Genomic DNA, 64,634 nt, shown 5'->3' on the forward strand with positions numbered 1-64,634 from the left:
TTCAAAGAGACAGGATAGTCTGTGCATGACCTGATGTTTTATTCGGACCCAGAATAAGGCAAGATGAACATCACGGAGTGCTAAACACTCCAAGCAGTGTATGTTTTATTCATACTTGAAGCCAGAGAGTAGTACCAGGAAATTCCAAATATGGACAAAAGTGTCCGCTGTATGAAAACAGTTGTTTTCACGGAAAAACAGAAAGACATTAAACATACGATTGTGACAATATATGATTTATTTGTGTTTTTCAAGTCATCTCCAGGTAATAAATAATGTATATGAACAATGCAGTGCTAATTGACATAGAATTTATTACAGTACAGAGACTATTCTGCCTTGTGATTAAAAAAGTGTTTGTAGTATATAAACAAATCATTATTATTGGTTATTGTCCAGCAATGTATCTGATTTCTAAGACAATTAAAAGCTAGAAATAAGAGAGAAATTAAAGTTGCCTATACACTACCAGTCAAAAGATTTTGAACAGGAAGATTGATCATTTTTAAAGAAGTCTCTTCTGTTCACCAAGCCTGCATTTATTTGATCCAAATATTTTTTACTATTTAAAATAACTGTTTTCTATTTGAATATATTTTAAAATGTCATTTATTATGATTTCAAATCTGAATTTTTTAGCATCATTACTCATCACACGATCCTTCAGAAATCATTCTGATTTGCTGCTCAAAAAACATTTATTATTATTATTATGATGCTGAAAACAGCTGAGTAGAATTTTTCCAGGTTTCTTTAATTAATAGAAAGTTCAAAAGAACAGCATTTATCTGAAATAGAAATATTTTGTAACATTATAAATGTCTTTATCGTTTTGATCAATTTAAAGCATCCTTGCTAAATAAAAGTATTAATTTCTATCATTTCTTTTCCCAAAAAAAAAAAAATACCGACCCTAAGCTTTTGAATGGTATAGTGTATAATGTTACAAAAGCTTATTATTTCAGATAAATGCTGATCTTTGGATCGTTCTATTCATCAAATAATCCTGAAAAAATTTACTCATCTGTTTTAAATACTGATAATAATAATAATAATGATTAGAAAAGGTTTCTTGAGGAGCAAATCAGCATATTAGATTTCTGAAGGATCGTGTGACACTGAAGACTGGAGTAATGATGTCGAAAATTCAGCTTTGATCACAGCAATCAATTACATTTTAAAATATATTGTAATAGAAAGCAGTTGTTTTACATAGTAGAGATATTTCACAACATTACTGCTTTTGCTGTATTTTGCATCAAATAAATGCAGACTTGGTGAACAGAAGAGACTTCTTTAAAACACATTAAAAATCTTACTGTTGACTGGTAGGATATTATTCTACAAAAATGTTATATTTTAATGTTTATATAATTACATTTCTGTCCCCCTCACTTCTGAAATGATGGCTACTCCCCTGACTATACCTATACGAGGCTCTTAAAACATTTTGATTCTGGTAACGTTAATGAGAAGTGCGGTATTTATGCATGTGTTCCGGTCACTCCAGCTCATTCTGCACCTGACATTAGCGCTGGACCCACTTCACGAGTGGGCGGAATTGGAGGAGTGGTCGCTCCATATATGGTCCCACTGGGTTTCCTGTCTGGACCCTCACACACTCCCACCACCATAAACACTCTTCAAGCCATCGAATCTTTCTCATCTCAATGAAGAGACAGAGAGGAGGGGAGGGATCTGCTCATGCGTGCGTATGTTTTTAAATAGTTGACACTAGCAAGAGGAGACGGCAGCATCCTCTGTCCCGCATCACCTCCAGAATTTTTGCGTTATGCTATTAACAGACCTTCATGTGAACGCAAAAGGATCCGCATCCTAAAACCTTCCTGCTCCATCATTTTTTCACGCATTTTCTCCAATGCTTTGACATCTGGAATGTGCTGTTTTATTGCAAGCGTTGTTTCCATGCCAGCATGGGAACTGCAGTGTCCAAAAGGAAGAATCTGAGAAATGATGCGATTTCTTCGGTGGCAGCCAAAGTTAGGTGAGTGTCTGCTTTTCTGAACTCGTTTTGGGCTCTGCACCGCATGAAGCTCTGCATTCGTACGTGTGGCTCTGAAGATCACTGAAGTTACAAAACGCCGCGTGGGGATCTCAACTCTCATTCATGCGAGAAAGGAAAGGTCAGCTGTGATATTTGCCCGAGCAAACCGGTCATTTACAAAACCGACGTCCCGGAAACGAATGCTTTTGTTAGCGTTACAGTTCCATTTATCGGCGACTATTCAGTACATTGATATTCACATTATGTTAATTCACCCTAAAATGACATTTCTGTCATTATTTCCTTTCCCTCGTGTTGTTCCAGACCTGTATGACTGTATATCCTATTTTGCGGAAAACAAAAAAATCTGTCTTTTATATGTAAATGAACGGTGACTGAAGATGTCAAGCCTCATAAAAATATCTTGATAAAAGTATCTTAAAAGTCTGTGAGAGACGATACTCTAATGTTTTTTAGAGTAGGCTATAGCTACATGAATTCAGAATGTCATGTGTGTTGAATCTTCCAGTCAATCATTTGTATCGCGCTCAAGTTCATATTGGTGACTCGATAATCAGCTCAATGGAAGTGAACATTATTATTAGCGAATATCTTCAATTTTGATCTGTTCCTCACACAATGCTATTAATATTGTAGGTTACTATTATGGTGCTTCTGCATGTTTTACATGTTCAATCACCAAAAACATTTTTCAGAATTTCTGTTTTTATGTTCAGCAAGGGAAAGTAGGCTATAGCATACATCATATCCCTGTAAGTAAGGGGTCCCACAATATATTCAATAATGAATTAATTTTAATTACTCTTGAGAGTAGTTCTCACAGTAAAGTCACATAGCCTAGACGTGAGAATGTTGATCTAAAACTTCCATCTTGATCACCTTTGGCTGGTTTACTTGCTAATGATCAGCTTAGACCATGTTAGACCAGCTAGAAACCAGCCTAAAATGGATTTTCCAGCAAGGCAGCCTAACAAGTCGTCTATGGATTAAGGCATTGACACCGTCCTTCACCGCTGATACGCTTGCAACGGTGAATGTGATTTCACCAAGTAGAACATGTACAACAACATTCCAATCAACCAATCACAATTGAGGGATTATTTTTCAGGAAATATCTATTTTTGGCTTACTATCTGGGTCGGTGCTTCTACACCCTTGTTAATCAGCTATCATTTCCCACTGATTTTAGGAATAAATTATGGGTAGGGAATAGGGATTGGGTTAATTCTATATTTTTGGACAGTAATGTTGATCCAGGATCAACAAAAGATGTTGATCCAGGTTCATGTCTTACTTGGCAAAATCATGGCGACCCGCTTGCAACAGGCAAATTTGCTCGAGACCGACTCGATCTGTCAATCATCCGTAGCTGACTCGTGCTGCCCCTGGTGTTCCTGTGTCACGGTGAATTATATTGTCATTGGAAAACGGACTGGCAGTTGTGGAACCAAGAGTAAGATTCAGCCACCACAGGCATTAAATCAACACGCTACTCTGAGACAACTCAATAGTAGCTTGATTTCATTATTTATGAAAAGCTCATTGATTGACCTCTAGTCTTGACTACAGACTTGTTATTACATAACTAGTGTCTGTTTAGCACTCATGTGTATCACATCTGTTATAATTCATAAAATGGCAAGAGGTTCACCTTCTCACCTAACGTCTGGGCCTGGTGCCTCAGGGATGCTGTGAGTCATTGCATCCTTAATGTTCACATGCAGAATGGATTGTGATTGTTGCATTCGAGCAGAAAAACTTTGCAGCTGTCATTTCTTGTAGATATAGGTCATTGAAATGACCTTGTCAAAATCCAGCTGTAGACGTAAAGCGTTCAAGCATAGATTGAAGTGATGAATGGGATGGAAGTCCTTTACCTCGGAGCATTTATGTGTGTGTGTGTGTGTGTCATAAGCCTGAACAAGCGGCTGTTCAGTAAGCAGGTCAGGTAGATCTGTGCAAACGGCTTTGCATGCTGAGTAGAAATGACCGATGTAACGAACGGTAGACAGAATCTTAAATAGACATATCACATTAATGGCATGATAAGACACTCTCATACATAGTTTTGAGTTAAGCAATATTAATGTTAATGCATGAGTAATCTACATACTTTGTGCTGAACATATTAATATTTTTTATTAATTTTGACCAATTAATTGGTGAAAGTCTTTGTAGTTTAACTGTAGGGCATTTTAGCTGAAATCATATTTCTTATTCTCAAGTCATTCCCCCTTTTTTTTTTTTTTTTTTTTTCAAAAACCACGGTTCTCATGATCTGGAGTTTTAAAAGTGTCATTTCTAGACCTGGAAATGTCATGGAAATTAATATAATACTATATTATTAATATTAAATTAATATAATCAAATGTAATAAAAAAAATATTATTTTAAGATTTATATACACTCACCTAAAGGATTATTAGGAACACCTGTTCAATTTCTCATTAATGCAATTATCTAATCAACCAATCACATGGCAGTTGCTTCAATGCATTTAGGGGTGTGGTCCTGGTCAAGACAATCTCCTGAACTCCAAACTGAATGTCAGAATGGGAAAGAAAGGTGATTTAAGCAATTTTGAGCGTGGCATGGTTGTTGGTGCCAGACGGGCCGGTCTGAGTATTTCACAATCTGCTCAGTTACTGGGATTTTCACGCACAACCATTTCTAGGGTTTACAAAGAATGGTGTGAAAAGTGAAAAACATCCAGTATGCGGCAGTCCTGTGGGCAAAAATGCCTTGTTGATGCTAGAGGTCAGAGGAGAATGTGCCAACTGATTCAAGCTGATAGAAGAGCAACTTTGACTGAAATAACCACTCGTTACAACCGAGGTATCCAGCAAAGCATTTGTGAAGCCACAACACGCACAACCTTGAGGCGGATGGGCTACAACAGCAGAAGACCCCACCGGGTACCACTCATCTCCACTACAAATAGGAAAAAGAGGCTACAATTTGCACGAGCTCACCAAAATTGGACGGTTGAAGACTGGAAAAATGTTGCCTGGTCTGATGAGTCTCGATTTCTGTTGAGACATTCAGATGGTAGAGTCAGAATTTGGCGTAAACAGAATGAGAACATGGATCCATCATGCCTTGTTACCACTGTTCAGGCTGGTGGTGGTGGTGTAATGGTGTGGGGGATGTTTTCTTGGCACACTTTAGGCCCCTTAGTGCCAATTGGGCATCGTTTAAATGCCACGGCCTACCTGAGCATTGTTTCTGACCATGTCCATCCCTTTATGACCACCATGTACCCATCCTCTGATGGCTACTTCCAGCAGGATAATGCACCATGTCACAAAGCTCGAATCATTTCAAATTGGTTTCTTGAACATGTCAATGAGTTCACTGTACTAAAATGGCCCCCACAGTCACCAGATCTCAACCCAATAGAGCATCTTTGGGATGTGGTGGAACGGGAGCTTCGTGCCCTGGATGTGCATCCCACAAATCTCCATCAACTGCAAGATGCTATCCTATCAATATGGGCCAACATTTCTAAAGAATGCTTTCAGCACCTTGTTGAATCAATGCCACGTAGAATTAAGGCAGTTCTGAAGGCGAAAGGGGGTCAAACACAAGTATTAGTATGGTGTTCCTAATAATCCTTTAGGTGAGTGTATGTCTTAATTATAAATAATTATTTATTTATAATTATTTTATTTTATCATTTTAATATATGTGACCCTGGACCACAAAACCAGTCATAAGGGTCCATTTTTGGCATAAAAGAAAAAGCGATAATTTTGACCCATACAATGTATAGTTGCTATTGCTACAAATATATCTGTGCTACTTATGACTGGTTTTGTGGTCCAGGGTCACATATTTACTCCAAGTTTCTGTAAATAAATTGTTTGAAAATGAGCAGCTTTGTCGGAAATATCGCAAATATTCAGTTGGCATTCAAATCTTGGAGTCAATGCTCTAGGGTCTGTCTCTATCAACATAAACAAAAGGGCCTCTTAAATGCCTTGAATTCAAATTAAAGCAAGCTGCATTGGAGCAATCGGACAGTATTCAGACTTCAGATGTGGACGCAGGAAGAAACTGCTCATTTGCAAAGGAATTAGCATTGCCCTGTGGCAGTTGTTACTGCTATTATAGCCTGTAAATTATAGTGTTTTGAGCAAAGAAAGAGGTGTTGTGCTGTAGAATAATTGTCAGCTAAAGCTGAATTTAAATCATTGTTGCACTGAGATTAGTTGACTGTCAAAGAAATGGCTATTTATGTCCAAAGCTAGTCTTTCTCAACACAGTCTTCACGCTTTGTGCTCAGTGCTCACTTACTACTGAAGCTCCCTGTCAGCCCCTGGATTTGGCATTGTCCGGGGGACTGTTGCACCTTGTGAAGGCGGTCTCTGGTAATCTCCTCTCCTTCAGACACTGGGTCAGGACCACTGAGCAAAATCTGTAGGTGGACCATGTTCTGTGAATACACACAGGATTAATAGTACCCCGGCCCACTCCGACACACTACAGAACAGGAAGTACTCCTGCTCTCAACCTGCACTACTTTTTAAAATCTTTTCAGCCTGGCTACCTCATGCATTTGTAGTGGTTTTCTCTGAATAATCATTTGAAGTGTGAATCGAAACATGTTCTTTTGATAAGATCTGAGCTGCAGTTTTGAACCCCTCAATGGATTATTTTTTAGGTGAATTATGTAATAATTTACTCACCATATGATATTTTCGTATCATTGAGATGCTATTGTAGTTTAACAATTTCAGCTTCTATTTTAGAATTTTAGAATTTTGCTGTGTGTTTTTGGCATTTTTATTAGTTTTTGAGGTTTAGAAATAATGTTTTCCCCTTTTTTGTTTCTACATAAGTCGATGTGTTGCAATAAATGTTCTTTTCTTCTCAGAATAACTTCGTATGACTTATGTAATGGGTTCTTCCTGTTGGTCTTTCTTTCTTTTTTAGGCTGAATGCTTTCAGGGCCACTGGGTCAGCATGGAGAGCCTGGTCTGTACAGTGTTTGTATGTTAATCATGAGCGATCTGCAGATTTCCACTTGATGCTCATCCACTCTGATTTATGAGCCGAGAGGCTGAGTCACCGGCTGTGCTATCACGCCGTGTCGTTTCGATAGATACATGCATATTTCTATTTCGTGAATCCTTTGGGTTTTAGTTAAGGTGTGAATTTGTGAGGTTTAAATGTACCGTAACATTCAGAAATCCATTTGTTATTCTTTTGCTGTGCTGTTTATAGTGTGTATCCTTAATATCAGGATGGAAAATAGGCGTAGCAGAATTAGATAAATATGTTATTAAGGGATAAGCAGTCAGATGAATCTTAAAATCACTGCCAAACTGAATGTAGTGTACTGGCTGAGCGTTTAGTGAGATGTCACACTATTATGAGGTTGGGAGTGTTGTTTTATTCTTTTTGGATGATTGCAGTGTGGTATGAAAACTTCTCACATCAGCCGTATTGTAAGAAAAAAACAAAAAAACAAAAACATGTAAGAAGCAATACTGCATACATTTATTTTGCTCAGATATTAAGGCTTTTATTATATATTTAGAATACATTTTGAATTACTTTTATTACTCTATTGAAATATTGTTTTTTTTTAACCATAAATATACTAAACTAGTGAGGTTTATGCTGAAAACAGGAACAGATTATTTGCCAATGGGTAGGAAAAAATAAATAAAATTTAAGATATTACCTAAAAGCAAGTCTTACATAATTTTGCCCCTTTTTAAATATATTTTGTTTTGATGATTTTTTTTTTAAAAAGAAAAACAGACGACAATAAGATTGGAAAAATTACTTTTTTACTTTATAACAGACGGACCCTGGGCAAAAGTTGAAAGTAGGAAGGTTTATGTATTTATTTATTGCTGGCTGATGAAAGCACCAGGGGCCTGTACCATGATGGTAGATTAACAAATTCAGAGTTATAGGATAAGTTTTGAGTTGACAGAACCAAACCACTCCAATCTGGCTTTGTTGGTACCATGAAGCTGATCATCAAGGCTTAATCCTGAGGTAATTGAGCACGTGCACATGAATGTGTGACATCAGCGGCGTACAGCCAATCACAACACAGAGCAAGTGTGATTCACTTCTCGCGAGAGAGCCAGCGAGATACAAAACTCTTTTGTTAAATGTTAAGAGATTAAAGAATATGAGGAATTTAAAAGCATTTCCACTGAAGTACCTGCCCATGAAAGATGACAAATTAAGGAAATTATTTTGCTCTATCACTGCAGTCACAAGTGAAACTTGTAAAGTTAGTTCTATATAATTGATAATATATACTGATAGAGACTCAAACATGTAAGGTCACATGTAGCCATTTTTAAAGTGTTATCTATTGATTCTACCCCTTATTTATATTACATATGATCTGTATATATTAATATTAATTTAAAATATATGCTTTATAATAATTGTTAAATTAAATTGTGTGTAATGGAGTAATAATAATATAAATCATATTCTAATTACATAAATCATAATCAAGGTACATTCATAGTGACCTTTAATTTGTAGGAAGAGAAACTAGGGGAGTGACTTTTTTTGTGTTTTAGACATGTCAATTTGCTCATATCTGATTGGTCCAATTTCAGTTTGAGATCTCTAACCCAGAACATAACCTGCCCCGGAGCAAGTTAGCTGTGGAGTGTAAGTTACTATGGCAATGAAAGCAGCTAAAAGCCAAGCCACTTTCATGGTACCTAAAACCCAAGATTGGTGCAAACTAAACTGAAACTTACCTGGCTAGCCAGCTAATCTGGCTTCATGGTACAGGCCCCAGGACCAAGACATTTTAAAGAAACATAATAAGAAATGGTGCATTTAACCTCTTTGACAGCCTTGAGGCTGCTGTCAGTCGAAGCATTGTAAGACCAGTGCAGTGTAATCTGTAACTCTGGCACTTAAAACAGACACTGAAATCCATTGACCTATATGAAACCTTTTAAGGAAGCATCCCGGATTTTCTCTCACGCCTGCAGTATCTGAAGATACTCCCTTTCTTTAAGCCTAGTCTGAGCTATCGAGTGGGAAGTGAAGCTTTTTTCAGTGTGTTTTTATTCACTGCAGGCTGGTAAGATCTGACTCATTGATCTTTGTATGAGGGTGAGCATGGGGTGTATGTACAAGTACGGGGTGGTGAAGGCGCAGTGGATAAGACACATGCCTTTGGTGTAAGTCGCTTTGGATAAAAGCGTCAGCTAAATGAATAAATAAATAAATAAATAAAATAAATAAATCTTTGGGCCTTGGATAAGTCTGCCGAATGCTGGCATTTCAGATATGCTCATAGTTTCCCAGAAAGGATCTAGAGCCGCAACCCTGTCGTCACCCTCCTTCCAGCATATTCAAAATAGCTTGTATTTTCATATTAAATATCAAAGCAGGGAATTTATTAAGATTTTCACATATAGCTTTTTTTTTGGGGGGGGGGTTTGGCACAGGCCACATGAGGCATTGGGTCAATATTTAAATCAGCCGTTTATTAACACTGCTAAAACACCAGCCAAGAGCAGCTAAATTGGATCAGCTGGTGACCATCTTAAATGAACAAATTGCGGACTACAAGGTACATTGTAGACATGCTGATTTTGGCTAGTACCCATTAATAGCTCCTCTGGTCAGGCTAGTCTGCTTGCAACAATAACAAGCCTAACAAATGTTTGATTATGAGATTATAAGCATTGGTCAATAACCATATCCACTTGGCCAATTAACAGCAGTGTTTATCTTCTCACTTTGTCAGTTTTAATCTATATTCACTTTATAATCACTGTATAAATCAGAGATACTCAAATCTGGCTTGCGAGATCCACTTTCCTGCAGAGTTTAGTTCTAGCCCTAATCAAACACAACTAAGCATGCTAATCAATGTCTTCAGGATCATTAGAAAATCACAGATAGGTGAGTTTGATCAGGGTTGAAGCTAAACTCTGCAGGAAAGTGGATATAGCGAGCCAGATTTGAGGATCACTGGTATAAATTAATGATAAACTTTTTTTTTTTTTTTTTTTATTTATTTATTTTTTTTAAGATAATTGAGTACATCTAAAATAACTTTCTCTTTATTTAAAATAATTTTGTAAAATACCAGTTTGGGGTTAGTAATATTTTTTTCTAATGGTTTAAAAGAAGTGTCTTAAGCTCACCAAGGCTGCATTTATCTGATCAAAAACGCAACAAAATAATAATATTATGAAATGTTATTACAACTGAAATTAATTGTTTTGTATTTGAATATATTTTAAAATGTAATTTATTCCTGTGATGGCAAAGCTGCATTTTCAGCAATCATTACTCCAGACTTCAGTGTCACATATAATCATTCAGAAATCATTCTATTAATGATAATATATAGTTAATATGCTGATTTGCAGCTCAAGAAACATTTCTTATTATTATCATTGTTGAAAACAGTTTTGTTGCTTAAAAAAAAGATCAATTAAAAATATACTTTTTAAACTATCTAATCGCCTTTACTGTCACTTTTGATGAATTTAATGCATCATCGCTGAATAAAAGTATACATTATTATTATTATTATTAAGATACCATATTTATTTATCTAGCATAACTCATGTATTATATTTCAAGTATAGTAAAAATTATTTGATAGCTTTCTGTAAGGACCAGACTGAAATTGAACTATTCTCTAATAACCTTCTTCTTTTCACATGGTCCTTGTATGGAAAAAATCTTCAAAATTTCTCATCTTGTGTTCCACAGAACAAAATAACAACATCCAGATTTGGAACTACATTGAGGGTGAGTAAATAATGCAAGAATTTTAGTTTTTGAGTGAACTATCCCTTTTTCGGTAGATTAGACTTAACTAATCGTATTTTATCCAAATGCTAAATGAACAAATCCTAGATAATACCTCCCACTATGCAAAACCCCTAAATCGCCTGCCTTACATTTTTAACATCATTAATTATACATCTTTGTGAAGAGACTCCACATCTTAAATACTTGTATAAGAAGTCATTCAGAACATCCTGCTCTTTTTATTATTTGGTAGCGGAGATGAGACTGTGTCCTGCAATTAGTCTGACCATTTGAGATAATGCAGATCTCAGGATGACTCTGACACTCTGCGATTACGCCTTTGACATCGTTGTCTCTGCTCTTATGCAAGAGAGAGAGAGAAAAGGGTCGAGTGAGAGTTGAAGAGAGGGTGCGCTCAAGGCGAAGGAGGGTTCCAGGCGTCATTAAGCCCGGCTCTCAAAGCGTGGAAGAGGGAGGAGGGTGACATTTTAATCTGTGGTCTTTGCCAAAGCGCAGGTCCCATATGCTGCACAAACATGCACTACAAGAACATACCATTAGCCGTGCTGATGTTTTACTAGCTCAGAATATATCAGAGGAAAATATGTCAGAAGGCTCAGAAATGCTTGACTGTTTGGTTGTCCCCGGGCTCATATTAAATTCATGTTATCCACTCACCTTATAATTGTTCTCAAGGACCTGCCTGAATTAAATGCATAAGGATCTAGTGAAGTGTCTGCTTGGTGAAGTATTTAGACAATTAAGTTTGCCTAAATAATTTCTTAAAGGAATAGTTCACCCAAAAATTTAAATTTGTTGAAAATGTACTCGCCCTCAGGCCATCCAAGATGTAGACGGGTTTGTTTATTCATCGGAAAAGATTTGGAGAAATTTAGCATTACATCACTTGCTCACCAATGGATACACTGCAGTGAATGGGTGCCGTCAGAATGAGAGTCCAAACAGCTGATACAAACGTCACAATCCACACGACTCCAGTCCATCAATTAACATCTTGTGACGTGAAAAGCTGCATGTTTGTTGGATACAAATCATCCAAGGCGCTTTAACCTTAAGCTGTCACTTCTGGCCAAAATACCGGTCCATAATCTGTAATAACACTTCTTTCAAAAAGGTCCATCCTCTATTGTCCTCCTACATCAAAATGAGTTGGACTGTTATGCAGTTCTTGATCAGTGCGTATTTCCCTCCTGATTCAGATAAGTTGTCTTTTTCACTGGAGCATGCAATATTATGGATAGAGGATTCATATTTTAGCCGGAAGCCACGGTTTGAAGGTAAAAACATCTTGATGGATTAGTTTCTTACAAACATGCAGCTTTTACTTTAGAAGAGGTTAATTGATGGACTGGAGACGTATGGATTACTTGTGAATTATTGTGATGTTTTTATCAGCTGCTTGGACTCTCATTCTGACGGCACATATTCACACTGCAGAAGATCCAATAACAAAAAAAGTAAAAAATAATCTCCAAATCTGTTCTTATGAAGAAACAAACTCATCTACATCTTGGATGGCCTGAGGGTGATTACATTTTTAGCTAATTTTTATTTTTGGGTTAACTATCTCTTTAATTATGTATGATACCTGTCTCTCTGCTAGCATTGGCATGGATTCTGTCCCCTCCTACTGTGCCCATGCTTTTATGTGCTGCTTCTGTTGAGTAACACTGCTGAAAGCAAAGAGATAGAAAGAGCTGTAAAACATTTTCGGTGAGAAATCTGCTCTAGAGGATCCTGTTGTCCCAAACCTCTGTGGCCTACTTTCTTCTGTGGCATACAGTGAAAATACTTTGGGTTCTGAGTTGTTTTGGACTCCACTGATTTTCATTTTATGAAAAAAAAACTCACTCTTTCCCTCTATCTTTCTCTCCCTCCCTTACTAGGTTGTACTTATTTGAACAATGACTGAGACTTGGTGTTATGAGCACTTCCTCTGTCTGATTGCCTCTTCAAGATGAATCGCTTTTTGTATTCCCCAATTGTAAGTCGCTTTGGATAAAAGCGTCTGCCAAATGACTAAATGTAAATGTAAATAATAGGTTTGAAATTACATAACATTGAGTACTTGTTTATTCATTCATTAATTTACTGTGTTCGGTTATAATATATTCTAAAATGTAGTTTATTGCTATGATGGCAAAGCTGAATTTTCAGCAGCCATTGCTACAGTCTTCAGTTTCACATGGTTCTTTAGAAATCAGTCTAATGTGCTTTTCAAGTAACATTTCTTATTAATGAATAAAAGTATTTATTCCTTTCAAAAGAAAAGAGAAAGAAACCTAAAACCTTTTGAACAGGAGTGTAGTAGTGCGGTTTATGTAAGATATTTTACACTATTTTCCTGACTGTTAAGCACACCCTTCCAAAAAATACTGTAGTACAAAAAACATAAGACAAAATTATGCTTTATGAGATTCTATAAGGAATTACCATTTGAGAATAATGATAATTACAGAGACACACAATCAAAAACATGCAGATGCATTACGGAAATGTAGAATTTGTGTGTGTGTTAGTGGCTTTTAATTGGTTGAGCCACTGGAAATGGATCTGCTGCCGTATTGAATTTCGCCAGTTTCTCGCATCTCCTCTGACCGCATTTCATTTTTAATGTTCCTCTCAGCTCTCATTTTTTTCATCTACCTTGTTTCTCCGACCTTTTGGAATCACAGGACGCATTCCTACACTAAGCGTCAAAACACACACATTTACATAGTTTTTTCTCTTTTTGCTTCATCTTCATCTTTTTCAGTCACATGTCTGGAAGCATGCTAACTTCCTTTTATTATCTCATCTTCACGTAGTAGCTCTCTTTTTTTTCTTCCTCGCTTTACCCATTACCCATTTTCTTGCCCTCCCTCTCTTTTGCCCCCCTTCCTTCCTTCTTATCTTCCTGCATTTCTTCTGATATTTTATTAATATGATAATTCTCTCAGCTTGGGACGTCTAGCTGATGTTAATCAAAGGAACTAACAGAAAAGGAAGCAATGTGGAATTTTAGCACACAAGAGTGTCAGAGAGTCACCACAGTCAACGCAGTCTCCACCAATGACACTCACCAGATCTCAATCCACTGATTTCTGATCACCGCCACCTGTCAGCACTAATCAGCAGCACTATATCCCTGCACTCGATATTCCAACTACGATATTGGAAATTGGGAGCTGCTCCCCATTAAACTGGCACTGGAGGAATGGAGACACTGGCTGGAGGGAGCTCAACATCCCTTTACGGTCATCACTGACCACAAAAACCTGGAATATTTCCGAAGTGCTAAGAGGTTAAACCCCCAGTAGGCTCGCTGGGCCCTCTTCTTCACCCGGTTCCAGTTTTCCATCACGTATCGACACGGAGATAAGAATGTCAAGGCAGATTCCCTCTCACAAATCCATGCCCCCGACGAACCCTCCACACCTGAACCCATACTCCCTCCAGCCATCCTTGTGAGCCCCATCTGGTGGGCCCTGAATTAACAGATCTGCATTGCCTCCATCACCGAACCCGCTCCGTTGGGAGGCCCAGAGGGCAAAACCTACATGCCCACATCCTTGAGGACTTCCATTCTGGGCTCCCTGCATGCTTCCCCGGGCTCTGGACACCCAGGCAGCCAGCATACTCTCTTGCTCCTACAAGCTCAGTACTGGTGGCCCAGTATGGCCTGGGATGTCTCCCAGTACATTCGTGGATGCTCAGTCTGCGCCATCTCCAAGACTCCACATCACTTACCCGCCGGAAAATTTGTCCCATTACCCATTCCACGTCACCCCTGGTCCCACGTCAGAGGCGACTTCATCACAAATCTCCCCAAGTCAGAAGGTTATACCTGCATACTCGTTGCAGTTGACAGATTCTCCAAAGTCTGCAAGTTAATTCCCCTCCGGGGTTTACCCACAGGCCACAGTTTGTCTCCCGTGTCTGGAAGGCATTCTTCAAACTCCTCGATGTCACTGTCAGTGGTCTCTCCTCAGGGTATCAACCCCAGACTAACGGCCAGACTGAGCGGAAGATTCAGGAGATTGGGAGATATCTCCGGGCCTACTGTCATGACAACCAGCACAGCTGGAACCGCTTCCTCCCGTGGGCCGAGTATGCACAAAATTCCCTCAAGCAAACCACCACCGGCCTCACCCCTTTCCAGTGCATACTCTGCTACCAATCCCCTCTGTTTCCCTGGACAGAAGAGCCCTCCGACGTTCCAGCTGTCGACCACTGATTCCGAGCCAGCAAGAGAGTTTGGGACTCGGCTCATGTCCAACTCCAGCAGGCAGTGCGGAGACACAAGACCTATGCAGATGCCCGTCGGTCTGCCACCCCCGTCTATCATCCTGGAGATAAGGTATGGCTCTCCACCCGGGATCTGCGTCTCCACCTGCCCTGCCAAAAGCTGAGTCCCCGCTATATCGGTCCCTTTACCATCGAGAGGCAGATAAATGAGGTCACCTTCTGTCTCCAACTCCCTGCACGGTATCGTATCCATCCAGCATGTCTCACTCCTCAAGCCTGTCTCTCCCTCTGTCACAGAACCTGACGAGCCTGCAGTATCTCCTCCTCCCGAGATCATCGAGGAGCCCCTAGTCTACAGGGTGCAAGAGATCTTGGACTCTCGGCGACGGGTTGGTCGCCTGGAATATCTTATTGACTGCGAGGGATACGGGCCGAAGGAAAGATCCTGGGTGGCCTGGAACGATGTGCTGGATCCCTCTCTCCTGGCCGAGTTTCACCAGAACCACCCTGAATGTCCCACACCCAGAGGCCGTGGCCGACCCCGTCGCTGTAATAGGGTGTCAGGAGCCACCCCTGGAGGAGGGGGTACTGTCAGAGAGTCACTACAGTCACCGCAGTCTCCACCAACGACACTCACCAGATCCCAATCCTCTTATTTCTGATCATCGCCACCTGTCAGCACTAATCAGCAGCACTATATCCCTGCACTCCTCCTGTTCACTCACTGTCTGGTCTCAAACTTTCCATGTTGACTAACCTGACCCACTTACCTTTTGTCTACTTACCAGATGCTCCAGTGTTCCTAACCCTGTTCTCCACCGCTCCTGTTCTCCACCGTCTCTACGCTCCACTGTTACCTCCAGATCCCCTGGACAAGGAAAAAGGACATTCACACTCAGATAAGCCCCTAGAGACATTCCCCGCCTGCTTACCTGGACATTCTGCTCATCTCATTCCCCTCTGCTACTACTCCATAAACCTGTTGATTGTATTGCACTTAGCTCTGTGTCCTGTGTCTGTCTGCTGACAAAGAGTGGATAGAATTTTTAAAAATTATTATTTTAATTGAACATTTATTTGTGTTTTTATTTAATTTTTTATTTATAATAATATAATAAAAAGAGAAAAAAAGAGCTTTAATTTGAAAGCTCAGTGGAAAATCCAAGATTCAAATTTAATTCACTACTGCATAATATCATTAATACTGAAATGTAAAAAAAAAAAACGATGGGTGTGTAATTCAAAATTTCAAACTGTATTTTATCCTGTATTTTTTCTGATATTTCCCTTGGGACATCTAGTTGATTGGATATGATGGATAATTACCTTGAATTTTATTTGAATTTTTTATTTATTTATTTTTAATTGTAATGTTAATGTTTTTGTTTGTTTGTTTTTTATTTTACAGCTCAGTGAAAGAATCCAACATTCAGATTTTATTTATTACTGCATAGTATCGATGATACTATATATTATACAAATTCAATATGTATTCTTTTTCCAAGTATGTGTAAAATGTATATTTTATGCTTATTTATGCATTTCACAGCTAGCTTAGCAACATAACATCAAATCAGTCAAAATTTTGTGCGTCATTTATGTAGAGGCTTTAAAATCTGTCACTTAGGACGCTCCCTAAGTAGTAAGCTTCCTATGTAGGCAGCATGTTTACTGCATTCCCCTTCTCTTCAGGTCAAGTATGTGGCTCTTCAGACTAAATTGGCACTCCAATTAACCCTTTTGCATTGGAGGATACTTGTTACAAAGCGGGCGAGAATGAGCTGGTTCAACACGAGCTGTATGGCAAAACTGAATAATTTAAAGTGCTGTCTAAGTGTCATGTTGTTGAACGTTACGTCAGGAAAGCTGAGGGCGACTGCGAGCCACCAGGAATTCCTGTGGAACGATCCCAGGGCATGTGACAGCTTCTGTGGAGGAGGTTGCAATATAGAGATCGGAGTGGGTTTTCCGTGCGTGGGGAATGCATGTGATTATGTGTGGGCCATATATTGTGCAGAACAGGTTCATTAGATACATTAAAGGTATATGAAAGCATGTGTTGGTGCCTGCAAATATTTGTCTGTGTGGCGAAAACGGGTTCAGGCAGAGCGTATTAAGGACTCATCCGTCATGTCTCCTGCAAGATTGAATCAGCTTCCCGAAAAGCAATGACTCACCCAGAGATTTACACAGTTGCGAGTGCCAAAGCCACCGTATGCAGAACAGAATAAGCTGTTGTTCGTTTATTATCGAGGCATCAATATGCACTTATGAAATGGGAACCGCCAAAGTCTCTTTGGTTATACTGGCTTCATTATTTATTCAAATCTTAATCGTCTGTTCTGATTGGCTAAATCATATCCCATAATTCTCAGTTGGTGTTATCGATTGTTACTGATGATACCCCCTCAGGCCCGAACTAATTAGTGTTTCTCTTTCTGTCTCTTTGATTCCTGCTGTTTACGATGGGCCAGTGGTGACAAATATTTCCTGTGGGAAGCGTTGTGACGTTCGTTTTGCAGTTTTTGTGTTTTCTCGCTCTCTCCGTTTTTGACGCTCTCTTTATAGCTGCCTGTGAATTAAGTGTCAAATTAGTGCTTACTTTGTTATGAATGAGGTTTTGAGCATCTCTTGAAGTTATCGAGCAGCTGATCATTTGCGTCACTGTTGTTCATGAGCCTTTAATTCAAACCGTTTTCTTTCGTTCAAACATTTTTTTATATATTATTTTATTGTAGTTGTTGACATGACCAGCAGCATTCCATGCTATACTGATTTTAAACAATATTTTTTCTCTTTTTTTATAATTATTTTATTATTGTAGTTGATGTAAATTTGATGTATTGTAGTGATTTTATGCTAATTTGTAAAATATTTTATTTATTTTTTAATTTTTATTTCTTATTTTATTACAGTAGTTGACATGACCTGCAGCGTGACATGCTATACTGGTTTTATTTATTTATGTATTTATTTATTTTATTATAATAGTTTACATGACCTGCAACATGACATGCAATTTTCCTTTTAAATTTTTATTTTCTCAAAATATTTTTCATTATGTATTTTATTATGATTATTATTGTGATTTTAAATTATTTATAATTATTATGCATGCCGTTTTTTATTATCTTATAACTGAAAAAAGGTGATTAAAATGGTAAAAGAAATGCTGAAAGTCATGTTTATTGTTCTTAATTTCCCAGTTGTTTTATTATATTTATAGTTATTGAATTATTATATTAGTCATTCTATATATAAGGGTACATTTCAGGTCAGCCAAGAAGTCAGAAAATTAGTATTCTTTTTTGATAAATAAACTAGGTGGTTGAATAATATATCCCCTCAATGTGCTAAATTAATTATTTGGCAAGCTTAAGCTCTAATGTCTTTTTAAATATGTTAATGAAAATTAACATTTCATTTTGTCAACTGTGTTACGGACAAATGCTGTGTCAAATGAAACATGAATGAAGTACCACATGTTTGATAACGCATTTGTTTGAAGGTTTTTGAGTCTATTCACCAGAGTTTTTGATGTTATCTGTCTAACTGATTTGAAAATATGAATTTCGGGCATCATAATGGGCGTTCTGTGAGATGCTGAATTTAGCGTTATTCGCCATCCTTACCAAAGACATCCATCTCCAGAGATATCCCTATCTTTTTGTCTGATGGTTTAGTTCACATTTAAAAGATTTATAACATAAAAACCACACATAACACAGTTGACATGAGTAACACAGTTGACAGGTATGAACTTAGTGTCCATAAAGCCATTTAAACACACACACATTATAATAACATACATTATAAAGTTAATGACTATATTACATTATTATAAAGTTAAATGAAGTTTTATAATGCATCATGACACTTCAAGTTGTAAGGACTTGTTCAATAACATCATAACACTTTATCAGTCATGACTATGCGGAAATTAGGGTGACCATACATGCCATTCTTCCCGGACATGTCCTGGCCAGGATTTCTATATTGCTTTGATTCAAAGTACCTCGAGAGTGTTTCGAAAACATAAGGAACCAAAGTCATACACCACACGCAAACAAAGTCAAAACCTAGATATTTTAGGCAATGTAGAAATCCTGGCCAGTACGTGTCCGGGAAAAATGGTCACCCTACAGAACAGATATATGCCAAATCTATTATATTATATAGGTTTCAGTCAATCATGAGGAATTCTGAATGCTTTATAACCCTTGACAAATGTGAATATAATGTGTATATAATATTATGGATAGGCCTACTGAGTTCATAGAAAGTGTGGCCGTTATTAGATCAGTTAAGTCCATTGTAATGCAAATCATGGTATTTAGGCAATTCCTATGCAATTTCCGTATAATGACAATAGTTTGTGAATATTTGAATTTAATATTTTTTTTTTTATCAACAGCACTCAGTGGGAGCATAAATTGACCCACAAAAGTTGTTAGCGCTGCACTCTTTCGTTGCTTGATCTTTCGTTTAGACGCGTTGATCCATTAAATCACTTATTATACAAAACCATGATCCACACTCACATGAAATAGTCTTTTCTTTTCGTTTTATCCAACATTTTATCACCAATAGGACAAGGACACATACGTTTCGGCTCAAATGCCTTCTTCGGTGTGTATAAATTGCATAAATTGACCCTGAATTGCTAACAATGTCAACCGTGTTAATCATTGAGGGGTAACACAGTTGACATTTCTGCCATTTTAGGGCTTTGTGCAAACTGCTGACCTTGGACTAGTAAGTACATGACCTTGATTAACTTATGTTTTTATATTCTTTCTCTACATATTTATAAATATAACATGTGACGCAAGTTCACCAGAACATGTTGATAACACAGTTGACGGTCAATTAATCTATACTCTACGTGCAGACATAATAATATAGATAAAATATTGAAGAGGAGAAGTTATGACTTTCCACAATGTCTTCAAACTTCCCTCCAAAAAAGTCAAATACATCAAGTGATGTTGGACATGTGACTTTGGAATAAACCATTGCTGATTTATAGGGCGTTTTATAGTGAGTAACACAGTTGACACTGATTTCTCGGACGTACACAAAATGGATAATTTAATGTAGATGCATTTTTTAAAACGCCATTCTCATAATTTAATGATTATTTTGCACAAATAATTATAAGAAATATATACAGAAAAATTTATTTTAGAGCCAATCTGAAGAGCAAAACCTCACATTTACCAAATCGGACTGCACAAAAACAGCAACTTCCAATAAAGAATAAGCCATTTTTGCAAGATAAAAGATGGATATCTGTTGAATTTTTGTATTAAATTAATTAGAAATGTCCCGTGATATAAAAGTGGTCATTGTTTGAAGTGTAAAGATAATGAAAAATTTGTCAAATTGATAATAGAGTCCATGGACATGACATGTACCCCTAATAGAATCACTTATAGAATCAATTTATATTTTCACATCCATAGTTGTCTCCATGTCTCTATTTGTCCCTTTTTCACCCTTCAAATCCATCATTCTCCTACATTCTTCCTATTGGTCTGGAAAGATAAAAACACCACATCTGAATCTGTGGGTGGCTCTGAAATACAAAGCAACCAATTACATTTACACAGTGCGGGTGTCTCTGTTCCTCCTCGTCCTCCTCCTCGCTTTTTCTCCCTTCCTCTCCCCACTCTTGTTTTCCCACCTTTCTTTCTGTCACATGCCCTCTTTTTCACAGTCACATGCGTTTTCACATGCCTGCCCCTCATTTCAGCCTTCACACTGCAGAAGCCGAGCCACATTCTCAAGTTTGAGGAGTCCGGCTTTCAAACCTCCCGATGCAGACAGCTGCTGCATGCAGAGCATTACTCATATCCCTGTGAAAGCCCTTTATACCCGAGGCTGGTGTCAGCTTAGCAGGTGACATTAAGAGGCTAAGAGTAGTCCGCACTGGGCCTGTCATTTCTCAAATTGAAAAAGAAGTGAGAGAAACTGACAGCTGGATCCGGAAGCGGGACATACAAGGAGGCATCATCCATTTAGACTGTCTAGAATGGCTTTCTCATGTTCATTTGTGGGGGAAAATGGTTGTTTAAAGGGGGTCATGTCATCAGAAATCTAATTTACTTGATCTTTTGTACATAAAAGAGTTTAATTTGCCAGAACAAAGTGCTGTCACATGCAAAAAGGATATTTACATAAAAGTCTTAAAGGCACAGCAACAAATAAACTCTCATTATTGTCAGTGTGAGCGCCTCTCACGGTCATGAAAACAAAATTTTGATTGCTTTAGCGCACAAAACCTCACTAAAATAATAATTAAATCCAAACAAAATGATAAATATAGTGATATAATGTTTAAATGTATGCAGATGTATGCATGTTTTAAAGTGCGAGTTTGCGTTAATGCTTGCTTGAATGCTCTGAAGTTCTCTTGTAAAAGAAACATCATGATGGGCTTAATTCATTAAAACAGGATTTAAGCAATGAAAGGATTGCAGTAAATGTTAAATATGATCAGTTGCTGACAGGGTCATTGGATAATGCATTCTGGATTACACTGTGTGATGCTTCTATGGTTTTGAAGCCTGATGACTAAGCTGATTTCAGAAGAAAATGTGTGGAATTCTGCAGAATGGATTTCACATGGTGAAATGTGCTAAACGGAGCTAAGAGTACATTTCTATTATATTTTTTCTATTATTATTATTAAAATATAATTTATCACAAATTGATTATATTATTATTCAAATATAATTTATCACAAATTGATTATAACAATCAGTCAGTAATGATTCTAACTGATGTTTCCGAAACCTTAAAGGGATAATTCATAGAAAAATTAAATTATGCCATAATTCACTCACCCACCCTCATGTGATACACCTCATCCAAACCTGTATAAATAAACATTTTCTAGGATATTTCAATACACTTGGAAGTCAATGGGCACCAAAACTGTTTGGTTACCAACATTCTTCAAAAGGTTTGGTGAGTAAATGTTGACATTTTTGGGTATACTATCCCTTTAAGCACTCAGAAGTACTCAAAGCTTAATTTCGAGATTGACATCTTTGGAAGTAATGATAACTTGCAGTTCAGTAAGTGAGTCTAACTGCTCTGATTCAGTGAGTTAATCTGATGAAAGATTTGTCAGACAGATTCAAGCCTGAAAGGTTCGTGAGTCTTTTTGAATGGTGCAAAAGGAGAGAGTCGTACACATACATATACATGTCGTACTACGTATGTATATGTATGTGACAAATAAAATTTGAATTTGAATTTGAATTTGCATTAATAGAACCAAGTCATTTGCTTGTGACTTCACAGCATGTCGTGCCTAACACTATCCTTCATCTGTGACTGTATTCACAGTGTGGGCCTGCCAATGACGAATGTGTGTGTGTTTTTTTGCAGAGCAGCTCGTGCATTCGGAGAGTACCTTCACACCCATCCTGAGAACCGCAACGGATCAGGTCAGTTATCTTCAATCCTCTTTCTTTATGCTCTTCTTTTTTCCAGTCCACTCAGAGCTTGTGATGTTCTCAGACTCCAGGCGCGTTCATGTTTCATGAGGAACTGTGCCACTTCTTAATGTAGCGTGTGTTACCTCATCTGTCTTTTTCTCTGTGCATCTATTGCTGTTTCTCACTCGTTCCTCTCTCTTTCTCTTGGTATCTGTCCTAATGTTTGATTTGAAGATCACTTACTGTCTGACACCCTCGTTGGCCACGACTCTGACTCCCCAGACAGCCTGTGCACTCAGAACAACAACTTCCACAGCTGCACCCTCCAGGGCTCCGCCGTCGGTGCCGACCCCAGCTTAATCAACCCCGCCCTGGGCCTTCTGGAACCGCCACCTCTGACGACTTCCTCCAAGAGCCGGCTGTCCCTAGAGCGCAGCTTTTCGGCAGAGGAGGACCAGCAGAAGTGTGTGGAGTGCGCCCTGCAGCCTGCTCGGGTCTACACCATCACCGGAGACAGCGGCATGCTGGGAACCAGCATGGGAAGCAAAGAGAACCTGGAGCTCGAGGTCTTGAAAGGGGCGCAGGAGGCGTGTCAGGCCCAAGCGCTCGCCCAGCCCTCTACGTCCTCCAACTCGTCTTCTCCGACCCAGCACCACCACCACCGTGGAAGCGGAAGTGGATCCGGAAACCATCATCACAGCAACCACCATCATGGTATCCACCATCACAGCAACACCACCGGAGGTGGAAGCAGCGGAACTAGCGGATCAAACCCCCACCAGCACATCTCCGGCGCGGGAATGTCGCACCATCACCACCACCACCTTTCCCAGCCGCTGCAGAGCTCGGTCAGCGCACACAACATCCGTGGCTGGGGGGAGGGAAAGGAATGTGGCCTGGCTTGCGAGGCCTGTCCCGGGGCTCCCTCGCGCAGCCAGGGCTCCCTGGACCTGGAAAGCAGCACCCGAGAGGCAGGCAAGCAGCGCCGGCCACCACTAGAGCGGATGTGCAGTATGGACCGCGTGACTGGGCTGGAGCGAGGTGAGAGGGGGAGAGCGACAGGGGAGAGAAAGAGAGAGAGAGGCTCTGGCCGAGGGGAAGGGGTGGGGTTCAGGCAACAATGGGGGCGTCGATGTGTTCGATGTGCCGTGGTCTGTATTTTTCCCGCTCTCCTGTGTCTCTCTCCTCTCTCCTGTGTGTCTCTTTTGTGCTCTCTCCCTCTGTGGAGTGGACCATGTGTGTATGTTGTTGCTGGTGGATCTTCCCACAGTGGCCTCAGACAGTATTTGGATGCTTAAACTACACTTAATGGAATGTTTCAGGTTCAAAAGTAAAGCTCAATCAACAGCATTTGGGCATAATATTGATTACCACTGAAAATTATTCAGATTTCTTTCTTTAAAAACAAGCAAAAATTGTGGTTATAGTGACACACTTGCTGATAGTAAATCGAGCCCTTAAATGCATATGGCAGACACTTTTTTCCCAATTGCATCCAATATCTATTGCATTTAAGGCAGGGGTGTCAAACTCAGTTACTGGAGGGCCGCAGCCCTGCAGAGTTCAACCCTGCTCCAACACACAAACCATGCAGTTTTCAAATTAGCCTAAATGACTTGATTAGCTGGATCAGGTGTGTTTTATAAACTCTGCAGGGCTCTGGCCCTCCAGGAACTGAGTTTGACACCCCTGATTTATGGTAAACATTTCTGTCAGTTCATGCATACCTTGGGAATCAAACCCATGACCTTGGTGTTGCTACCACTATGATTTGCTGTATGAGCAACTGGAATAAACATGCATTTATTTTAGCCAATAGTGTTGTACAGCAATGATACTTAAATATTATACAAGTTACCATGATATAAGTCAGACTATTTAGTTCATGCACTCATTGGGAATCGAACCCATGACCTAATTTTGAGTAAAGTTAGAACCTTTCACACTAAGCTAAGCAGGCAGTTTTCCAGTTGTCTAGAATCAGCAGATAGACATAAATGTCTCTTTCTTGTTTGCATGCATTCATAAGGACTGACAACTGAAAACCAGACAGAAACAAAGTCATCTGCTATGCCTTCATCTGACAACATGTCTGTTGATGTACTGGCAACAACCCACAGATACACAGATGCATCTTTGATGAATAACGAGAAGTTAATTTGTCTAGAATAATAGACGTTCAAATAATACACATTTTTACAGATAAAAAAAAAATAGGTGCTTCACATTTCACTAGCACTATTGACTTCTATTATATGTGCTTTCATTTTACCATGTTTTTTGCTTTCTTTAAAATAACAACAAAAGGAAAAATTAAGGGACAAGCCAACATGATTTTCTGTAGTAATCGACTTTAACCCGGTTAACAAATAATTGCAATTGAGCTTAACTTATTTTGAACCCAAACATTCATTTTAAAATGTAGAATTATCATTAGATGACAGATGATCAACCAAGTGCCATTTATTTTTATGAAAATTGCACAAGGTCACTTTTCCTGCTATACATTTGTTAATACAATGTGTGTGTGTGTGTGTGTGTGTGTCTGTGTGTGTGTGTATGTGCCTATTTATATTATGTGTATCATTATAACAGTTAAAAGTAATTACAAAGATAGCTAAGAATAGTAAAATTAGCATGATTTAGAGTGCTGTTTTGGCTTGATACTGTGTTGTCTATTTCAATGAAACTCCTACATTTTTGAGTGTGGCTTGTGTCTAAGTACTTTTTGGGGCCACTGTATATGTTTGTTCAGTTTGTCGCAATTCATATATTCAGATACATAATTTCAGTTGTACTAATGTGGTATCTTATGTCTGTTTCTAACCAGAAGATAACAGTTGGTTCCCTAAAGAAAACATGTTCAGCTTTCAGACTGCTACAACGACCATGCAGGCGTGAGTACTCACTTCATCACACACACACACACGCACACACACACACACACACACACACACACACACACACTCACTCACTCACTCAGTTAGACGCCTATACTGACCTGAAGTACAGATGGCACAACAGGTGTCTCATCACTAACATTCATTTAGTGACATTTACTGTCAAACTGACTCAGAAAGCTGACCACACATTTTCTTCAAACATGGCTGTTATCTAAGCTTTCTGTCTGTCTTTCTCTCTCCTTTTTGTCTGCCTCACCTCTCCGCTCTACAGGATTTCGTGAGTATCCCTTTTGTACCATTTAAATGACACAAAATGACAGTGTGTGATGTCAAACGCTAGCTTCCCCAGCATAGCCTACCCTGCCATCCCTCCAGTCCCACAAATTTAGCTCTATTTACAATATTTGACGGTGTTTGAAATAAATGAGAAGAAGCGAAGGAGAAAAAATACTTTACAACAAGCACAAACATTCCTATCCGGACGGGATTAGATTTCTCATAGGATCTCTGAGGTAATTTGCTCTGTAATTTTTTCGTAATTGCTTCGTAATTTGAGATTGTGTGAGGGAAGAACACACCTGTCTAGAACAAACATTTATTGGATCTTCGCAGGGTAACTAGTCCCATTCAAACAGTGCTTGTGTGTATTTCACCGCTGTCAAGTTGATAAAACTGAAGTAAAATGATTTTACCTTGATGTATAAGTGAATCAGAATGCACTTGGTTTGAAAACCTGTGGGAAAGATTGATGATGTTTCTTTAGTGGTTCGAAATGCAGTTATGCATTTTGATTCAATAAATGGCTTAGAAACACATTTGATAAGCTGGTCTGAATAATTCTGATTACCTCAGCCAGAGACACAGATGTAGTTGTCTTGGATGGTTTAGAAATGCTGACAAAATGCTGATGCCATTCGTTTTTTGAGTTGTTTATCTAGAAATGTTATGTGTCCCTTGAGATCATTTCATATGGTTTTGAACAGCATATTGAATTGCAGGTGTGTATCTGAAGTGTCTTTTTTTTATTTACACTCTTTTATTAACTTGTAAGGAGAAACTAGGTCTCTGGGTGTGTAAGAAATTTCAATCTGTAGGTGACACTGTTGGTTATGCTATCAGGAAGGTCAAGATATTCTCTTATAAATGCAAAACAACACAGCAACGATAAACGGTCTTTTGATTTTCTGTACCAGCGTGTGGTGACATAAATCCCGTTCATTCGATCCAATCCGAGGCTCTGCTCGTTGGCTGAACCTTTATTTACCCAGAAGGAGCTCTTCCTGCCTAACCCCAGCCTAACATTGCCCCTTCATGAGCATGGCTTTAACCTCTAACCGCACTACAGTGAGTCCTCGCCCTTGCTGGCATTAAAGTTGTGTCGCCTCCTGCCAGGGTTTTCCGGAGTCTAGCAGAGAGAAAGAGGAGAAAAAACGAGCTGGAGTCAGCCGCCATCATCCAGAGGTACTTTGTTGCAGGCCTGTCATTTATCGCTGCTTTTATTCCTGTCAGATATAGAGGAAGAGCTTTGGCAGTACAACCTTATCTGGCACTACAGTCTTTCTGCCATTCTATCTATCTATCTATCTATCTATCTATCTATCTATCTATCTATCTATCTATCTATCTGTCTATCTGTCTATCTGTCTATCTGTCTATCTGTCTGTCTGTCTGTCGTTCATTCGTTACCTCTATACCTCTCGTTCTATCTAAAGCTGAAATATGTATCCATATCAATATAGATATTTTGGAGGACTTGGCACGTTCATTATTCTTAGACATGAACCACCCTAAGCAGTTTAGCCTCCAATTTGCTGTGTAGTTGGGCTGAGATGAGAGTCAGATTCAATGTCCTACCTCCATGGTTACAACACACCTTGAAATTGCTTTTTGCTTTTTGCACAGCCACAAGCCAACTTTCTTACTGTTGTGTAATCAAGGCGTGACTGAACTATGCAAGTTGAGAGGAAAATTTCAATTGTTTGCAACCTCAGAAATAAGTTTTTTTTTTAAAGGAAAAATAATCAAACCTATGTCAACAGGTGTGCAAGAGAAATTCTAGACATTTCCAGTGCTAAATAATGTCAATGATATTCGGAGTAATAAACATTAAAATGCATATAAATTAATAAAATGCTTTTTAAACTACACTAGCCTTTGCTAGCTGGTCATATCATATTATAGCATTAATAATAATTTATGAAATAAGCATGTTAAAATGCAAATAAATTTATAACAATTTTTTGAGTGATAATTGATGTTTGAGGTATATGAAATAATAATAAAAAATATGTAGTTTTTCATTTATTTTTCAAATTTGCTTTGCATTTTGAACTTCTCCCAACTGGTTATATCAGCAGTTGATTGAATCAGTATGTGATAATCATAATTTGGCAAGTGTCCTGCTTTTCAGAAAATCAGTTTTGACTACTGGATGAGCATTACATCACCTAATTAATATTCATCCACACACACATTTTATCATTCTAAGCCTCTGATGTACTCACCAAAAAGGGGTTGCATATACTGTATGATAGTTTGGATATATCATTAAACATATTGATCTGATCTTTTAGAATATTCTTCATATAATCAATAAGGTTGTTTTTTGCTTGGCTTTTGTTTTATAGCCATTATATTTCATTCAGAGTTTTCTCTAAGGATCAGGGGTAATTGAAACAGGACCAGATGGTCACAGTAGCAGTAGATGATTCAGGAGTGTATTGTTGAACAGGGGTGGTGTGATACGTCGCTGGAAAGTCAACCCTGTGAGACAAATGATGCACTGCAATCATACATTCAGGAGGAGAATGGAAGGACAGAGAGATAATGAAAGGAGGAGAGTGAGAATCTGAATGAGAGGAAGAAAAGGCAAGCAGACAATTACGTAATCAGAGTTGCTGCTGTGGGTGGGGACGATTGGGAGCCGGAGAGGTCATCATGGACAGGAGTCTGGAGCATCCAGCCAGATGTCTCCCACAATGCACAGCTGCTGTAGGGGAAAGACAATGTGGTATGGAAAAACACCTGTAATTGCTGAAAGCTGAGGTGACCTGAAATAACACATCCAGTAGTTCGAGCCTACTGAATTTCCCCTTAAAAGGGCAGTTCACTTGAAATAAAAATTGGTCACCATTTACTCATCCCCATGTCGTTGCAAACCCATATGACACTTTGGTCACACTTTATGTTAAGATCCAATTCTCACTATGAACAAACTATTAAATATGACATTTGCGTCAATAAACTCCTAATTTGCTGCTTATTAATAGTTAGTAAGGCAGTTGTTAACTTTAGTTAATGGGTAGGATTAGGGATGTAGAATATAGTCATGCGGAATATGTGCTTTATAAGTACTAATAAACAATATGTTAATAATAGGCATGCTAATAAGCAAGTTAATAGTGAGAATTGGTCCCCATGCTAAAGTGTTACCGGCACTTCTTCTTATGTAGAATGCAGATAAAGATACTTTACAGAATGTACAGGCTGCTCTTTTTCATACAGTGAAAGTGAATGGGGACTAGAGCTGTCAAGCCCCCAAAACCCTATCTAAACCACTATAAAGGTAATTCAGGCATTTTTCGGACTATTTTTCAGTTGTTTTAAAACATACCAGAGAACCACTTTATATAGCACGTTTTGTCATTTTTTGGAGTGTGATCATTCTAGCCCCCATTCACTTCCAGTTTCTTCAAGCAGAAGAGCACCCGGGGAAAAAATAATATAATAAATGTATTATAAATTCATCAATATTTATTTATACTAAATCTTACTATTTCTTTAAATAGTAAAATATTGTCTTTTTAATTATTTACAAAAGAAAAAAGTTATTTTTGCATTTGAAGTGACATGAAGATGAGCAAATGATGATGACAGAATTTTTGTTTTTGGAGAAATGTTCCTTTAAAAAAAGGAAAGGGGCATGATTGAGGGAATAGAATTATTTAGCAGCGATGAAATTAAAGAGCTAGATACTAATAGAGGAGCAGAGATTGCAGACATGGGACAGAGAGAGTGAGAGAATGAAAAGAGAGACAATGGAGGAAAAAAAAGCCTCTGACTCATCCTCAGCTGCGGGGGCGAGGGAGGTTTCTCTCTCTCTCTCTCTCTCTCTCTCTCTCTCTCTCTAATGCATGTGGGTGTAAATAAGCCGTAAGACGGACAGAAAAGGGAGATTTCGCCATATCTCCCTCCTCTCACAGCTCTGTCACATGTGTAAACAAAGCGCTTTTTCTATATTCCTCCCATGTTTCTGCCTCTCTCTTCCTGTCTCCTCATTACTTCCCTTCCAATTAGTCATGATCTACAGTGTAATTATGTCACAAAACACTGAAACAGACTCAATAAAATTCTGAAATTAAATTTTCATAACACAATACACTGGCTAATGAGGATATGCTTCCCCAGTTCGCTAACCATGTGTAGCACTGCAGTCCTGCCAAGAGTGTTGTTTTGGTTTAAACTAAGGCCCAAAATATAGATTAGTACATAAACACAAATGCCTTCCTGTGTTGCAAATCTATGAATGTTTTGCCCACAAGGTCTATGTACCAGTCATGTGACTGAAAACGATGAATACCTGAAGAAAACTAGTTAGCTGTTAGCATTTCCATTGGCATTTTGTCAACATTTAGTAATATACTAGCATATTGCTATCCTCAAAGCTAACGTACATGAACTAAATGCCTCAAAACTCAAATTTGGATTTCATAGGGTCTTTCATGGCACAGATATTTGAAGGTAATTATTTACCACAGTAACACAAGAACATGTTGTATGTACAACAGGACCGCATGCTTGTAATGTGTTAGCATAGCGTCAACATTTGCATACTTGCATAGAGTATGTTTTTGACCTAAGAACTCCTCTGTCTTCAAATTTGCTGTTATTTCTTCACGTACCTCGCTGTCTCTGTCACCTTTGTCCACCCCTTACTAGTGTTTCAGCTTTTCTAATTAAGTGTATGGTTGTCATGGATATGCGTAGGGTAGGGATGTTGGAGGTGTGGGACTAACTCTACTGCAGTGGCATTTTTCTCTGTCTGCTTTCTCAGTCAGCTGGAGAGAAGCCAAATGGCTCAAAGAAAGCACACACTTGCTGGTTCAATGCTGCACATGAGTGCACACAAGCAAGGACGTCTGCTGGTGTCTCCGACGGCCTACGTGGTGCAAATATTTAGCGATGTACTAAAATAAATACGTTTTAAGGGTTTCATGTGGCCTTCAAAATTAGTTTGCGCTGTTGAATAACCAGGGAAATCTCATTGCGTTCCCAAGCGCAGATATGAGACAAGGGTTTTTGGTGTAGTGTCACACACAAGCAGATATTGATGACCTGTTTTACCTTCCTTTCCTTCCGCTCTCTTTTTTCTTTCACTCCTCTTCTACTAATTTCTAGGAATTTCCGGAAGCATTTAAGAATGGTGGGCAGCAGAAGAATGAAAGCACAAAGTGAGTCTATGTGTGAGTGTACAGTATGAATGATTGCACAGCTCCATTTGTGTTTTGTTTGTACATGTGATGCATGTGCTGTAAATTAGCATGTGTATTTTTGCATGTTTGTATGAAAGATGATTGACAGTTTTGCGCTATTGTGACCTATAAACCAGCGACTGAGGAGGAGTGTTGGTCCATTTTGCTTCTATGTGTGTTTCAAGTGTAGCATAGGAACAAATGGACATTGAAGCATATGAGAAATGTGTGTGTAGCTGGTGGTAGTTGGTGTGTTTGAGTGTTTGTGATGCAGCCCACAGTCTGTGAGGATCATGGGGCATCACGTGTGTGTGCGTGTGACCATCTCTTCACTTCACTAGCATTTGCAGAGCGCAGGGCGAAGAGTTTCAACCGGTCCTGGAGCGATCCGACCCCTGTCAAACAAGACTCCCTAAACGACTCAAAAGACAGTGAGTCCATCTGTACACACACACACTTATACCTGCCATTTTGACACACTTAGCTTATCAAGATCACAGCATTAAATGATTGACAGCTCTACACTGTAAAAAAAAATCTGTCAAATTCACGGTAAAATACTGGCAGCTGTGGTTGCCAGAATTCTACCGTATAAAATACAGTAGCAACGTTTTAGGTTTTACGGTTTTAACTTAAAATTACAGTTAAATACCGTAATTTCTTTAACTGATATAATCTTAATATACCAACCTATTAAAGTACTGAAATCTGTTTTGTTCTTTTGAAATACACTGATAACCACCAAATGCAGGTGATGATGAGAAAGTCACATGATGAGCCAAAGCCCTTCACAAGCAACTTTTAAACAATAGAATATACAGAAGGTGCAGATGCAGTGTCATTCATACAAGCACTAAACACCATCATGGTGAGACTCCTTAAAATGAAATATGCTATAAACATTAATTTAACAACATTAGATGTAACATACAACCCTAATAAACATAACTGATAAGAAAAAACTAAGAAGAAACATAGTTATTTCAAAGAAAAAACGTCAAATTCAAACAGAATTTGAAATGGAACGCAGGGAATTCTGGGAACATCAGTTTACGGTTTTTCCCTGTAAATTTTACAGGAAGTTTCCATTAACCATGTAACAGGTTTTTACCGTAGCATTTTCACAGTTTTTTACCGTTAAATCACGATCATTTTTTACAGTGTAGTTATTACTTATTTACACTGCTGTTCAAAGGTTTATGGTCAGTGCTTTTTTAATGTTTTTGTAGTCTAATGCTCACCAAGGCTGCATTTATGTGATCAAAATTCAGTTAAAACAGTAATATTGTGAAATACTATTACAATTTAAAATAAGTATTTATTCTATTCTATTCCATTCCTGTGGTGGCAAAGCTGAATTTTCAGCATCATTACTTCAGTCTGTAGTGCCACATGATAATTCAGAAATCAGAAACATTTCTTCTTATATTAAATTTAGAAAGCAGTTGTGCTGCTTAATATTTTTATTTTTTCAGGATTATTAATAGAAAGTAAACAAAAAGAAAAAAGTGAAAGATAATTTTTGGTTACAAATGCAATAGTCTTTACTGTCACTTTTAATCAATTTAATGCATTCTTTCTGGATAAAAGTATTATTTCTTTAAAACAAAAAATCGTACAGACCCCAAACTTTTTAACGTTAGTGTATATAAAATCATTACATTATGACCAAAAGCCTTCTTGCAGAGCACTTCTATATCCTATACATGCACAGTCTGGCAGTGACGTTCCTCCTCTGCTCTTGATGCTGATCCTGTTTGTCTGTCTTCCTCTGAGCGTGGTTCTGTCCCGAATATGTGCTCCTCTCTTTCTCTCTCTCTGTGAGTATCTGTCCTGCCTGGAGCGTCTGGACTCTGGAGACGTATGTTTGTGTGTGAGTGAGTGAGTGAGTGTGTGTGTGCACATTGTAGAATTCTGTGTCAGCATGTTAACTATGTGTGTAGTTTGTCTTTAGACTTATTTTTGTCATCATGTTTGTTTTTGCCACCTGTGTCTTCAGGGAGTCTTAAGAATGATTGTGAACATTTGACTTACAGTACCAATATTTGAATGTTGGCTTTTCTCTGTCTGTTTTCTATCTCTATAGCTGCCTGGTTTTTCTCTCCTCTTTACTTTCTCTTATGTAACCACTTCTATGGTCTCATTGCAGTTTTACATTTATAACTCTAGTTAAGTGTACTGCTGTATATTTAAATGGACTGCAGTCAAACAAGTGTGAAGAGGAATTCACAGCAAATTAATACTCCATTTTAGCTGTTAACAGGATAGTTCACCCAAAAATGAAAATACTCCAAATATCGTCATTTTGTCACCCTCATGTCATTCCAAACCCACAATCTGTTATTTTTAGTGGAAAATGAAGAAATACATTTTCCATACATGAAAATTTCATCACAGCTGTCCAAAAAGGACTTTTTAAAATTTTGATTAGTTCACAAAAGTGGTATTTTAGTATTATTTATATATTTATGTTCTGTTATAGTATTTAATTTTTTTTCTAAACTTAGTTTTACCAACTTATTTCATTTGCCAAGTCAGTTGCCAAAGTAACGTGTCAAATTTTCTTTTAACCTAAAATTTTTTTTATTTTATTGGGAGAAAAAAATGGAATAATTAGTTTTTAGTTAACAGTAATAACACTACAGGACTTCCAAGCAGGAGTGGAATTCCAAGCAACACTGAATGCTCATAAAGTCATATGAACTACTTTTATGATGCTTTTTCTGGGTTTCTGTTTTGACGTTTTAGAAGCTTGACAGTTGTGCCCAATATTAACTATCCCTCTGTAGGATTTCCTAAAAAAATCTCTTTATGTTCCACATAAGCTATAACAGCATAAAGGTTTGGAATAACATTTTTGGGTTAACTTTTCCTGTTATCAGGTTATAACTCCTAGCATGGAAGCAAAACTGAGTGAAAGTCAACAGCTCAATTACTGCAGTCCATGCAAACAAATTGACTGTCAATCTGTCTTATCTTTCTTCCCTTTTCTCTCTATCTCAGCCTTTCTTTCTCCATCCACTCTTTCCTCTTCTCATTCCTCGCTTGTCTCTTTGTTACTTTTTTTCTCTGTCTTCCTTCTGCTTTCTCTGTGTCCATCATTAAACTGTCTCTCTCTGCTGTTGTTGTGTGTTGCCACAGGTGGGGATCTGCAGACCACCAGCGGTACTCCAGAAGATGTTGGATGTGAAGACCTGGACTGGGAGGAGGAGAGAGAGATGGAGAGACTGGCGTGCGAGGGGGATGACTTCATCCCTCCTAAAATTATTGTATGCAATTTAATTTAAATATTATTTTTCCCGTTTTCAGGTTTAGATTTTTTCTTTTTAATTTTTAAGTAATTTTGCTTCACATAACTATATTGTAAATATAATGTTAATTTAATGTATTATTTTATTTTAATGTAATTTACTGTTTAATGTTAATGTTAATTTAATGTTTTTACTGCAATTTACTTGATAAACTTAAATTTCTTGGTGACCATTTTTATTTATGTCACTTAAGTCATTTTATTTTACTTAAAGTGGTCATCGGATGCCTATTTTCCACAAGTTGATATGATTATTTAGGGTCTTAACGAGAAGTCTATAACATACATTGGTTAAAATTTCTCAGTAGTAGTGTAAAAAAAACACCCTTCGGAAACATTCTTGTCTTCCCCTGCACCGGAGTCGACACAATGGCGGTCGGACTGTTTACAGCTCACTCAGCTCATTTAGGGCGGGTCTAAGGTAAGACGGCCGTGTCAATCAGCTATCATGGGATCGGCCTTTGTCGGTGTGACGTCACACAGACAAGAAGCTGAGAATGGCCTGATTTGAAAAAGGGGATGTTACTTATAAAGTTTAAACAATACCACTGGGTGTATTTTTATCATTATAGGGTGGTTGTGTACACACACTGCCAACACACATTTATGTTCAAACAACATGTAAAAGTGAGTTTTGCATCCGATGACCTCTCTAATTACATTAAATTTACAATGTTAATTTTTTCTATTTTATTTTTTACATAATTTAAGTTAATTTTGAGTAAATTTCTGATTATTACTGTAATTTATTTGTGTAATTTAATTAAAACTTTTGTCACTTTTGTATCATTTAGCTGATCTCATCTAAAGTTCCTAAAGCAGAATATGTTCCCAACATCATTCGAAGGGACGATCCATCTATTATACCCATTCTATATGTAAGTCAAGCCAGTCTTCACTCTACATCACATATGAATACATTACCCATCATCCAGATGTCCATTTTGACCATTTACAATAAAACAAATTAGTAGGTTAATGGATTTTCACCGGAAAGATATTTGAAACACAAAGCTAATGCTTGCTTTGTCCTGTGCAGTAGAACCAAAGGCACTCTATAGGATGTGATACAAGAGGACACATCACAAAATGTGATGTGAAAAAAGTGATGACCAAATTGATAGCAAACACAATAGTAAATGACAACAGCACAAAGAAACGCAGAAGCCAGTAATGTTATCTGGAGTGTGAATTAGAGATTAGAGACGTTATGCATGATACAAAGAACATTTTCCCTTCAGAATTGGTCTTATCTGTGTGTTTATATTGATTATTTTCATTATTTTTATCTCCAGGATCATGAGCATGCCACGTTTGATGATATTTTGGGTATGTACTTTATGTGTGTGTGTGTGTGTGTTGTTTGTTACTGTGTGTTTGCTGGATGCCGTGTGCTTTTTTTGTGTGTGTGTTTGAGCATTTTACCCCTTTCCTGGTTATTTCATTGTGGAACGACGGTGGGCTTTGTATTGATTTTTGCACCAGCCAGCATGAGAAACACAAAAACATATAATACAATATAATTAATAGAATATAATATAATGATATATTTGCATGCAAATCAATAAAGCAATAATGCAAGAAAATGGTGGTTACATGAGATTTGGAAATTCAGTCCTGAATAAGTCAGTTATATATTGAATAATATTGTTATACATTAAATAATCCTTTAAAACAGTGATTATAGACTCTTACATGTAAAGTTAGTTTAGGATAATAGGCAAAATCTAGATTTCGATCTAAAGTTACTCATAAAAATTTTTAAATGAAAGAGCTTGAAATAATATATAGAAATAATGCATAATATCCTCCCATAAATAAAAATTATAATATAATATTTAAACGATTAATCATGATTAATCGCATATATTAATATAATATAATATAATAAAGGGTAACCTCAGGAATAAAGTAAAAAAAAGGAACGATGCAAGAAAATTGTGGTTAAATTTATCTTATTTTTGACATCTAAACTGTTATACTTTAAATAAGCTGATAGAACTGTGATTATAGACTCTTACATGTAAAGTAAAATCAGTGTAATATGCAAAAGGTTTCCATCTGCTTTTGCTCGCCATGGCCTTTCCCCGATAAAAAGCCATTTTAAAGGCTGTAGAGACTATGTCAGCTTATGTATATTCACTGTAAGATCATGCATGTATATGCACTCAATGTGACTACAGCAGTGTTTGTTTTGTGTGCAGAGGAGATTGAGAAGAGATTGACAGCCTACAGGAGGGGCAGTAAGATTTGGCGCATGATGATCTTCTGTCAGGTGAGAGAAAAACAAAGCCAACAAACAAAAATGACAAGAAATGAGACTGTAAGTGCACCAGAGTGAATCAGCAATGTCTGTGGGAACAATACTTCACTGCTGTCTCAGTTTGATGATTTGGGTTTGATGTTGTGTAATGGTTGTGTGTTCAGATAGACAGGAATTCACAGGTCTGTCTCTCTCAGTTCAGAGTGCAATACTACTGCTCTTCCGTTACTTTGAGTTGGATGTTATGTAAGGTTTCAAATGTGTAATTTTCTGTTTCAGGGCGGCCCGGGGCACCTGTACCTTCTGAAGAATAAAGTGGCCACTTTTGCCAAGGTCGAGAAAGAGGAAGACATGAGCCAGTGAGTGAGATCCATAGAAAAGGCTTGTTTTGATATTCCTTTAGTGACTACATCTGAGAGATTCACTCATGTGTTTGTGGTGTACATGCAGGTTTTGGAAACGTCTGAGCCGGTTTATGAGTAAACTGAATCCAGAGCCCAACCTGATCCACATCATGGGTTGTTATGTACTGGGCAATCCTAATGGAGAGAAGGTATGTCAAGTTCTGAAGCAGCAAGTCTGCAGTATTTACGTAATGCTTGTACCTTGAGTTACCGCATTTTATTTAGAAACGGTCCCTCTGGGGCCTGCCGTGGCCATGTTCAGCTCTCATCTCTTTAGACACAGACACTCACCAACTCCATTTTTCTATATAACACCTCTCTGTCTGTCACCATCATGCCTGACAGCATTTTTCCCCTGGTTATGTAACATAAAATAACCCTTTCCTGTCCAGTACTGAATCTTTCATAGATCTAGAGCTGTGTTTTTGCATCAGCACTCTGTTACCGTCTATTCATTGCAATTTGTGAAAGAGTTCTTACTATTTCCTGTTAAGCAGACTTTAGTTTCTTCTGGAAATACTTCATATTGTCTTCTTTGATGTAATAAATAAACCCAATTTTGATTCTGACTTTGGCGATTGTTCAAAAGTTGGCCCAAATTACTGTAAAGGCTTAATATTGCAAAATATTTCGATTTCAAATAAAATAAATCCTGAAAAAAATGTAGAGTTTCCACACAACAGCATTGATAATACTGTATTCAGGGTAATTATAAAACCATTAAAAACCTGTTACTTAAAATAAATGTTAACTGAAATCAAATTAATTCTTAAAAAAATTAAATCTAATTTCAGCTAGTTGCCAATGCATATTTTCACATTTTCTTTTAGTTTAACCTGAAGTACTAAAATAACTGAAATAAATATTAATAAGAACTATGTAGATATATATAAAAATGGCAAAAACACAACAAACTTTAACCAAAATTTAAAATATAAAAACTAATTCAAAATATTACTAAAAACTATAGTAGAATATCAACATTACTAAAACAGATAATCATTAGAACTGTTTTTGACCACCAAATCAGCATATTAGAATTATTTATTTTAGTACTAAATTATACAAAACTGAAATAAAAATGAATAAAAACTGTGTAAACTAATAAAAATTACAAAACACAGCAAAATTACTAAAACTTTACCAGAAATAAAAATGTAAAAAAAATATATAAACATACAACATAATATAGGATATATAGTATATTTATAGTACAGCACTAATACTACAATAATACTGTTAATAATAATAAAAAATGTTTCTTGAGCACTAAATCAGCATATTAGAATGATTTCTTAAGGATCATGTGACACTGACATTACTGTTTTTACTGTATTTTTTATTAAATGCAACCTTAGTGAGCATATACAGTAAATGAGACTTTTGAAATGTAATGTACAGTATATAACACTCAAACTAGTTGCTGTGATCATTAACATCTAATCTGAGACTTCCTTAACTATTGGGCTTCAGACTTGAACACAAATTTAGGGTCGGCCTTAACTTTCAGCTCGTTCCGTCTGTTTGGTAGCCTGACGAGTATTATATGACAGGAGCCCCGAGATTACGCCCCAAGGACACATTCATGCCGTCCTTGGAACCTAATGTATGAATGCGTTTCTATGGAGACAGGTTCAGCATGAATCTCATTCGCCGTGCGTCATTGCCCAAGAGGCGCCACCGTTCCCGAGAATTGCGTTTGCGTGCATGCTTGTGATTGACACATGGAGGATGACTGATTTGTGTAAATTTGTGAATGCATGCTGGGTTATCTGCTGACAGAATTTGGCTTTCGCGAGTTAATACCAATGTACGTTTATCTCAAATGAGAACTCTATGAATATTGCAGCATTTGTTTGTGGCGTCCTCCTTAGCGTTGTGCTCATATTTTCACTTTTATCCACTCTGTAAGGCACTGGCTTCCTTCACAGGGTGAGCCGGAAGAGAAAATCTGTCTGTAACTTCATCTTTAATCTCTGTCTGGGTTCTGAAGCCTCTCAGAGCGTTGCATGGATGTTAAGATCTTAACTGGGTTCTTTTGAAGGTTCTCGTTTGCCTTTCCAGTTGCCCATGTGAAATTTATCCATGGCCACAAACACGGAGGCTACCATTATGCCTAACTAACCTCCTCGAGTGAAAGAACGAGTGAAGGAGAGAGCAAGAGAGCTGTGTGAGGCGGGGGAAAAGCGGCTTATTAATGTCTTGGCTTATCATGTGCCAACAGCTGTTCCAGAAACTGAAGAACCTGATGAGGCCTTATTCTATCACGTTTGAGTCACCGCTGGAGCTCTCCGCTCAGGGTGAGACTGTCTGCTATAAAACTGCTGAAATGTGCTTATGCTCACACTCCTACATGCAAATAAACACACATAAACAGACTCTTCCTTGCATGATTTGAAATCTAGTAGATGTTAATGAAAGAATACTGATATATAAATACACTGCATGTTATGTAAAAGGGATTTTTCACCCGAAAATGCTAATTCTGACCTTCATGTCATTCCAGTACACTGTTTTTTTTTTTCAAATAAATAACATAGATCAGGGTCAGTACAAATAAATTTTAACAAATTAATTAATATTTATTTTTTAGATATTTTTGAAAGAATGCATTAAATTGATCGAAAGGTAAAAGTAAAGATAATGTTTCATATATGCTATATATATAACTTTATATGCATCAAAGAATCCTAAAAAAGGATCAGAGTTTCCACTTTTTTCAAAATCAATAATTATTAGAAATGTTTCTTAAGCACCAAATCAGCATATTAGAATGATTTCTAAAGGATCATGTGACACTGAAAACTGGGTTAATGATGCTGAAAATTCAGCTTTGCCGTCACAAGAATAAATTATATTTTAAAATATATTTTAATCAAATAAATGCACACATGGTAAACATAATAGGCTTCTTTCAAAAACATTAAAAATTCTCATCAGCCTCAAACTTGTAAAGGTATGTCTACTGACACTTGTATTTGCGTATTATTTAAGGAATCGAATTTTGGCATTTGCTCACCCTCATGTTGTACCAAACCCATATGGTTTGAAATGGCATGAAGGCGAGTCTAATTTTTACTTTATAGGTGAACTTCTTTAATGCTCATCTTTACTGACATGAAGTTTACAGGTCTTTTTCTTATTTTTTTTTCACCTGTCCTGGGCCGACCACATAACCCACCTCTCTTTCTCTGACTCTCAATTTTCTCTCTTCATTCTCTATAATTTCTCTCTCATCTCTCTTTGTCTATATTGTCCCTCACTGCATGCTGTTTTCCAATAACCGCCTGAGCAAATCTATATGGAAGTGTCTGTTCATCATAGAGACGTGCTCACATTTAATTCACCAAATGTATTCCAAACTCATATCTCCCTCTCTATTTCCCTCTGTTTTAGGCAAAGAGATGATTGAGATGTATTTTGACTTCCGTCTGTTTCGACTTTGGAAAACCCGGCAGCACTCAAAACTCCTTGACTATGAAGATCTCGTGTGACCCCGCGTGGGTCAGTGTGTAGCATTGGGGGCAGGACGTCCCACTGTAAATCTCCATTCCACCAGCTTTCATTTTGGAGTACAGGAGGAAGAGGAGTGGAGATGGTCACAGCCACTTCGGTGCCATCACTGCATCTTGAGTATTGTTTATTTCAGCTCACCTCTGTGGACTTGTAACACACCAGAAACAAAAACAAGTGGTTCAAAACACAAGAGAAATCCGGATACGTGGTGTTTTTGTTCTCTAATGAAGAAAAGAGAAGTCGTTTCTCAGAACTGGTTGACAGTCTGTCGACTGCTTTTGTTTTTAAACTAACATATCGCCAACTTATCGATCACTAGCTGAGACCGTTGTGCTTACAAGTGTCACGCCGAAACTTACCTACCAGAACACAAAAATGGTCCTTATATGAAATAACAACTAATATATCGGTATACATACAGGATATACATCTCATAAGTATATAGAATAGCTATAGTCATGCAAATAATCTAAATGTCAATGGTACACACTTTACTTTTTCAATGTTTATTGTTGTGGTCTTTCTAATGAACTACTTTGAATAACTCAGGTTTTAGGCTTTACAGATATATTAATTACTCCCCTATCCAGATGTGTGGAAGTCATTTAGGTGGAAAGAATGTACATTCTGTTGACATACTTCATAGATTTAGCAATCTTTCATCAAGTTTTGCTCGTTACATGCCAGTATCTGTCCCTCCATCGAAAAACAGACCCACATTGCAAAACACAACCATACACAGTCCCCAAACTGGGAAATCGTGACTTCCAGTCATATAATAATAGAAACACTCAATATTAATAATACCTCAATATTGCCAGACATCTACACCAGGTGCACCTGAAGCGTCAGCAGGAACATAGCATTACAGGGAGACGTGCAGAACTGCTAAAATAAGCGCTTGTGTCAATGTGTCCAGAACAATTAGGCTGTTTTCACGCTTGGTTTGACTGCTTGGTTTGAACCGGTCTGTCTTTAAACATAGTATTCAGCTTCAAACGGCAGTATATTTGCGTCTTCATCGTGTGTTTCACTGCTATCAAAAAGAGAATTGTTATCCAGTTCACTTTTTTTACTCATTTGTTTGGATTTAGTACCTAATTTTACTGTGGTGCACACACAATTCTGTACTAAATTTACAGCAATTAGTAAAATTTCTCCAATAACAATTAATATTTTATTCTGCAAGGATTGATTAACTTGATCAAAAGACTGGAATAATGGCTGCTAAAAATTCAGCTTTGCATCACAGGAATAAATGACATTTTAATATATATTTAAATAGAAAACACTTAAATTGTAATAATATTTCACAATATTGCCGTTTTTACTGTATTTTTGATCAAATAAATGCAGTCTTAAATCCATAAATCTAACTGACCCCAAACGTTTGAATGCTAGTGTATGTATACTAAATAATATGCCATCAATAGCTTCTGGCATCCACAAACAAGGCTGGATTACTTTCATAAAAATTGTGAATCATACTTGACTCCACATGTTTTCTTGACTTGGGTTTGTTTTCATGATATCAGAAGCCGATTTCACACCAACCAAATGGATTTCGGTTCACACCAACAGCTTTAGTGTGAAAACAGCCTCTCTCTATTTAGTCTAAAGCCGTTGGTGTTGTGGGTCATGAAAAGGCGTTATTCTGAAGGTCATTGTTGCCTTATGGGGCAGGATGGTATTTGATGGCCATATATGGATAATAGAACCATTTAGACCGTTTTATGGCAGCTTGCAGGTGTAAACTCTATGCATTCTTCTTCCATTAGTAGCTTTCAAAGGTTTTGAGCAACTCGGAAGTTGTTTCTCATGTGTATCTTTATGAATGTTCTAATGTACTCAGCTAATAAGCCATACCCTCTTTAGCAAGCTGCTCAGACTGATGGCTCTTTGATGTGGATGGCTTCAGGCACTCATGAAGAACTTCCAGCTGGTTGAACGATGGAATCTTCTCGTCTTGTTTTTTTTAATGTACCCACAATGATAATTGACTACTCCTTTAGTGTTGTTCATGCAATCTTTAACTTAATTGATAGACAGAATGAGGTCTTGCCCCATGGAAATAAGTGAAGTCGTAAGTATGCTGTGCCAAGCCATCTTATGAGAGGGAAAGGAACTCCAACAACATGCTAATAGAATGTTAGCAACATACCTTGCCAAGATGTGCATCATCTCGGAATGTATCCATTTAATACATCTGATTTAGAGATCATTTAAAGGTGTTTAATGTTAAAATACCTTCTCTTATTTCAATTTAAGATGGATGCACAACTAAAAATAAAGTTTATTTCCCAGAAAAGTGCTGGTTCAACCAATGGCGTGAGTCACGGGCAGGACTAATCTGTTCATTCGAAAAGGGTTGTAGATAGGGGTGTAACAATACACTCATGTCATGATTCGATTTGTTACACAATATCTCCTCACGATACGATACTCTCGCGATTCAAACAAAGCCAAAATATAGTTAAAGAGATAGTTCACCCAAAATGCAACTTCTGTCATCACCCTTCGTTGTTCCAAACCAGTATGAATTTCTTGCAGCTGTTCTTGAAGGACACAAAAGATATTTTAAACAATGTGAGTAAGAAAACAGTTGATGGTAGCCATTTACTTCCATAGTATGGAAAAAAATTAAACTATGAATGTCTGTGGCTACCGTCAACAGTTTGGTTACCAACATTCTTCAAAATATGAAGAAGGAAACTCAGAGGTTTCGAACAACATGAGGGTGAGTAAATCATTTTTCAGAATTTTCATTTTTGGGAAAACTATCCCTTTAAAATATTTTTTCTTTTTAATTACTACTTCTAAAACATATGATAAACAATTATCAAAAAGTACTGTTCATTAAAATGCTAATTTTGGTATTACATCAGGGTGTAATTGAATATTTTTGGACTAAATACATTTAAAAATTTAAAAATATTTTATTTTATTTTTAATGTATTAATAACATTTAATAAACATGGAAGCTCAAATGTATGAGCTTCAGAGTATACCATATTTGATATGCTCCATTACCATATTTGATGCAAAATTTTAGCTTTAAACTTTAATTTTGAGTAAACTATACACAATACATATTGCCGCTATCCACGATACAAATTACTGCATTTCTGTATTATGAAATATTGTGACACAACATATTGTTACTTCCCTAGTTGTCGACATGCTTTTGGTCATATATGGTACATTTTTCATCACAAATGTTGCAAATAAAGCAACAGGGAACATTTCAGTAACATATTTAACTATTAAAATATCACATATTTAGAAATGTATCTAAAACGCATCAAAATGCACACTTTGAATGGACATCTTGGCAATGTACATGCCCTCATATTAAAGGTACAAAAAGTGATCCAATATGGCAGACATACACAAAAGCAAGTGAAGAAAAGCTTTAATTAGTCTGCAAAATTGCACTGGAAGTGTCTGGATATAGAATATAGTAGGGTTCTGTTATCAAAGGGGACGTTGCTATCTCTCTAGTCTAGCTGACACGCCGCTTCCCCTAAAGGGCTGCACCCTGGCCAGAAAATAGGTTGCAAATGAATTGGACCTGATCCTCTAGCAAGTCATTATGGTGCCATCTGTGACTCGCAGTAGGTGTCCGAGAGCCTGGCATGTCAGAGGGAAAGAGAGAATCTACAATCACTATACTACAGACGGCAACATCACACTATAGCGGGAACATTTGGTGGCAAGAGTGAATGTTATCTCGGGACGTCCAGTATGAACAGAATGCATCAAATGGAGTACTTGTGCTGGACAGTAATGGCTGTTTGTGCAAAGCCTTCTTTTTTTGTTAAGGAAGAATCTTGATTCTTCTATACACAAAGCTTTGGCAATATCTGAGGAATCCGCTTTATAAATTGATCTTTTTTTCTGATTGGCTTCAAAAAAATTTCTCCAGTAACACTTTATAATAAGGGTCAATTTCTTAGCATTAATGCATTAGGTACAATAAACAACATATTTTTATGAATCATGTTATTTTAATATTATATATACATTTTTATATTACGTAATAATTTTTTTAATTAGCTTTTATTTTTATATTTATATTTAGGTTTTACTATTATTTTTTTTCTTCAGTTAGTTTGGTGTTTATTTAATTTTATTTCAGTTTTAGAAATTTTGGTATTTTATTTTTATTTCAGCTTTATATAAATGATCAAAAGTATTATTTTAATAGTTTTGAGAACTCTTTAATCTAGCTTAATTTTATTCATTCCTTTTTAATAGAAATATATTTTTTGTTCATTTTTAACGCATAATGCTATACACTAATAATATATAAACAATGATAATTATTTCATGTATAATAATGTTGGTTTATTCAACTTAAAATGTTAAAATATATTTGTGTATGTAGAAATTAACATGGACTTTGATTAATAACTGCTGTAAATGTATTGTTTATTTTTAGTGTATAAAACCCTTACATTAACAGTCATGTTAAGGCATTGAACCTTATTGTAAAGTCTTACTGATTTCACTTGATGTAAACAGAGACCGTTTATAGAAGGCTGATAAGTTCAGCTCCTGCCCAAATGTCATCAATAACCCAACCCTAACCACTAGTCCCAAAGATTTGGTGGTAGAGCTAAACCAGCTAACCAACAGAACGTGCATGTTTAAATTGGCATTATTTGTCAAAAGACATGAATGGGCGGTTTCAGCTGTCACTCTACATGATCATAAGATTGCCTCAGCTTTAAAAGTGTTTAGCCATCTAATGTATTCCCTTTGTTGTTGGGCCTAAACTAATTATTTGTAAAAAAAAAAATGTATTAAAGGAGCGGTGCTGTAATTTTTTTAGACAAAAGATTTATTTATTCAAACATACAAGGTATTTTTATGAGACTTTATGGACAACAGTACAGTATGTCGGTATTTGTTTTTATTCACAATTTTAGTAGCCTTTATTAGGCATTACGGTCAAGAAGGTCTATAATATCTGGAGAAAGGTATCTGTTAGCATTTCCATCCATCACAACTGCACTTCCTTAAAGTATGTGATTTAAAATACGTCAACTTTGCTCATAGTCCGTTCTGCATCTATTCCTTGCCTCCAACAGCCCTGATGGAAGGCTTAATGAGACCTATCTACTATCGGGAACTAACCTGGTTAAGTCAACTAGCTGAAACTTGACCTCTTGAGTACAATATTTACATTCATATATCTTGCCTTGGTCAGCTACAATCACCAAATCAGTCTGGTGCTTCTAGTGAGAGCACAAAGAAAAATATTAGATGTAGTATATACAGTTTATTTAATATCTAATGCTTATATGGAAGCTTTTTTTCCACCGTGGGATACAAAAATTAAAAATAATTGTGAATACTTCTCACAATTTAGACTTTGCAAGATATAAACTCAGAATTGCGAGATAAACTAATTCTGAGAAAAGAAGTATGAATTGTGAGATAAATGCAATTATCCCCCCCCCCCCAGAATTGCAAGATATAAACTCAGTTGTGAGATATAAACGTAGAATTCTAAGGAACAAAGTCAGAATTGCGAGATATAAATTGCAAGAAAAATTAATTCTAAGTTTCTATCATATTAGAACTTAGAATTACATAAACTTAGAATTACAAATTAATTCTAAGTTTCTATCGTGTTCTGAGTTTATATCTCGCAACTGAGAATTATTAAAGAAAATCAGAATTGTGAGATAAAAAGTAGCAATTATAAACTTTCAATTCTGAGAAAAGAAATTCTGAATTGTGAGATCATTTCAGAATTCTGAGATATAAAGTCAAAATTGCAAGATATAAACAAAGAATCCTGAGGAAAAAAGAATTGAGATAGAAACTCAGAATTGCAAGAAAAAAATCTGAATTCTGAATTTATATCTTGTAATTCTGAGTTTATATCTCGCAATTCTGAGAATTTTTAGAAAAGTCTGAATTATGAAATAAAAAGTTGCCATAATAAACGTTTAAGAGAAAAAAATTTGAATTGCGAGATATAAATGCGGAATTGCAAGCTATAAACTCAGAATTGCAAGATATAAACAGAGAAATCTGAGAAAGTCAGAATTGTGAGAAATTAAGTCTGAAATTCTGACTTTATATCTCGCAATTCTAAAAATTCATTGAAAAAAGTCTTAATTGTGAAATAAAAAGTTGTAATTATAAACTCGCAATTCTAAAGAAAAAGAGGCCGAATTCTGAGAATTAAATGCAGAATTCTGAGAAAAAACTGAATTGTGAGCTATAAACTCAGAATTGTGAAATGTAAACTTGTAATTGCATGACAGAAAGTTAAAATTTAAGTTTATTTTCCATTTGAAATTTTCAGAATTCTGAAAAACATTCTTAATTTTCAGAAAAGTCTTTTTTTATTCCATGGCAAATCATATATTTCAACTGTGTGATCAACACTACACTTGTTAATGCATTTTAATGGCTCTTTCAGTTCTCTCAAAATGCCCTTGAGGAGCATAAATATATTACGCTTTCTCCATAAACTTCCACTCTCATGTTTTCTCTCTCTTAATGCCCATCTCGCTTCGTCCCGTTCATGTGTGCGGGAAGATTAGCAGGAGCGCAGGTGCTCCAGAGCTCATTATGAGAGACTTGATGGATGGTTTGCTTTTCAGAACATTACACTCCAACCCTCTTCACATCATATGAGATTGTGTTTTATAATTGAAGAGTATGAATATTCAACAAAAAAAAATACATCTTTTTTCATCTGTTATTCAGTAAAGAGTAGAATGAACGTTCTCTGTGCCACTTGAGAGGTGGAGTGTGTGTACCATCAAGGATAATTGATTTTTTTGTCATTCCCATGAATAATGATGACATGCTATTATTTTTTATGGAGTAGTTATTGTAGATATGAATTACATAAATATATCTGGTGTTGATTATGTCATTGAAATATCTACATCTGCAGAGTTGTGTCTTGTGCATTTCATGGTGTAACTGAATCATTGTGCTGGAGATTTAACTCATGTGGCAATGTAATAGGTCGCTGGACCCGCGGCATCCTAATATCGAGATATTCCAACATGCTGGCACTGAACGGGTGCAAAGTGTTTCTAATGCTTTTCTTTTCTAATAAAATGTTGTTTCAATCATGCTTTGTGAGCCCTTTCCTCTGTTCCTCAACTGTTTTCGTCATGAATGCTATTACTGTTCTCTAACCCTTTTTCTTGTTTAATTTATCTTAAGAATTTGATTCAGACAAGAATATAGTCTAATGAATGCCACAGCTAAAGGGCATTTGTAGGCACCATGTACAGTGAAGTTACTATGGTATTGCCATTGCCATGCTTCTTGCAAATAAAAGTAATAAATTGAATTCAAATTAATGGTATAATTCACCCAAAATGAAAATTCAGTCATTATTAACCCTGGTGTTTTTTTAATGCTTTATGCCCTTTTTTATTTTTTCACAAAAGGAGAAAACGTCCTGCTTGCTGCTCATCCAATGGCAGTGAATAGTGACCAGCATCAACCTTTTTTAAAAAGACACAAAAGTATCACAGAATGATCCCATGTGAAACATGCTGTATATTCCAAGTGTTCTTGGGGTGTACAATAGGGTTTGGTGAAAATGTATTATTTACAATTTATTATTTAATGAAAAGCCTGACCTTGGCTGTTAGTTTTTGGTGCACAATTTGCATTAATGAAACACAAAAACATTTTTTTTTTAATTACAGTTCAAGTTATTTCATATTATTATCACTATTACAAATGTTTATTGTAGTGCTGTCAAAGTTAACGCGTTAATTTGATTTTATCAGACGACTCGATTATCAGGATTTTTGTGCAGATTAACATCTTGGAAAGGAGCTGGTTATGTAGCCTAGTCTTAATGGGTCACGTTTCAATCACTATTTCATATTCATTAGTGTCTGACAACAGAAACAGTAAAATATATAAATGAAAACAGTTTTATTGAGACTTTAGCTGCATCAAAATACAGTATGTGGGCACAGAGAGGCAAATAAATCTAATAATAAATAATAAATGTACATTTTGCATGTTCAGAAGAAGAGCTGCCCTGTCTGCAAAAATGTAAACAGGTTTGTGTAAGTAAATTGCTCAGTGCAAAGAAAGAAGTAATGGGAACCTGGTATTTATTTTTTCATGTGTCTAATAGACATCAACGTGTTCTTTGAAAAACATCTATGACCTTTGAAACATGTCTACTCTTCATGCTCTATGTTGACTATGGTTTCAATAATAAACATACATTTGCATAAAGCATCCATATTTGTCCATGCCCATGTTGATTAGAGTATTACAAATACATTCCCATATTAAAAATGTCAAAAACACCATCAAATTTAAGTAATGGGAGGTTACTTCACCCAGTGTTTAGAGTAATTTCACATGAACTCTACCATTCTCACAAGAGGTACTTTGAGGTTCAAATTCTGTCATTAATTACCCTCATGTCGTTCCACATCAATAAGACCGTTGTTTCATCAAAAATTTCATCATCGGATTTCATCAAAAATATCTTAATTTGTTTTCTGAGGGTAAGTAATTAATGACAGAATTTTCATTTTTGGGTAAACTATCCCTTTAAATCCTTGTTGTACTCCAGGATGAGTGCATACAATAATCCAAAAAAGTACAATAAATGCATTTACAAAGTCTCCTAAGTTGTCAAGCACCAGCTCCTCATTCCAGACATTCAGCATACTTGACAGGGCCCTTGAAGTGCAACTGCTGCTGCTTACTATTTCAAGAATTCCCGTTTTCATTATAGTTGTGTGGTGTGGTTTTCCAAAAAAAAAAAAGTATAAAATAGCAATGTCAATACTAAGTCTGTATTAGAATTAGCAGCCTACATTACAGAGAGCCATGTCTCATGGCAGCTCTAAAGCAACTCCTCACAAATTACATCTAAGAGCTATTTGACACTAATATGGAATAAACATATATCCAATAAGACTTACTGTTAAATACTCACTGTGAAATTTGTAGTGGTTCCTTTTCTACACCAAATGGTGCCTCATGAGCTCAGACCTAGCAATGGTGGGTTCCACTAACAGAAACAAAAAAATAAAGTTACAGCAGAATCGTATTAATCAGGGTATCTTCTGTTCATTCGTTTTTTTTAATTTAATATTAAAAACAGTAAAATAAGAAAACGGTAGCTTTTTTTTCGTTTTTCAATTTTTCAAAAAAAAAAAATATATATATATATATATATATATATATAATTATGCTTGATTTTCCGTTTTTACACTCCTGGCTAGAAAATGAATTAACGACTTGAATATTCCATCTCTGCATGTGGGCGGGAATAAAACGCCCTTTTCCGCTGATTGGTCAACCAAACATTAAACCGTGCCGTCATTAGTCTTAAGTTCTGTGCAGCAGAAAACAGTCCTGCTGCTACAGTTGTATGCATTCTTAACGCGTTTATTGCAACTATATTTCATCACTTTCTCATCAAATAACCAGACTAACAAATGGCTAACGGCTAATATTACCCTTACCGAGAGATCAGTACAGGCTAAATTAGCTTATAAATGCCAACATGACACCAGTAAAGGCGTCAATTCACTGTTATTCTGCTAAATATAATGTAGTACATGAAACATGACAATAAATACAAAACTCAGTATACTCACCATAACTTTAATGATAGAAAATCCGTCTGTAAATGATGTTCTGTCGTCCTTCTGCAACGGCTGCGCTCTCTTACTCTCCCGCGCACAGAATTAGAATTCACTACAGCAACGGTTTCTCTCAATTTTAGCATTACATCACTTGCTCAACAATGGATCCTCTGCAGTGAATGGGTGCCGTCAGAATAAGAGTCCAAACAGCTGATAAAAACATCATAATAATCCAAAAGTAATCCACACAACCTCACTCCATTAAAACTGTGTTTGTAAGAAACAAATCCATTAAGACGCAAAACTTCTTAATGGACCATTAAAACTTCAAACCATTGCTTTAGGCTAAACTACAAGTCCTCTTTCCTGCTTTCTCCAGTGAAAAAGTCATCTTGTCTGAATCGGGAGAGAATAGCCTGCACATATCAACAATGTTGGGAAGGTTACTTTGGAAATGTAATAGGTTACGGATTACAAGTTACCCTACTTAAAATGTAATAAGTAGTGTAACTTTTCAATGACTAAGTAATGTAACTGATTACTTTTTGATTACTTTTCTAAATTCCTAATGTTTTCAACTGTTAATCACTTTCAAACAAGTAAAGCATACAGGGTTAACCTTACAGTAGTACTCAACACTGATCACTGTCAGACTTTCGAAATCCTTCATCACTTGAATTAAGATTATAATATTAAAATTTTAAAGGAGACATTGGAGGCCAAATATCTTCATTTGCATATAAATGTGTCTTGGCAGTGTGTGGCCACAACCACCCTACAATGATAAAAATTTTAAAATGATAAAAAACCTTTTTTTAATCCCCCCAAAATGTCATCAAAATTATCAAGCCATTTTGATATTAGAGTGAATAACCAGTGCTCTCTTCCACCTTCAATACCATGACTGAGGGGAGACCCTTGAGCAAGAACCGAACCCCCAACTGCTCCCCAGGTGTGTGTGTGTTCACAGTGTGTGTCTACTTGGATGATTTAAATGCAGAGCACAAATTCTGAGTATGGGTCACCATACTTAGCCACACGACACTTCACTTCACTTTCACAAAATTTGTTTGTCTGGCTGCGCAAATCATTTTGCTCCAGACTGTTTTCTGAATGAGGGACAATTCAAGGCAGGTTTTGTTAAAAACTCAAGGATGGAACAGTACCCATTGTTCATGATCCAGCTGCACCTCCAGAAGAAGTAAGTCTCACACTTTATATTTTTTATGATTATTTGCTCTTCAACAGAAGAGAGGGACAGGGTGAGCAGAGCTCATTAGCATGTAAAGAGATATGCAGCGAAGCAAGTTGCTGTGAACAGAGCTGTTTTTGACAAGGTAAAAAGAGTGTTTTTCACAACCATTGAGGCCATTTCGAGAAGACCCTAAAGAATCATACCAACTTGTGGAAAATGGGCATCCGATATCCCCTTTGAAGCACACAGCCACCACAAAATCAGACTTACTTTAAACTCATTCTGACGTTAAATACAGGTTTAAAATCATAAGATATAGTTTAATAGCTATACTGTTTTTGAAATCAAATCTTTTCATAGCTATGATGGGAAACACCGGAATCTAACATTGCCTTAGAAAAAAAATTGTTAACCTTAAAAAAAAATAAAGCAAATACATAAACCCATATAGGAAATATAAGAGTTATCGGATAAGCATGTTACAGTATAAACTTCTGAAACATTGGTGTTTCATATTTTAGAGCAGTCACTGCAGAAATACATTTTTCCTTTGTAATCTTTAACATTTTCATAAGTAACTGTAACTTAATTACACATTTTTTCTTAGTAATTGTAACTAATTACAATTACTTTTATTTTGTAATTAAATTCCGTAATGTAACTAGTTACTCCCCAACACTGCATATCAAGCACCAAAATCAGCTGTCCAAATCAGTTATAAACTATGTCAGTGGATTTTGATGTGAGAAGACAACAGGGGATTGACTTTTTCACTTGAGGAAGCGTTATTATGGATTATGGCCAGAAGCAACAGTTTAAAGTTTCAAATGCTTTCAAGGGATAGTTCATCATTTACTCTGATGGTGACAAGATAGAAATTGATGATATGGATCCTTTTAATTATAGATTTCCTTCTTACAAAGGTGCAGCTTTTCACTTCACAAGATGTTAATAGATCTGACTGGAGTCAAGAGTGGATTACTTGTGTCTTATTGTTGTGTTTTTATCAGCTGTTTAGTTCAATTCAAAATTTGCTCAGAAATTAAATGTTGTTCAACTTTTCTCAAGATTTACCTGGCCGGCACTGTATTTCACTCTTTCCCAGAAGGCCATCTGGACAGGCGAGGTGAAAGCGGACAGGAGCAGTCATGAGATGAGGGGGGCCGTGATCTGCTGACCTCGCTGAGCTCAAGGCTGCGGTGAGGACAGTGAGGACTTGTCACAGCAAAACGTGCGTCTTGCAGCCCTCCAGGCTTAAGCTGCAGAGATTTATCACTTGTACTGTTTGCCTGTTCACTTTCACAGGCAGCAGACCGCAAGGGCTTGGGATCAGTGAACTCTCCTCTCTCCCTCTTTATTACTTTATTCATTCACCTTAATGAGCACCTGTGGTTTAACGTGCATCAAAAACCTGATGGAATATTTGTTTTGGAGGGATTATATAATAAGCCTTATGCATAATAAACTCATTATTTCTAATGAGCCTTGACTCAGAAGTGTTTTATTAAGCATTAAAAACAGAAGCAGCAATATTAATTAGGTTCTCATAGCTCATAAATATTTATATATGTCCATGTATAACAAAAATATTTTATAGATCAATATAGATACGAAAATTGGTCAGTCCAGTAGACTTAATACAATATTCCAGAAATGTTAAAGCACACAACATTAGGATTTTTATATTTTTTGTTTGTGGGTTTATTGGCGAATTTAGCCTAAAAACAGAACATTTTGTAATGGATATTGGCTAAATAAGAGCACAGAAACAAAAAAGGCCTAAATTCAGGCAAGAGTCAACTATAAAAATGAAGTAGGCTAGTTGTCACGTCTAATATTTCGTAATTCAATATAACTTAATGGCGATTTCTTGTCTTATTCGCTGCTGCACAATATATCAGAGAAATATCCAAAGGGCTGGTTTGATGTAGGCCTACGTTTACTTTTAAATATACAATGTGTATAGCATTTACATAAAAATAAATAAATATACATAGCCTGAGAAATATTCCCTGGAGTAAACTGTGACAACTAGCCAAGGCCTAAGAAATGTTAACCTTACAGTAAAAGTTGTGTGGACAGGCTTGCGTTTATGTGAAAGCTCATATGAAGTCCTGAGAATGATGCAGTGAACAGACTGGCCTTGGGCAGAGAACATCGATCCAAACAGCCATATGCCAGGCCTTCAACTGTGACAGTAGTGGCAATGTTTTCTCTTCCATCATCCACTGACCTAGATGAGAGAGATGGTCCTGTATCTATCATTTTCTCTTATATAGGTCCGAGAGCTGCTCTGGACAGGAACCCATGATCTGACGGAAGGCTCGACTGTAACGCCACACAGAGGAAAGGTTGAGTTTGACACTTCACTCATTCTTGAGATGTAGCCTAGGGGGAAAACACATAACAGAACTTTCTTTACCTGCCGTGTTTTAACCAAATCAAGTCAAGCCTACTCCTTGGTTAGATGACATTTTGAATGTAACGCGGATGAAAGACTGTGAGGGAAAGAAATGGTACACATTTTACATGATTTTAAAGTTAATTAAATTAGTATTAATAAAAGTTTAAAGTTAATTAAAGGGTTTGTTTTTTTCTAAAGTCGTTTAGTCAATCGATAATTTAAAAAAAAATTATTTTTTTTGTGTGTTATTTGTGCTATTTCACAACTAATATACATTCATTTAAAAAAAATATTTAAAAAGAATCTTTTTTTAAATAATTTTATGATTGAATGTATATTAGTTGTGACAAAAATGAGCACAGTCATAAAATAATTTCAAAGGCTATTATTATTTATAATAAAAAAAAAAAATACTGGTGTCACCAAACATATTCACACTATCATAAAATAGCCTAATAAAAATAAATAAGTGGTACTGTATGTGTGGGATTTTAGACAGTTTCCCTCATAAGCATGTACCACAGTTTAACAGACTTGAACAAAGAGAGAGTGAATTGAAGATTACAGATTTGTCATTTTAGGGCAAATTTGTTTATTGTGAAAATTAACAATAGAGTAATAGTTAATAGATGAATATATATAATTTCAATTAATAAATGTTTTACATTTATTTGTAAATTTATATATTAGATTTATTTTTAAAGAATTTTCTCTACACACACACACACACATATATACATATATATATATATACACACACAGTGGGGCAAATAAGTATTTGATACACTGCCGATTTTTCAAGTTTTCCCACTTACAGAGAATGGAGAAATCTGTCATTTTCATCGTAGGTACACCTCAACTGAAAGAAACAGAATATTTTTTTAAAAATCCAGAAAATCACATTGTATGATTTTTGAATAATTAATTTCCATTTTATTGCATGAAATAAGTATTTGATCACCTACCATCCAGCAAGAATTCTGGCTCTCACAGAGCGGTTAGTTTGTTTTAAGAAGCCCTCCTATCCTCCACTCATTACCTGTATTAATTGCACCTGTTTGAACTCGTTACCTGTATAAAAGACACCTGTTCTCACACTCAATCAATCAGACTCCAACCTCTCCACTATGGGCAAGACCAAAGAGCTGTCTAAGGACACTAGGGACAAAGCTGTAGACCTGCACAAGGCTGGGATGGGCTACAGGACAATAGGCAAACAGCTTGGTGAGAAGGCAACAACTGTTAGTGCAATTATTAGAAAATGGAAGAAATTCAAGATGACTGTCAATCTCCCTCGGACTGGGGCTCCATGCAAGATCTCGCCTCGTGGAGTATCAATGATCCTGAGAAAGGTGAGGGATCAGCCTAGAACTACACGGGAGGACCTGGTTAATGACCTGAAGAGAGCTGGGACCACAGTCTCAACGGTTACCATTAGTAACACACTACACCATCATGGATTAAAATCATGCAGCGCACACAAGGTCCCCCTGCTCAAGCCAGCATATGTCCAGGCCCGTCTGAAGTTTGCCAAAGACCATCTGGATGATCCAGAGGAGGCATGGGAGAAGGTCATGTGGTCGGATGAGACCAAAATATAACTTTTTGGTATAAACTCCACTCGCCGTGTTTGGAGGAAGAAGGATGAGTACAATCCCAAGAAGACCATCCCAACCGTGAAGCATGGGGGTGGAAACATCATGCTTTGGGGGTGCTTTTCTACAAAGGGGACAGGACGACTGCACCGTATTGAGGTGCCAATAGAAAATCTATGGAGGGAGCTGAAACTCTGTGTTGCCCAGCGACAGCCCCAAAACCTGAAAGATCTGGAGAAGACCTGTATGGAGAAGTGGGCCAGAGAATCTCTGAAAGCAAAGTTACAAAACCAGGCCTTGCACCTGCAATTTTAGAGTACTGACGATAATCCTTGTATGGTGCTTGGAGATGTTTGTAGCAGCACCTGTTCTCTGAATAAACAATTAAACATGGCATCTGGATAAAAAACACCCCTGGAATCAGCAAATCTTGTGTGCTGACTCAAGGATCTGAACCCCACGTGCCGCTGGGTTCAATCCACACGAGTCCACGAACATGAGCATTTAATGTCACTTTCTTGGCGAGCGAGCTGAAATTGACGGCTTATGATGCCTTTTCCCATAACCGTAGCATTTACTAAAAGCTCTTGTTGTTTTATATATAAGGCATTACCTGCATTAGCAAACGGTGCAAGATAACAAACAAGGCTGCATAAACAAAATAATGACAGAATCAATTATGACGTGTACACAGTGAACTCCACAGTGAATAAGGTTATGTATAATTTTAGCTGCTGCTTCAGCTGTACCATTTTAGATGTCTCACCTTTCTATAGATAATCTGTAACAGAAGGCCATTACTCTTTCTGCCTGAAACATGCTGACTGGAGTGAATGAAGTGATTTTGCTGACTCTTAAACCCCACTTTCTTCACCCCGAGCACTTGTACTTTGCGCATTGCTTGTGAAAGCCGACCTGCAAGTATATGCTCTGATTCTCTAACACTGACTTCCATAGTATTTCTTTTCCATACTATGGAAGTCAATGGGGAGTCTTTTTATGTTCAACAGAAGACAGAAATTCAGACAGATTTGGAACAACTTGAGGGTGAGTAAATGACAGAATTTTTTTATTTTTGGGTGAACTGTCCCTTTAATTTGCATGAGCCATTTTGTCAAGCAAAAACGTTTAAGGCAGGAAACAGGTCAGCTAACAACAGATTTTGATAAATGAAACTGATTTGTGGCATATATCTTAAAAAAAGGTCCATTCTTGCCTATATGATTGCTCAACTCTGTGTTGACGCAGGTCATTTACAGAGAGGACTGTTTAGATCTTAATAAGAATACAGTAAGCAATTAAGTTAAGTTCACAGATGCATCTTTCACTCTGTTGCTTGTAACTCTACTGAACCTCAATTTATCTGCCCTCGGTTTACCCTAGAAAACTGCTGACATGCCACATCTAATCCCATCTAACACCTAATCCCATCTACTGGACAGTAAAACAGTTAGTTGTGCACTAATTGTGTGTCAGTGTTTGGGCCTACAAAAAAAAAAAATTGTCTTCCCAAATACTCTATTGATCTTAGGAACACTTAATAATCAGAGAAAGAGGTGTTGGTATAGGAACTGATTTGTTAAATTCATGCTTTTTTATTTATTTATTTTTTTACACAGCCTCATTTTTATTAGCACATTAAGTTTTGATAATATTAGGTCTTGGCAAGTGTACTTAGGATGTGTTTCAATGAATCACTTGTATGACAGCCTTGTACTGAGAGACACTGATTGCATTTCCCATATAATGAGGCCTGCATCAATATATTTGCCACGTTCAGTTACACCAGGGTCATTTACAACCGCCATAGGAACATATTTCTCAACAGAAATGACACCCACTTACCATCACACACATGCATTTCCTTGCATGAAGCCCTGTCGCGTATTCCTCTGGCTGTAAACGCTTCCGTCACAAATCATACGTGCTGTTATTGTGTAATTCAGTAGTAAAATACAGAAATGTTATTATCTTATTAATATTACTGAAAAGAGAATGTAATCAAAGTATTGAATAATATGTTAAAGTAGCATAGACTGTGGGTCATTGTGAGTTCACATGGTAGTTCATTGTGAGTTTACATGATGCCAGGTGCAGGGAAGGCCACCAGACATCAAAGAGGATGAAATGACCTCCAGACAAGGGGAGGCCATATAATTGTAAAAAGGGAGATTCAGCAATATTCCACCATTAGATAACGGATCAAAAGGCGTGCAAAATATTGGTGGCGAGCCAAAAAGATATGGCAAGTAAAAAATAGAAAGAACCAAGGTTAATACATTGTCAATACAGTGTCAGAGTGTATAAAATGGAGCATCTGAACAAACAAAGACCAGAGAGACAGTGGATGTGGCGGCTGACTCTTCGGCTTTGTTACTTTGTTAATAAAGTCTTCCTTTGACACCTGAAACTCTGCTGTTTTGAGCCTTTCTGACTTCGCTGACTGAGATCCAGACGAGAACAACCCCGGCGTGCCACAACATAAACTTGGCGTCACGAACAGGATTGGACTGGGGTCCGGCGTCCTGGAGGGCCGTTGCGGGCGGGAGGCCTGGGTCAACACGCAAATATTCCGAAATTAAAGGCGCCTCAGGTGAGCAATTTTTGCTTATATTGGATATAAGATTGTTTGCGTGGTTGACTAGGGTAGCGCCTGTGATGGTACTCTAGGGTGGGCCTCACCAATCGACCAGTTCAAGAATGTTTAGCATAAAATAAGTGGGTATAGATTGATGAGTTTCAGGTGTCAAAGGATACGCCCATTAGTAGAATAGATAACACAAGAAGTGTTGAGTAGATTAGGAACTCCCGTGGTTACCGCCTCCAGAGTGTAGGGTCTGCTCGAACGGGTACTAGATAGTAGTATAAGTGTCCAGAGGGACAAAACCCGTAGGGACGGGTATTTAAGTAGTGGTGTGTGTCCAGTTTGAGGCACAACGACCACTGAAGCTTTGAATGTTTGCTTGAATCACTAACTCTGCCAGCAATATTGCGCTGTTATTGCTGGATACATATAAATATGTAAATACTGTCTGGTAGAATTAGAAAGAAAGAACCAGTGTAAATAATTGTAAATGTGTTGAGGAAGACAATATAATGAATGGAGTATGTTAATGGAATAATAAGAGTCGAACGAACGAAAAATACTCCAAAAAATTGGCTTTGTCGATTATTTGGACATTCTCCAAAGTGTCAATGCTGTGATCCAAACCGTGAAACTCAGTTGCTATTAAAAAAGGAGGAAGAATTGATTGATTTCGGTAAAAAGAGAAGAGACAGTTTGAGCGCTTGACTTCTCACTGTTGAGAGGGAGAGAAGGAGAGCAGTGAAGGTGGGGGCCGGCTGTGTGTGTTTGAGCGCTTGACTTCTCACTGTTGAGAGAGAGAGAAGGAGAGCAACAAAGGAGGGGGCCGGCTGTGGCTGTGTGTGTGTGTGTGTGTGTGTGTGTGTGTGTAAGTGAGAGAGTGAGAAGATATCTGAATAGACTGCGTGCGTGTATGTGCCCGGGCAGAGTGCAAGTGTGTGTGAGAAGCAAGGAAGAGCTAAGGAGGAAGGAATAAAAGGGAGATTTGCCATTATTTTGTGCCTGTCTCATCCAAAAAAGAATGAAACGAACAGAGAAAAAGAAACACATTGAAGCATCGAATGAATGTGACAGTGAGAGAGAAAATCAGTTTCAGGAAACTTTGGTAAGAACACAAGGTATCCACAACCATTTTTGGCTGGAATCGAGCTTTGTTGATTTGGATGGGCAGGTACAAAAGCTGACAGAATACAAGAAAAATTATTTTCTTAGAAAATTGATCAAAATTACAAATTTGAGAGAAAAATCAATTGAATGGCCAGGAATATGTTGGGAAGATGTGGTGTACAAACATATAACAATTCGACAATTGACAAATAATTTGTTTAGGCTCTGTGATCCAACACCTTCCCAACTGGAAAATACATTAAGTGTAATTGAAATCCCAGTCAGACCAGTTGTGGCCCCCTATCTTAAAACCAACTATACAAACCAGTGGGCAGCACTAGAAAGGGGTGCAACAATTCTGGGTGATATCCATCTCCGAGTGTCGGCTGACACAAGGAATGTAAACTGGACATCCAGGGTTCTGTTCACATCACAAGAGACAGGAAGTGTACAGCCACTCTGTGTGACTGGCAGAACCTTGATGTTTACTGGTGACAATTGAGCAAAAATGTCAGCCACAGTATACACAGCATGTGTGGGTGGAGATTCATAAGGATCAGGAAAGAACAGAGTCATCACAGTTTGAACTGTTGAAAAAGATAGCCAATTAATTTAGAAAAATATAAAAAGGGGGGGGGGGGTAAAATGACAGAGGTTGAAGTAAAAAGGAAAAAGAAAAGGGGAAAAAGGGGTAGAAAACTTCTAACAATGCAGGAAAAAAGTTTATTGATTAATTATATGGAACCCTTAAACCCAATGTGGTGTACAAGAGACGAATTGAGTATCAGTATATGCAAGATAAAAGAGTTTTGCATAGAATTAATGCCATCTCTCACTTACTCAATTTGGGCAGGAGGACTGACAGCTACAGGTTGCAAATTTCATGAGAGGAGACTGTGGAGTTTTGAAGCTTTCAGCTTGGGGGAACACATCATTTGGACAAAAACCAATCTTCAGATAAAAGAACCAAAGGGCTTTGGGTTACCTTTTAAGTTATTAACCAGAAAACACATTGTGATTATTTTGAAATATTTGAGACAAACCAATCAGATTCCATAAATAAGGTGATAAGTCCTCAGCCCAGTAAAAGTCCAGGTGTAATCAGGGGTCGGATACTTTTAGTGGTCCTCGTCTGATGAGCTTGGTGAAGAAATCACCTAATAATAATAAAAAAAAGAGAAGTAATTAAATTAATACAATTCGTCAAGCAAATAAGATAATTTAAATTTTACAATGTCTACTCCAGTAGAGGTATTGGCCTCTGAGAATCCAGTATGTAAAGAAACAATAAGGGAGCTCTCAAAGAGATGGGCAGAGAGAACAAAAAAATTGGCTACTAAGTGGCCGATGGAGGGAACATTTGATATGGCAGTGTGTAGAGACATGGAGGTTTTGATTAAAAATCACAAAACCAATGATAAATCTAAAAAGAGAAATGATAAAAGGGAACAAGAATTAGGGGTGTTGACTCTATTTAAACAACATGGGATCAATTTAATCAAATTGGAGAGGGAAAAGAAAAAGAATGAATCAAAAGAACAAAGACCACCTCCATATGCACCTTGCTGTGACCAGGTTGTTAACCAGATGCCTTTAGTACAGGGAAAAATAGATATAAAGGGACCTATAGAATTTGAGGGGTACGTAAATGAAGAATTAGATGAGCAGAGCTGCACAGAACAATTGCCAGTAGAAAATAGGGAGGAACTATATGCTCACAGGGCGGTGAAGGAGGGGCTGGAGCCACAGGAGGAGGGGCAGTGGACATCCACACCATTGCCACAATCCAGACGAGAGAGAGAGAAAACAACCTACAGGGAGGAGCCAAGGCTTGAAAGAAGGGGGACCAAGAACTACAAAGAAAAAAAGAAGTCAGGTGAGCCTCTCACACATCGTCATCTTACTGCAATGCTAGAAGATTTGGAAGAATGCCACAGGCAAGTGACATCAGCGGGTAGAGGCAGAGAGAGCTGTGAAGAAGGCAGAGAGTCTGATGAATCATCTGAAGGAGGAGCGCCCTCTGCTGACTCAATCCAGGAAGAACTGGCACAGATGGAGGAAAGATGCAACAGGACAAGAGAAAAGATCAAGCAAGCTATCAACATGACAAAAGAAGAATATGATCAAGTAGAGAAATCACTGCAACAAAACCTGGATGAATGGCTGCAACATCAATCAATGCAACATCACTCAAGTCTACATTACCCTGTCCAGCGGAAACAGTACAAGCAAATAGCTGGGACATTGATCATGCAAGATATGGAGCCTCCAGGTAACCAACTTCAAGAACAAAGACAAAGCGAAGAAGAAGAACACAGAACAACGAGATCAGCGAGAAAAGCTGAAAATGCTGAAGCAAGGTACGAGTGTCCTATCCTCATCAAACAAGGACATGCTCAATACATACCTTGGGCCGGACAAGACTTGGACTCTTTAGTCTCCCGCCTCCCAGATATCCATGAAGGAGCTGGAAAATGGATCAAAACAGTGGAAGAAGAAACAACAGGAAAGCTTTTGGCCCTAGGTGACATCAAAGCCTTGCTTGCAAAGTGCCTAGGAGCCTCCAAGATGAATGACATCCTCAAGCAGTCAGGCCTTCTTCATGCAGTGGATAAGCCTGGAGCAGATGGAATCTCTTTTGACAAACATCGACATGACATCTGGAGGGTACTGAGAGCTGAATACCCGATGCAAACTGACCCAAGCTGTCTGAAGGGGGAGCCGATGGGGGAAGCTGAGAACCCTACCACTTACATCCAGAAACAACTGAGACGATGGAAAGAAGAACTGGAAAGAGATCCAGAGCAAGATACAGTACTGACAGCACTCTTCAGAACTGCCATTGTGGAAGCCATGCCTGCATCAGTAAAGCTGAAACTGGAAGATGTGGTAGGTCTGAATTCAAAGTCACACAAAGAATTCAGAGACCATGTGGTTCATGCTGTGGAACAATACACAAAGCAAGAACTGAAGATGAGAAACCAAGAGAAAGAGTTACAAAGAAAATTGACAGATGCAACTTGAAGAACTGCTCAACAAGAAGAAAAAGATCCAAGCAGTACAAAAGGAAGACGCCTCAGCTGTTATGGCACCTGTCAATACTTCAGTGCCAGTCAATCCACCAGCACCAATGAATGTGGCTGCACCAGCAAATCAGATTGTGACAGCACAGGCGCCACCTGCTGGACCAAGCAATGTACCACAAGGACAACCACCAGTGGTCATATATCTCAAACCAGAGCAAGCAAACAACAGGAACTGGAACAAACAACAACAAGGAGGACGTGGCAGAGGCAAGTTCAGCAACAACCAACAGAAACCAGGAATATGTTGGGGGTGCAATCAGCCTGGGCACCTCAGAAGCGAGTGTCACATCAATCCTTGGCCACAGAACCTGCCAATGACACCAGGAGTCAATTATGGACAACAACCAGTGCAGACCCAAGCTCAGGGCCCTGTCAACCCATGGCGTGGTCCTGATCAAGGTTACTAGGGCTGCCCAGAGAATCCTGAGGGGAGGAATCAGCTGCCAATGATATCTTCTGATGCCGATCAAGAACCAATGTTGCGAGTTAATATCGAAGGAAAGCCAATAACTCTCATGCTTGACACGGGGGCCTCGTATTCCTGTTTGAACCCAAGATATGCCTCGCACCTCCCCATGTCTGGAAAATATATAAAGACAGTAGGATTCTCGGGGGTAACTCAGCTACTTCCTATGACGGCCCCTGTGAGCATAAGCTTAGAAGACACTGAAATAAGATTACCAATTTTAGTTTCAGAACATACACCTGTCAACTTGTTAGGTAGGGATGCTATATGTAAACTGAAAATGCAAATATGGTGTACTCCAGATGGAATTTATATAAATGATAGGGCAGTGAGACAAATGAATCTTACAGAATTACAACAAACACAAGAGCCATGTGCTAACATATATTGGTTAGGTGAGTTGAATGAAGATGTAGAAAAAACACTTAGCAAATGGGGAAGATACATAAGAGAACAACTTTGTGAACCAAGTCTACCAAAAACTGAATTTCATTGTACTATGAAGTATGATGAAAGCAAAGACCCTGATTTTGAAAAAAGATGGTTGAAAGACACAAAAGGACTGACAATCCCTATGATGTCACAATATATAGTGATAGGACCAAAAGGCGCAGCTCTGCAGATAGATAGTGGAAAATTTCTTGATGAATGGTTTGGGGTAACCAATTCAGTTCCCCATGTTACTCTGTATGTAAATAAAGACTGTGTTTCCAAAGACTTAGGCCCCATGATGCAAGAAGCAGGAAAAAGGGAATGGGAAGCTACAGAAAATCCTCTAATATTTCAATCAGCAGATAACATGTATCTTAAGATTTTATGTGCAACTCCAATGATGGGAATTCCTAGAATGGTCGTAAATACAAAAAACAAACCAAAAGTTGAGGAACATCAAACAAAACAGACTGAATTAATAAAAGAAATGGAGAAACGAGTGCCATTAGAATTATGGTCACAACATGATACAGATGTAGGGCTAGTAAAATCAGATAATCCAATAAGAATAACACTTAGACCTGGAGCTAAAATACCCCAAAAAATACAGTACCCTTTGAAACCAGAAGCTGTAGAAGGAATAAAAAAGAAAATTGAGGGATTAATGGCAGCAAGAGTACTCATTGAAACTAATAGCCATAGTAACACTCCAATATTCCCAGTAGCTAAAGCAGATAAATTAAAATGGCGTCTGGTACATGATCTGAGAGCAGTGAATGAGATTGTGGAGGACTGGCCTGCTGAGGTTCCAAATCCAAATACGCTGTTAACCAATGTTTCATGTGCTGTTAATATAATCCTGATCTCTGACGCGCATGGTTTTGACCAATGCGCGAGGGGGGAAAGTGATTAGAAAGGTAAAGCGCTAAGGTTTTTGGTCTCCTTATTTGCAGGGAATACTGGTCAAGTATCTATCTGAAACCCCCGTAGCTTATGTAATTGATTGCACATTAGACTTTTAGTGCTTCAACAAGACAAAAGGGAAAAATGACCTGGGAAAATTCAAGGGAAATTGTGTAGTTATTTGGCATTTAAATAGAGAAATGTATCAAGACCCAGAAGTGTTTAAATCAGACTATAAAGACAAACATGACAATCATAACGGTTAAGGATAATTGCACAGAAGCTACCATATAGCTTTCCCCTAATTATCATTATGGACGAACAATCAGAAGCAGTGGCAGATGACTATTGGGTATGTGGGGGAAAAAGATTGCGAGCCACACTTCCAAAAGATTGGAAAGGTATCTGTACTAGAGTAAGATTGATGCAAGGAATAACAATAATTGAAGAAGAAAACATAGATGGGGTGAAGGACTCCCAACCAAAAAGAGACAGGGTAAAAAGAGCTTACAAAACAGACCCAAATGTGTATTTGGATGCAATTGGCCAACCTAGAGGGATACCAGAAAAATTTAAAGCAAGAAATGAGATAAAGTCTGGATTTGAGTCTATATTTGTATGGATAACCCCAAATAAGAACGCAGAATGGATTAATTATATTTACTACAATCAACAGAGATTTATCAATTACACTGATGATGCTTTAAGAGCTCTAGGAGAACAATTAGGTCCCACAAGTAAAATGGCTTGGCAAAACAGACAAGCTTTGAATTGGCTATTAGCCGAGAAAGGAGGAGTTTGTGTAATGTTTGGTTCTGACTGTTGTACCTATATCCCAAATAATACAGCCCCGGATGGATCTTTCACCCAAGCAATGGAGAAACTGAAAAATC

General features: G+C 37.4%; 1 protein-coding gene across 1 annotated transcript; it reads left to right on the forward strand.

Moving 5' to 3' along the window:
* Positions 1-1,934: 1,934 nt before the first annotated feature.
* LOC306855989 (NMDA receptor synaptonuclear signaling and neuronal migration factor-like) lies at positions 1,935-40,336 on the forward strand (the record flags this gene model as incomplete). Its single annotated transcript, XM_079394950.1, has 15 exons — positions 1,935-2,005; positions 22,442-22,500; positions 22,726-23,532; positions 25,322-25,388; positions 26,787-26,855; positions 30,792-30,844; positions 31,207-31,296; positions 34,007-34,134; positions 34,970-35,053; positions 35,471-35,504; positions 36,380-36,450; positions 36,718-36,797; positions 36,889-36,991; positions 39,067-39,142; positions 40,239-40,336. 15 exons carry the CDS (start codon positions 1,935-1,937, stop codon positions 40,334-40,336), a joined length of 1,890 nt encoding a protein of 629 aa, XP_079251076.1.
* Between the last annotated feature and the right edge of the window lie 24,298 nt (positions 40,337-64,634).

This window comes from Barbus barbus (assembly GCF_936440315.1).
Source record: "Barbus barbus genome assembly, chromosome: 36".
NCBI lineage: Eukaryota > Metazoa > Chordata > Actinopteri > Cypriniformes > Cyprinidae > Barbus > Barbus barbus.